Here is a 60,948-nt window from a genome sequence, read left to right as displayed (position 1 = left end):
AAACTCCCATGATGGTTGTGCTTTAAGTGCCCAGATCTAAACAAAACTATGTGGTTGCTCCTTGTGTAACCCACACACCTTGTGGGTGTGGTGCTCTGTCCCATCTAGTGGCACCAAGACCACTTGGAGAGAGTGAGAGAAAATGAGTCTGTTCTACAGCCTTAGCTAACAGCCAATTGGCTTTTAGCTCATGCAGTAGAGGCTCGTGCATTAAGCTCCAGAGGCCCCAGGTTCAATCCCACCCACCCACAACCAGGGTCTGTCGGTGTTACACTTGTACCTCCAACCTTTGTTTATTCAGCTCGGCGTTCCCCTGGTTTCCAACCTGAGACGGGGCTTTCATTAGACACTTATGACACTCTGTCTTGGCCTGCTTTGTATTTATAATACTTTTAATGGCTAATTTCCCCACAGTGGCAGCATTTAACTTAATGGCTTCCCATAATATTTGCATTATTGACCAATTTCCTTTGTTTTAACTTAAATTTATTATTTTTTTCCCCAATTGTTCAAGCAGGTTAGAATCCCCTTCTCCATCGTACACGTTAAACACAGAGCTGCACCTACAGGGCGCATGGCAATCGCCTTCCTCATTAGCAGCGGCTTCCTCTTCTGGTGCAGTGCTCCAAGAAAAGATTCACACTCTGTGGCTAAGCCCAGAGCCTGTTGGAGTGTCTTTGGCCTCCTTTTGTTCATCTTGATCTTCAAGTCCAAGTCCAGTTGAGCATCTATAAATGGTCCATTGCCGATTGATCCTGGAAGGCCACAGTACTAGCTGAGTATGTCAGGACTGCCAGTCTCTGCAGGTCCTCCACCACTTCTGGTGGGATTACCTCTTTCCCTCTCCTAGCTCTTAGCTGTGTCCAAGCCAGCTCAGATTGATGGCTAGTTCCAAACCACGTGTCAAGGGCTTGTGCCAGGTTTGGAAAACTCCATCTTTTTTCTGGGGGTAAATTCTGTAGCACCATCAGTGCTGGGCCACCCAAGTTGGCTGCAAGAACACCCACCTCCCCCTTTTTTCTTGCCAGCCATTCATTGTGTTTATGATGTTGAACTGAGCCTAGACATGGGAACCACAGAGACGGACACCTGCAGGAGACTGTCCCCTAAGAACGTGGAGAAAATAGTTTGTTTACATGAGAGGAAAGTCAGGCTCACTCTGTGGATTTATGCTGTAGGCAGAGCTGAGGGATGCATCCTTCTTCTGTGGATTCTGACCCATTCCTTAGTTAGGAGAGGGGCAATTCCTCAGCTGTAACAAAATACACAGACATCACCGGTTACAGGATGGCACATTTGATGCTGGATTCTTTCTGTTCATACCTGTCAGGGTACAAAGCTGTTCTGCTGTGTATGTTCCTGATCAGGGATACAGAGCAGTGAGGATGTCTCTGTATTCACAACTATACTCACCACAGTCCTATACGGAGGTTTTGGGTCAAAGGGCCCTGCTAGTGCAGCAGGGACGTGTTAGGGGTTGTGTTCTGGGTAGCCATGCAGGAGAGGAAGCAGACTAAGCAGAATTGCTACCTGACCCCAGTCACAGATGGATGCCACGGTTGGGGAATGGGTGGACCATTGGCTTTCCCTCCCATAATGCACTGGGCAGCAAAGCTGTGGTGATGTGCCAAGGAAAGTATGCTGGACCAGGTACAGACCCAGTACAGTTTACCCCATCTCCAGAAGAATGGGGAGACTAGAAGGGACCATGTGACTTGACCAGTTGCAATCTCCCTCCCAGGCTGTGGGGCAAGTCAACAATTCACTGCCCCTTACTCTGTGCTCACGGTAAAGCTATGACCGCCCCTGGTGATCAAGACAGGACTGGGAGCCACCCAATGGAGTGTGTCATGGTGTGAAGGTCAGAGGCTCTCACCATGTCTGTTTGGCACCATCTCTCTGGAGTTCCTCCTGTACTGTACGCTCACCCAGGTCACAGTACAGACTATGCACAGGCAGATGGGGACGATCAGGAACAAGGGATAGAGGATGTTGGGTTGGGATCTATGCAGGAGAAATACAATAGAGACTCTAAAGCTCTGTAGATTTGACGTGACTCCTCCCATTAATACGTTCCCTGGGGGCTCTCTGGGCAAAGATGCAAACAAAGCTTCATTGGGGAGAAGAGGTAGCACCCATCGCCTCAGCACCCTGTCCTTACACCGAACCCCAGCCAGCACCCACCTCTAGTTATTCATTTATCCAGTCAACAACAATCTGATGTGACTGGACTCGGACAGTCCCTGTCCAGGGCATCTCTGCAGCTGGAATTGCCATTGTCCTTCATGTGAACCCAGCCCTATTGGACCTCCAGGTTCTTGCTGATAAAAGCAATGTTAGTTTTTCTGTGGGATGTTAGCACCAGTCACGTCATTATTCTTTGTTCCTCCGCGCACGGGGAGGTGATGCAATGGTCACATTTTGTGATCTCTTAGCTGGCCATAGAGGTTTTAAAACTCATTGATAGGTCCGTGAGTTGATTATTTGGGGGGTTGGGGAGGGGACAATAAACAAAGTGGGTTTCAATAGGATCATGTAAGGGAAGTTGGATGCCAGCACCAACAGAATACTCCGGAAAGTTACTAGGATCCAATGGAAAACCTCACTAGCATTCACTGGCTGGAACTGCTGAGATGCTGCAGAAATCTTGGGGGGGTGGGGAGGAAGAGAGCTGAAGGACCCCTATACACAACAGTGACTGCACCGGGGGGAAGCCTACAGACCCATGGAAGTATGAGCTCTAGAACTTACTGTGCTTGGATGTCACTGCTGTCCAAGGAGCTGTTACTTGAGGACGTAAATGAGCTAGATACATGGCTTCCAGTGGAAATCCGTGTGAAGGCAGGAGCAGCTGGCTGGTCTGTTGCCTGTGGTGCCTTTTCCATTGGGATTGAAGAAGGAAGAGCTGCAGCTAAAACCAGAAATTCAGCACAACTAAAAACACACGCAACCACAAACAATGTCTCCTCCTTCCCCCTACTTCCCAAACAGAGCCTTCAACGTAGATCATCATGTTAGTCTTTAAGGTGCCACCAGACTCCTTGTTGTTGTTGTTGTCCTCATGGAGTATGTTTGTCATGGAAACAACAGGTCATCCTGACCCACATCAGAATCCCAACTGTAGCATTTTGTCAGGGCTCCTGAGATCTAAGGCCTTTGTACCAACACTTGGAGCGAAGGGAGGCTGAGCTGTGTATGCCTGTGTGGCTAACTTAGCTAAGCTGGGAACGTATATCTGAGTCTTTCAGGACACGAGTGCTTTCAGTGAGACAGGGATCTGCAGGACCCCCGGTGAGTTTGGCCAGCACCACTCACTCCTTACATTTAATAATCTCTGCAGTGGTGGTGTAGCCATGTCGGTGCCAGGATATTAGAGAGACAAGGGGGGTGGGAGGAATGTCTTTTATTGGACCAACTTCTGTTGGTGAGAGAGACAAGCTTTTGAACTACACAGAGCTCATTCTCGGGTCTGGGACAGGTACTGCCTGTCAGAACTTGGATTTAGCTGTGCCACTCGGAGTACCTTTCCCAGAGCCGAGGACAAGATCTGTGTAGCTCGGATGCTTCTCTCTCTCCCCAACCAAAGTTTGATCCAATAAAAAAAATTAATAATCTAGTGATCCCTCCCACCTCATTTACGTGCTCCGTGTCTCTCTCTCTCTCTCTCTCTCTCTTCCCCCATTTGGGGAATTGTCCCCACCCCCAACACACCCACCCCCTTGGGGAATGACTCCCCCCCTTTGAAGAATTTCCTCCCCATTCCCCTTTTCTCCTGCCCCCCTCTCTCTCTGGCTAAGGCAGGACTGCGGGTGGGGACTTGGCAGGAAAGAGGAGCTCGGTTCTGAGTGGCTTTAGGGCCTGGGTCAGGAGTAGCGCTGCATGAAGGGTGCTGCAGGGCTGGAGTTCCTTCACCACTGTCCTCAACTGCAGCTGGACCCCTTTGAAGGAGGCAGCAGCAGTGTCTGACTCACCTGGGTCTTCAGAGCTACAGACAACCCTTCCCCACCCCGTCCATCCCACCTCCAGCTCCTCCTCTCCCGTCACTGCCATGGGGGTGCAGAGGAAGGCTTTACCTGGGGAGACGATGACTTCGACAGAGTCCCTGGGATGAGGGAGGCCAATCCTGGCTACCCCACAGAGGTAAGTCCCCGCATCTGCCCGTGTCAGGTTCTCCAGGGTCACAGTGAACACGCGCTGGGTGTGATTGTCACAGATGGAGACTCTGCCCCACGTCTCCTCAGCCTCCGACCCCGTGGTCTCAAAGATGAGGTGACTGAAACACAGCACAACTTTGCGTCTGCACCAGAATTTCGGATAAGCCTCATAGCCTGCCCCGTACTGGCACCGCACCGACACCGAGCCACCCAGCTGGCCACGCGCTGTGCCAGGGCCTGTCACTGCCCAGCAACCTGCGAGAGACAGAGCCAAAGAGAGAAACTGAGAATCCTTCGAGCTGTGAACAGCAATGCAATGCAGCCAGTGCTGGGGGGCAGTGGATTGTGGGGGATGCCTGAGCATTTGGAGCATGTGTGTGTGCAGCAGGAGGGGCAGGGTCCTTCCTAGCCCCTGTTGGCTGGGGGTTATTTTAACGACATGCTGGAACCCTGCAGGAGGAGGCGTTGCCATTCAGTGTTGCTTTATCTTTGCAGTAAAATGAAGTCAATTAGATCTGTTTTTCTCTCTCAATATTGCTGGCCGGAGACTGGCTGGAGGTCACTCCTTCCATACAGGTTGCTCATAACTAGCTTTACCTTCTCTATTCTCTGAGGAGAGACACAAACCAGTGGCTTGTCCCACCAGCATCAGTTACTGAATCAAGGGGAAGAGGCGTCTCTGCACAGGGACTGCAGATTCCGCAGGGTCTGGCTTCTGAAGTTCACGTCTCTAACCTTTTCAAAAGCTGACTTGGGAACAAGAGCAACTCACGTGCTCCACGGCACGGGCATTTACACCAATGCAAACTACCGTAAACTACTGTCATGCTGACATTGTAGCCTTTTACACCCACTTTCATTGACGTAAATGCTTATGCAAGGTGCAGGGCTATGGTGAAGTGGGCCCATCATTCCGTGCAGGGGTGGTGCCCACATTAGCTAACAGTAGGAGCTAGGATGCTTAACTGCAGCCATCGGTTAATATCTCAGTGTTGCCGAATCCAAGCATTCCAAAATCAGGTCAGTCACCCCCCCACACACCCTCCCTCCCAAGCATAACAAGAGTTTAGGAATCAGCAGATTTTAAACATAATACACCATAATACTTTTTTCTTGGCTTTCTGGATTTGAGCCTTTAGGCTGCATTCGTGGCACGTTTTCAAGTTTTTCTCTGCAACCACAAGGGCTAGAAACATTCTCAGTTTTTTCTTAAAGGAGTGCTGAGATTCTCATACATTCACCTGACTGTCTGGGCTGAGTCTTAAAGAAAGCAAACAGATACCAAAAGACTAGACCCCATTGTATCTCCTCCACAGAAAGCTTTCTTAGGATACAGATTTCAAATCTTTACTTCCCTGCACAGTTTGCAAGCTCCATCTCCAGTAGGCTGTAACCACTGCAGGAACCTATCTGGGGCTTTCCAGCTCTGATAGTTTACAAGCTCTGTCAGCTTCACCGTGCAAACCCAATCACTTCAGTGTATTTCTAGCAAGCCCCACAGAGCCCACATCATTCTCACCTGGGAAGAGAATCCAAACCAAAACGGGGACAATCCTCATGGTCCTGGTTTCTTCTGCACAGGACTCACTCCCTGGGAAAATCACGTTGCTCCGAGACCTCTGGGCCCCTTCTTCTTTTAGGCCAGTTGATGATGAAACCTGGAGGCTCACTTACCAGTTCTATAATCTGAAGTTTCTAAATCTCTCAGCAGCCCCACTTCCCATTGAAGAGGCTGGTGTTTCACTATGGAAGGAAGTTGCCCTACAATAGTGTTTGCTATTTGCATTGAGGAGGAGGCGCGGGGATGACAACACAGCTGAAATGTGGCTTATACCAGAGGCTGATGGGAAAACTTTAGGCACAAAATACACAGATCATATGATGGTAGATCTCTGAAAAAAATGTTGCTAATTGCTACACAACCAATGGTTTGGGTCACAACCTGCATTCTTAAAACTACAATACCCACCTGCTGAAGTGAAAAAACAGATTGACAGAGCCAGACGAGTACCCAGAAGTCACCTCCTACAAGACAGGCCCAACAAAGAAAATAACAGAACACCACTAGCTGTCACCTTCAGCCCCCAACTAAAACCTCTCCAGCGCATCATCAGAGATCTACAACCTATCCTGAAAGATGATCCTTTACTCTCACAGATCTTGGGAGACAGACCTGTCCTCGCTTACAGACAACCCCCCAACCTAACGCAAATACTTACCAGCAACCACACATCACTGAACAAAACCACTAACCCAGGAACCTATCCTTGTAACAAACCCCTATGCCAACTCTGTCCACATATCTATTCAAGTGACATCATCATAGGACCTAATCACATCAGCCATACCATCAGGGGCTCATTCACCTGCACATCTACCAATGTGGTATATGCCATCATGTGCCAGCAATGCCCCTCTGCCATGTACATTGGCCAAACCGGACAGTCTCTACGCAAAAGAATTAATGGACACAAATCTGACATCAGGAATCAAAATACTCAAAAACCAGTGGGAGAACACTTTAACCTGTCTGGTCATTCAGTGACAGACCTGCGGGTGGCTATATTACAACAGAAAAACTTCAAAAACAGACTCCAACAAGAGACTGCTGAGCTAGAATTGATATACAAACTAGACACAATCAACTCCGGTTTGAATAAGGACTGGGAATGGCTGAGCCATTACAAACATTGAATCTATCTCCCCTTGTAAGTATTCTCACACTTCTTATCAACCTGTCTGTACTGGGCTAGCTTGATTATCACTTCAAAAGTTTTTTTTCTCTTAATTAATTGGCCTCTCAGAGTTGGTAAGACAACTCCCACCTGTTTATGCTCTCTGTATGTGTGTATATATATCTCCTCAATATATGTTCCATTCTATATGCATCCGAAGAAGTGGGCTGTAGTCCACGAAAGCTCATGCTCTAATAAATTTGTTAGTCTCTAAGGTGCCACAAGTACTCCTGTTCTTCTTTCAACCTGCAATTAGACACCCCCCGCTTCCTCCCAGGAGAACCTGGTTGGTTCCGCTGCAGAGACCCCCAGAGAGAGACAGCCTGCTGCGGCTGGACTGTGCTAGCTGACTTGGGCCAAGGAGCGTGGCTACAGGGCTGTGTCATTGCGGGATAGACAGGTGGACTCAAGCTGCAGCCTGAGCTCTGGGACCCTCCCACCTTGCAGCATTCAAAAATCGTGTGTAGTCCTCAGCCACCATGAGATTGGCTTTAAAATCTCAAGAGTTTTTGATTATTTAAAGCTGCCTTTTGGGGTTCTTTTATTTATCTTCCATTTTTTTAAACCTTTGGTGAAGCTGGCGAAGCTTGTAACCTGTGCAAACCCAATACTTGCATTGTATTTCTAGTGATCCACAAAAAGACCATGTCATTCTCACCTGGGAAAAGAATCCAAACCAAAACAGAGAAAATCCTCATGGTCCTGGTTCCCTCAGCGGGTGAATCTCTCCTCTGGTAGATCTGGGTTCTCCAGGAGATCGCAGGGACCCTCTTTCTTTTGTGAGAGTTGGAAATGAAACCCAAAGTCTCACTGACCAGTTCTATGGTGTCAAGTTCCTAGACGTGTCAGCTGCCCCACGTCCCTTTGAAAAGGCTGCTGTTTGACTGCAGAAAGAAGTTGCACAACCTACATTCTCCGGTGATTGGTGTTTGCTTCTTTTTTTTAAAAAGGAGAAGCATGATTAAAGGAAATGTCACTATCACTGAGAGAAAAGCTGGGCCACAGTTCCCATAATTTGAAGGTTTCTGAAAAGTTTTACTGATTGCCATGCTAAGACTTTGTCTACACTGTGGTTTAGCGGCAGACATAGATACAGTGATTAGAGCTGAACTGGTGCAAACCCAGGACTGCCAACTTCAAGCATTCAAGTTTTTAGATCTATCAGCTGCCCCACCCCACTTCACTTTGAAAAGGCTGCTGTTTGACCACAGAAAGAAGTTACTGAACCTATGTTCTCTGGTGACTGGTGTTTGCTTCTTTTTTTTTTCCAAAGAGAAGCATGATTAAAGGAAATGTCACAATCACTGAGAGAAAAGCTGGGTCACAGTTTTACTGACTGTGATGCTAAGACATTGTCTACACTACAGTTTAGCGGTGGACATAACTACAGCGATTAGAGCTGAACAGGTGCAAACCCAGGACTGCCAACTTCAAGCATTCAAAAATCACACGATCAAAGAGTTCAAGCTTGTGGCTCTCATATCCAGGTACCAACATGACTACAACAAAACAGCAAAACCCACTATGTGTCAATATCCCATGTCAAGACATACAAAATAAATATCCGAAAACCAGAAAGGATTTGTTGATTTAACTATTTGTTCACTAGTCTATTTGTAATTCAGAAGTCTATATCACTGAATTTTGACTCTAACAGGTTCTCAAGCAGCATTTTTCTTGCTTTCCCTAGCTGTAAATAATGTAATTATTACTGATGGAAATATTTGTGGATTTGTGTGTGTATAGTAAAGTGCCTAAGTATCCCCTGGAACCACGGTGAAAGTTGCTTCACCCATCACCACCAAAATCTGAACTGGGTCAGGAGTGACCAGAGGGCTGCAGAAGGGCCATGGGCTCGGGCAAGATGCAGGCCCCGTCTGACAGCACGGAGCCTGCCTTGAGCTGCAGGCCAAGCACAAGAGACAAGTGCAGCTGTGGCAGAAGCTAAGGGAGCTGCCAGTGGTGTTATACCAATAGAATAAAAACCAGCAGGATCTTATTAAGAGGGATAAGGCAAAGATGCCACATTTATTGTAAATATGATAAAGCAAAAGATAAAAGTAAACAACGTTGTTTGACTACCTATTTCTATCACTACTTATTCCTTACACACACACACACACACACACACACACACACACACATATTCATTCACACAGTCATTCACACAGTCATTCATTCAAGTTCTGTATAGATGTTATAGTTACCAGCCTAGAAGTTGCTCATGCCAAGTTACTGGCCAGGTATCTTGGTCATGAGGATGCAGCCGAGTCCGTGTCAGGTGCACCTGATGCTCCTGGAGGCTGGCAGCAGAACCAGAGACTCAAAGTCCTCAATCTTTAGAGTCCATTCTTGTAGGAATGAATTCCTATGTTAGTCTATGGGAGCTGTTTCATCCTGCTGTTGCTGACTCAGTCAGCAGATGGCACATTCCTGTCCAAAGTGGCACATTCCTGGTGGCTCCACACTGTCCAAAGTTTGTGTTTCTCATCCTTCCAGGTGATGGGGTGGATCCCAGTTTACCCTTCAGGGGTTGTCTGATGGTCCTACTTGACACATTCTTCGGCCGATGGATACTCCCTTTCTAGGCTGGCACCTCCCTAACCATTCATGTACATCAAGCATTCATCAACATGCATTTCATATCTTAACCATATTTTAATTTACTGTCTCCACCACTTTCGGGGTGTGTGCTAATTCATTTGAGACTCCCGGCCCTTTAATCGCAGAGGGTGGGGGTCTGTTTCTAGGAGCGGTTGCTGTTACAATGAAGTGAAAGTCACTTAAGGGCTTATAGCTTTTGTTTACATTGTATCAATTACTTCAAGAACAAAGTCAATTAACTTGTTTGTAAGTTTTACATAGTGATAAAGTATCTTTCACAGGACAGATACAATCAATGGTTTCTATAGACAGTAGCTTACAAGTTTTAACAAGTTTCAGAATAGCAGCCCTGTTAGTCTGTATCCGCAAAAAGAACAGGAGTACTTTGTGGCACCTTAGAGACTAACAAATTTATTAGAGCATAAGCTTTCGTGGGCTACAGCCCAAAGTTTTAACAGAAGACCCAAGAGATTTTTGTACTTGGTGAAACTGTTGGATTTTAAAGTGTGGGGGACAAATTATGGGGGGGGGTCACTGTCACTTGGGGGAATCACTGTTAGTACCTTCTTTAATATCCCTACAGTGGTTCTGCAGAGCAGCTCAGATTGGGGGGGAAGAACCCCACTGACGGGTGAGTGACCCACTCAATTTTTTTACCCGGTGTTTCATTTCACAATCTGATGCCATTCAAAAATAGTGTTTTCCTTCTGTGCATCATCTCTTAGGGTAAATGTTTAATCTAAAATAATCCACTCCCCACCTAGCTCTTAAAGGAAGTGCTGTGCCAAGAAGGACTGATAATGACAGTTCCCTTTGCAAGGGGCAGAGACAAGATCCGGCCCTGCACTCAGGGAAGCAAAGGATTGAGCAGCTTCCTTCATGTGCCCCAAGGATGCGCCTTGTCCCCTAATCTCTCGAGACTCCAATTCCACAGCTATGGAGAGTGGCAATCCCTGTAGTAGATGATGCAGAATGCTGGAAGCAGTGCACTTCTGCTTTAGATCACTTACCTCCTTTAAAAACAAAATTACAAATCCAAAAACAAAACGAGTAAAATCAGTCTTTATCCAGTTTGTTAACTCTGCAATACAGACCAGCAAGAAGGAAAGCCTATCCATAAATGATCCTTTCTCGTAGCATTTTATTAAACCAGCTGGCTAGAGCAGATAAGAGACAAGTTATATCCAGAAAGATCTGTTGTTCTATGCAGCATATTGAAGTTGCAATTGTTTTTGCCCAAATCATGTGATGTGACATAGTGTGAGAAACGTATTTTTTATATATATATTTCAGGAAATTTGAAAGGAAACAATGTGGCCAGTACCTAAAAAGAAGATGTCAGGTGCACAGACCAGGAAACGAAAAGCTGAGAGAATGACTGCAATGAAGAAAGATGCAGACACAATGAAAAAATACTTGAAATCTGTTAACAGCAACCCGTGCAGTAGTAGTGAGACGGTCACAGCAAACAAACTAGTACAAACAAAAATAAACACAGCAGCCTCCCCAAATCTAGGAAAGGGTTAAAAAGAATAGAATACAATAATATGTGTGCTTGCAGTTACATCATTCTCCCAGTAGGTGTCTGTGTGAACTGTACATTGTCCCAGAGAGGGTGTGGGGCTGGGTAAGCAACCCGGCAAGCTGGGACTCAAGCTGTGTGGAAGTCTGTCTCCCTGTGCAGTTGTGTCTGTTTTCTTTCATAAATGTCTTTGCTGTCGGAAAAAATGTGATTCCATTAGCGTGATCCCGAGCCTCAATGTACAAATCCCAGTTCTACACCCCACCTCCCCAGAAGCCTGGAAAATGAAATGGCCTTTTCAGTGTCAAAAGGTCTGGGACACTCTGGATCAAGGGAGAGAGGGAATTCCAGCTACAGGATCTCTTCTGGAGAACACCTGCTAGCAGCTCCTGCATTTCACCTGAGGTCACTGTGACTATGTAGAGCCCAGCAGATACAGGGGCAGCCTCTGTCGCTGCTGGCTCTGACACTGTGTTTGGCTCTGGGACTTCAGTGGAGTTACTTGCTTACACCAGGCATGAATTTGGCCCTCGGCTCTCCAACGCTCTGCTAAGAACCTAGATACCATAGCCTGGGAAACATCAAGTCAGACACCTCCAGCAGACTTCATCCTCTGAGAACGGGGGTGAGAAATAGCTTCACTTGACATGAGAAGAAAATCAGGCCCCTGGTGTGGGATACTTGCACAAAGCTGGAAAATGAATCCTCCTTCTGCTGGTTCCAATCCGTTGCTAAGAACTAGCAAAGAGGCAGTTCCTGAGCTGCAAGGAAAACAACGACACCACCAGTGACTGGAGGAGAAACACGGCATGCTGGGAGCTTTTTGTTCATAGCCATCGTGGGGTAAGTCTGGTTCTAGGAATTCCTGATCAGGGCTATAGAGCAGCGAGAATTTCTCCCTATTCACACACAGACTCATCACAGTCCTATGTAAAGGTTTCCATCAAATCATGGCCCTGCTAGTACACCAGAGGGGCATAAGGGGGTGTAACTTAGGTATCCATGCAGGAGAGGAAGCAGATGCAGCAGAGCACAGGACAGGTAGAAGCTAAAGGTTGGGGAATGGGTGGATCATCGGCTCCACCTCCACAATGAACCTGGCAGTGTAGCTGAGCCAATTCACCACTGGAAGTTCTCCGCATCAGTTATAGATCTGGCGGTTTGCTCCATCCCTGAAGCGGGGAGGAGAACGGAAGGGACACTGTAACTTGGGCAGTAATGATCTGCCTCCCAGGGTGCTCCAGGGGCAATGCAACAACTCCCTGCCCCTTACTCTGCTCACAGTAAAGCTATAATTGAGCCCTTGGTGTTCAAGAGAAGACAGAGAACATTTCCATGGAGTGTGTCACCCCATAGTGGGAATGTTAGATGCTCTCACCTTGTCTGTCTGGCACCATCTCCCTGTGGCTCCTCCTGTAGTGCATATTCATCCAGATCACAGCACAGACGAGGCACAGGAAGAGGAGAACCTTCAATAAGCCCAGGAGCAGGAAATAGATGATGATGGGTTGGAATCTATGCAGTGGAAATACAATAGAAACTCTAAAGCTCTGTAAATTTGACCAAGCTCCTCCCAATAAAACATTCCGGTGCTGCTCTGAGGCTGAAGGTGTGCAGAGCTCCATTGTAGAAGATGCAACACACAAAGCCTCAGCACCCTGCCCTTATAGGGAACCACAGCACCTACTTGGGGATTCAGTCATCCTGTTGTACAGTCTGATGTGACTGTACCCAGACAGTCTCTGTGCAGTGCTACTCTGCATCTAGAATTGCCATTTTCCTGTATATGAATCCAGCCTCACGGGACCTCCAGGTTCTTGCTGATAAAAGCAACATTTGTTTTTCTGTGGGACCTTATCACCAATGAGGTCACTATTCTTTGTGCTTCTGGAGATGAATCTAGCTAGGGCACCGGGAGAAGTGACCAGAGTGACATGGGACGGGGTAATGGCACTCACCGTGAAGGTGAATCTGGCTGCTTTTTGGCTTGTGGTGTCCTTCCAGTCGGGTTTGGGGAAGGAACAGCTGTAGAGAAAACCAGAGATCCAGTGTACTCTACAAATCAGCCCAACCTGAGATGTTTGGTCTAAGTCTGATCATTAATGAATCTGTTGCTGTCCCAGAACCTTCACCCTTAATCCTGGCCCACATCCCAGTCCAAGCTTTTGTTTGCTGCCAGCTGTAACGTTGTGTAGGATGGATTGCTCCTGAGGACTGAGCACGTTATCTTCCCTCTAATTCTGGCTAACTTGTGTAGCTAACTTTGCCAAATCATGAATGTGCATACTTGTTAGGTGTGCTTTAAATGGGGCAGGTCCGTCTGCAGACTCCATTGTTAGCTGGGCCAGCATCACTCTCTCCATTAATTGAATAGTCTAGTGCAGAGGTTGGCAAACTATGGCGTGCAGGCCACATCCAGCCCACGGGACCCTCCTGCCCGGCCCTTAACCTCCCGCAGGGCCGGCTCTAGGCACCAGCAAAGCAAGCACGTGCTTGGGGCAGCCCATTTGCAGGGGCGGCAGGGATCCAGCATGGGAGTTGAGAACCAACAGGGGGCCCTGGGACTGTAGTTCCTTGGTTAGCTCCCTGCCTATAGAGCCAGCCCTGGAGCAGGGAAAGAACTACATTTCCCAGCAGTCCCTTGGCTACTACCAACAGGAAAGAGGGGGAGGGAGTGAGGTAGCTGAGACCTCATGCTGCTGTGAATGGAGAGCTGCACTGTAAGTAGGGATACCATATTTTAACATTCAAAAAAATAGGACACTCCATGGGGAGGGAGGGTAGCCCCACCCTGCCCCCATCCACTCCCTCCGACTGCCCCCCACAGAAACCCCAACCCATCCAACCCCTCCTGCTCCCTGTCCCCTGATCACCCCCTCCCGGGACCCCTGCCCCTAACTGCCCCCCAGGATCACACCCCCTATCTAAGCCTCCCTTCTCCTTGTCCCCAACTGCCCCCTCCTGAGACCCCCCCAACTTCTCCCCTAGGACCCTACTCCCTACCTGTCCCCTGACAAACCCTCGGGACTCCCATGCCTATCCAACTGCTGCCTGTCCCCTGACTGCCCCCCCAAACCACTGACCCATCTAACCCCGCCTTCTCCCTGCCTCTGACTGCCCCCCCAAACCTCCACCCCATCCAACCCCCCAACCCCCTTACCGTGCCACTCAGACCAGCGTGTCTGGCTCCACGCAGCGCCAGACACACTGCTGCATACATGCTGCTGTGCTCCCCCACAGAGCCACAGCCCCCCCCCCCGCACCTGCCGTCCAGATTTGAACACCTCAAAATTCAGGAGTGCTCAAGCTCAGTTTGGGCAGCTGTTACTTCATTTCTCCCAAATCAAATATACTGATCCACTGTAACTTGCTGTAGAAAAAGTAGAATAAATTGAGCAAGAAATGCTTCCCAGTGGTTATTAGGACTGGAATTGCTATTTTCAACAGTCATTGACTTTTCTGTTTGTTTGTTTGTTTGTTTAAAAGGAAGACAGTGATATTGCATTGGCAAATTCCCCACAGAAAGAAAGAGAGGAACAAAAGAATAATAAAGGCACCTCAACTTTTCTTCATTTATGTAGGACAGTCTTATAATATGCATCCAGATAGCCTTCAATCACACAAGCTGAAAATTGTTCCGCTTTACTGCAGTTCTGTAACCATATGGGAACCAATCCTGTCTGTGTTCTGTGCACATCTAAAATTCCTGCTGAATGACCTGCCATGGGAGCGAGTTACCAGTGACCCAGGACTGCGGCAGAAGGAGGGTGCAGGTGTGTGGGGGAGAGAGAGAGCCCAGGGCTGGGGCGGCAGGAGGTGTGTGTTTGGGGAATGGTGAGGTGGAATGAGGGAGCCCAGAGCTGGGGCGGCAGGGGGTGTGGGTGGGGGGGAAGAGCCCAGGGCTGGGGCAGCAGGGGGGTCCGGCGAGGAGCCCAGGGCTGGGACGGGGGGCAGCCAACATTTTTTTTGCTTGGGGTGGCAAAAAATCTAGAGCCGGCCCTGACCTCCCGGCTGGGGATGCAAGCCCCCGACCCCTCCCCTGCTGTCCACGCTTCCCCACAGTCTCAGCTCCCAACGCCGCCAGCACTCTGGGTGGGGTGGCTGGCTCCCACGGGGCTCTGAGTGGCATGGTAAGGGGGCGGGGAGCTGGGGGCTAGATAAGGGGCAGAGGGTCCCAGGGAGCAGGGGTGGTTTGATAGAGGGGTGGGGTCCCGGGGGGTGGTTGGATAGGCGTGGGAGTCCCGGGGGCCAGTCAGAGGGCGGGGTGGGCAGGGATGGGGCAGTCAGTGAACAGGGAGTGGGGGGGGTTTCAATGGGGCAGTTCTGGGGGGGTGGTTGGGGGAGGGGGTCCCGGGCAGACAGGGGAAAGGAGCAGGGGGGGTTAGATGGGGGTTGGATGAGGGGGGCAGTCAGGGGGCGGGAAGTGGGAGGGGGCGGATGGGGGGGCAGGCTCTTTGGGAAGGTACAGCCTTCCCTACCCAGCCCTCCATACAGTTTTGGAACCCCAATGTGGCCCTTGGGCCAAAAAGTTTGCCTACCCCTGGTCTAGTGATACATCCCACCTCAGTTATTTAAACAAAAGAACACACGACTCTGTCTTCATCTAATCACATGAGAAAAAATAAACATGTAAAACCTTCCTTTCAGAAACCAGTTAGAATCACCAAGAGACAGAGAATGACTGACCTGTCACCGCAAGCAGTTAAAACTCAAGGAACGGGATATTTCAGGACATCATCGGCCTCACACTGCCCACATAGTAAAGGAAGGAATCTTCTCCAGTATATTTCAGCCCGACTCAACAACCCCAACTCTGAGCCCCAATGAAAACTATTCGTGCACCAAAATCTCGCCCTTTGCCCCAGCACTTTCATTTTAATGAGTTAAAAAATGAGCCAGCTGCACTTGAAGGCCTCAGTGTCTTGATCTACATCCCAGTTACTGGGGCAGCTTTCTGGTTTATCTGTCAAGAAGTGGCAAAAAAAAATGTCCAGCATGAAACTGAACTGAGGTCCCCATTGCTGTTTACTGCACCCATCCCCATCCTCCTTCCACCGCCCAGCGCCCCCTGGCTCTGCCCCAAGCTTGGGAGCCCCGACACTGCTGGGGGGCAGCGCCGGGATTTACCTGAGGAGATGGTGACTTCCACAGTGGCCCTGAGCTCAAACCCAGACCTCTGTACCCCGCAGAGGTACATGCCGGCATCTGCCAGTGTCAGGTTCTCCACAGTCACAGTGAACACGCGCTGGGTGTGATTGTCTCGGATGGAGACTCTGCCCCGCTTCACCTCGGCCTCCGACCCCGGGGTCTCAACGACGTGAAACCAGTTGGAACAGAACCAACCTCCTTCCTGGCACCAGAACTTCGGATAATCCTCATAGCCCGTCCGGTACCGGCATCGCACAGCCACTGACCCACCCGGGGGGCCGCGCACTGCCCCGGGGCCCATCACCGCCCAGCAGCCTGCGAGAGACAGAGACAGTGAGACCCGGGGCACCCTTCTGCCTGCCACTAGCAATGACCTGCCCCCACGTGCCCGGGGGTGGGGGGAGTTGTGGGTGATGCTTCAGCATTTTTGGGGGGGAGGACAGGGTGTCAGAGCCTGCAGTTTCCAGGTTCACCTGTCCAAAAACCTGACTTTTTAAAACTGTGCAAAGGGACCAAGAGCAATTGCCCCTCCCCCCGGGGCTGCGTGGGAGCAGGTGAATGGGGCAGGGGAGCGGGCAGGGGGTGGTCTGGGCTGCTCTCAGCTGGTTAAATAACTATAAAAGGGGCTCAACATTAGGCTTGATTCTTATTTACACGCAAGCCCCTTTGCACCACTCCGGCAGCGCACAGAGGCTTGGAATGAATGCAGGTGTCAATTGTATTTTCGACTAATATATTTGCTGTAGGAAGATTTGCTGTAGGAAGATTTGCTGTTTCAAAACAATATTTGGATTTTCCATGTGAGAAAACTTGAACATTGAAAGACAAGTTCAATTTCAAGCTGACTTTTCAAAACGAAACTTTCTTTTTTCATTTTCACCTAACGTCATTTTGTTTTGGTTTTCCATTTCAGGTTCATATTCTGGGGGTTCTCCCTGCCCCCTCATGCTCCACTGTGATGCTCCAACGTGCACCATGCTGGGATATCTCAGCAATAGAAACCTGACTAGTTTAGCACTTTCTAACATACAGTTTGGGAGGTGTTGGTTCAATCGAGCGAGCTAGCTTGATCTAACATAATATCTATCAATGCTAGTCCAGCCAAGGGGTCAGAAAAGTGCCAGCCCTCTACCCTGCAAATATTTACCCATGTTCTTCCTTTAAGTCCAGGAGAACTCCTGTTGGTTTCATTGGCACTCATGCTTAGAGTAAATCAGTGGGATTAATCATGTTCTTAACATTAAGCATGTGGAAGTGTTTCTAGGATTAGGACCTACATTGGTATTGTTTGGTTCACTTTTGTTACAGTTATTATTTATTTATTTAATTTTCAAAAGCAGCCTTTGAAAGATTCTTTGATAAGGGCCATATTAGAAACTAGGTAGACAAAACACAGCCTAGACACGAATTGCATCAAATACTTAATGGTGTCCCTTATATCCAGGTTTCAGTAGGGCTTACCTTATCCCATCCTATTTTCACATGCTCGTGACCAGAGCTGGTCAAATAGTTTGTGGTGAATAATATTTGTCACAAATTCTGGCTATCTTTTCGTCAAGTAGTTATTAGTGAATAAGGTTTTCCATTATTTAACTGTCTCTGCTGATAATGTTCTGAATAATTCTCCTCTTCAGCCAAAATTATCCTGGCTTTGTCTGAGACCAGAGATGATTTTTTTGTGCAAAATCTCATCAACGATTTTTAGTTTAGTCATTTAAAAAATACATTTGCCCCCCATTTTAAAAAGTATTTTGGGGCTATTTGAGGGCTTGTATCTAATTCAGAAAGAGTACATTGAACATTTGAAACTTTCAGGAGGCGTAAACCTAACTATCTGACTCTCTATAGTCTGAAGTCCCTTTCGTTGTAGGGAGACACACAAAAGAACCTCCTAACCCATGAAGAATGGGGACTCGATTCACCATTTCCCTGCACCTCCTGTAGTCATTTCCACCAGTGCAAAGTGAGTGTAAAATGCTGCCATTCTGAGATTGTCACGTTTGACAGCCACTTTGCATTGATGTAAATGACTACACAAGGTGTGAGATATGGTGAGTCAGGTCTTCTATTCCATGCACATGTGGTGGGAAGTTTTGGAGTAAAAGCTGCAATATTTAACTGTTGCAACTGATTAATATCTTCAATATTTCCAACCCTTAAGATTAGTCTACACTGGGAACATACATCGGCCTAGCTACACCGCTCAGGAGTATGAAAAATCCACACCCTGAGAGAAGTAGCTATGCCAACTTAACCCCTTGTGTAGACAGTTCTAGACAGGGGTGAAAGTAACTTAAAGGACTTACCGGTACGCTGGAGTCCTGAGCGGGGGCATGGCCTCAACCGGAAGAGGCGGGGCCTTTCAAGATTTAAAGGCCCTGGGGCTCCAGCTGTGGCTGGGAGCCCCGGGCCCTTTAAATCACCGCTGCGGAAGCCAGTCCAGTCCGGCACGGCGAACTGGCTCTTGCGTAGCTGTGACACAGTAACAGTTTAAGTATAGACATACCCAAGTGTAATCAAAAGTCATGAGTCAACATCCCCCCTCCACCCGACATCATGAGATTGGCTTAAAAGTCATGAGATTTTTTTTTTCTTTTTTTGAAAAAAGTAATTAATTTTTGTTTGTTTTTCTTTGCCTTTTGGATGCTGAGTCTTTAGGTTGCACTTGGATCATGTTTTCAAGCTTTTTCTCCACAACTATGACAGCTAGAAACATTTTTTAAACGAAAGCTGAAACTCTCCCCAAATCACAGGTATCTAGGAGCTGGAGTGTTAAGAAAAAACACCAACTATTGAGAGAATTGCAATAAAACCACAAGAACTAGCAACACTGCAATTACCTACACACTGATTCGGCTAGTTCCTGCCAGGGGTGAAAATAACTTAAAGGACTTACCGCTACGCCGGAATCCTGAGCGGGGGCGTGACCTCAGCCGGAAGAGGCGTGGCCTTTCAATATTTAAAGGCCCTGGGGCTCCGGCTGTGGCTGGGAGCCCCAGGGCCGTTAAATCACCCTGGAGTTACCAGCTGCAGAGGCGGCTGGGAGCCCCGGGGCTCAGGGGCGAATTAAAGGGCCCAGGGCTCTGCGGGACTCCTGCTGCTTCTACCCCGGGGCGACAGGGCTCGGGCGGGGATTTAAAGGGCTAGAGGCTCTGGCCACTGTGGGGAGCCCTGGGCCCTTTAAAGCGCCGCCCAAGCCCCGCTGCCGGAGCTCTGGGGTGCTTTAAAGGGCCCAGGGCTCCCCGCAGTGGCCGGAGCTCTAGCCCCTTTAAATCCCTGCCCGAGCCCGGTGGCTGGAGCTCCGGTGGTGATTTAAAGGGCCTGGGGCTGCCTGCAGCAAACATTCTTTGAAAGATGCTCAGACTTTACAGTGATGAAAGCCATTTTCTATAGCTAGAAATAATCACACCCTATAGAATTAGTTATAACTAACACATGGCGAGTGTCCCATATGGTCAAGGTTACAAGATGACTTTTATGATAACTTCCTGTTTTCAATGGTTCATGGCTAGAATTCATCTTGTAGGAACATTGGAATAACCAGACTGGATGAGACCCAATGTCCAGTATTCTGTCTCCCACAGTGGCCAGAGCCCCGTGCTTTAGAGAAAAGTGTGAGAACCCTGCAGTATGCAGATGTGGGACAATCTGTCCCCGCCGGTCTCTTCCTGATCTCGAATAGCTAGACATCGCCTTAAGCCCAGAAGTGTGTGCTTTCAATTCTCATCCAAAATTTTGGTTGATGCTAATTATGATAACTCTGGATATGCTCAATATCCATGTAAATCTCCAATCCCTTTTAGAATCTGGCTACGTTCTTAGCCTCAGTATATGTTGCAAATAATATTGGTAGCAAATGCTGGCAATGTTGTCATCAAATAATTGTAATGAATATTGTTTTCTGTTCTTTGACCAGCTGTGCTGAGAACGTTCTGAAAAACTCTCCTTTTCAGCTGAAATTTTCCTTGCTTTGTCTTCATAGAAAACTTTCTCCGCAGACACAGACACAGATTCTGGGCTGAAATCTTTACTGTCCTGCCCACTTTGTAAGTTCCATCTCCCCTGTGAGTTAGAACCACAGCAAGAGCAGAGCTGAGACTTTCAAACTCTGTTGGTGAAACTGGCAAACCCTGTGCAAACCCAATACTTGCATTGTATTTCTAGTGATCCACAAAAAGACCACGTCATTCTCACCTGGGAAAAGAATCCATAGCAAAACAGAGAAAATCCTCATGGTCCTGGTTCCCTCGGCAGGTGACTCTCTCCTCTGGTAGATCTGGGTTCTCCAGGAGATTGCAGGGATCCTCTTCCTTTTGTGAGAGTTGAAAATGAAACCCAAAGACTCACTGACCAGTTCTATAGCATGGAGTGTCCAGGTCTGGCAGCTGCCCCACTTCCCTTTGAAAAGACTGTTGTTTGACCATAGAAAGAAGTTGCTCAACCTACATTCTAAGATGATTGGTGTTTGCTTCTTTTTTTAAAAAGGAGAAGCATGATTAGAGGAAATGTCACAATCACTGAGAAAAGCTGGGCCACAGTTCCCATCCTCTGAAGGTTTCTGAAAAGTTTTACTGATTGCGATGCTAAGACTTTGTCTAGACTGCAGTTTAGCGGCGGACACAGTTACAGTGATTAGAGCTGAACTGGTGCAAACCCAGGACTGTCAACTTCAAGCATTCAAAAATCACACGATCAAAGAGTTCAAGCTTGTGGCTCTCGTATCCAGGTACCAACATGACGCAATGAAAAAATACTTGAAATCTGTTAACAACAACCCGTGCGGTAGTAGCCAGATGGTCACAGTGGAGGCATCAGAGGAGAAGTGCATAGGTCATCCACAATTCAACGTTCAAGAATCATTGCAAGAGAAACAAAGAGACCCAAACAAAATGGAAATGCTTTATTTAGACCAGAATAATACTGATCCAACTAGTGATAGAGGTGAAACAATTCCCACTATAGGCGCTGGTGATGCCATTTCTGACCCTGCTTTATGGCCCAATCTAACACCTAGAATTCGAGATCTGCTAGCGACCAACGGTCCACCAAAAGTGAAGGATGTGGATTTTCCTCTGGATAAACAGAATCGCCATTTTTCTATGAAGTTTTTATGCAGAAAGCTTGAAAATGGTGAAGTTGTGAAGCGGCGCTGGCTGCTTTACCCAGAATCCACTGACATGGCTTTCTGTTTCTGCTGCAAGATCTTTGACTTGAATCCAAAATCATCCCTAGCATTTGAGGAGTCAAATGATTGGACGCACACGTCTCAGATTCTCATGTGTCATGAAAAGTCCATAGTCATTTCAATTCCTTCCAAACGTGGGTCAAAGCAGAGCAAAGGTTAAAACAGGATAATTGCATTGACGTGGAGCTTCAACGTGTGATTAAACCAGAGACAAAACAGTGGGAGAACGTTATAAAGAGACTCATGATTATAATACTTTATCTTTCTAAAAATAACATGGCTTTCTGAGGCTCATTTGACAGGCTCTTCACGGGAACAGGAACTTCCTGGGTTTGGTGGAGTTACTAGGAAAGTACAACGAAGTAATGAAGGGACATTTCCAATGCATACTTTCCAGGGAGGTGATGGATCACTGCTGCAGAAAAAGAATCCAGAATGAGATCATTGAATTGTTGGTGAAGAAAGGGCTGCAAGACATTATTAAAAGGTTAAGGAGTGGCAAGTACTACTCCGCGATATTGGACTGCACTTCAGATATGAGTCATTCCGAAAAGATGTCTTGCAGTGTTAGGTTCCTTGACACTTCAGATGGCAAAGTGACAATTCAGGAGCACTTTATTGGTTTTAAAACAGTGAACGAGTCCACCCAGAAAGGACTAACTGATACTATACTCACTACTCTTAAGGAATCTGACATTAATATCCTAGACTGCCGGGGCCAGGGTTATGACAATGGTGCAAACATGAAGGGGAAAAACAAGGGTGTACAGGCAATAATCCTTAATTAAAACCCAAGAGCATTTTTCATTCCATGTGGATGCCACTCGCTCAGTCTTGTGGTGCGGGATGCTGCAACATCTGCAGTGGAGACCATGTCCCTCTTCGGCATTCTGCAAAGGATCTACGTTCTGTTCTCTGCCTTTGGTCATCGTTGGAAGATTCTCACAGATAACGTCAATACCACTATGAAGCCAGTATGTGAAACACATTGAGAGTGCAGAATTGATGGCATTAAAGCTTTTCAATACCAAACAGCTGAAGTTTACGATACCCTCATTGCATTGGCTGAGTCGGAGCAAGTACCTGCTGGTGTCCGTCATGAGGCATTTAGCCTGGCATGTCATCTATCTGAATTCAAGTTTCTTTTCTCTATTGGGCTGTGGTATGATATTCTTTTTCAAGTCACTGTGGTGAGCAAAAGCATGCAAAGCAAGAAAAACATTGCCATTGTTGCAGCCACAAACTTGATAAATACCTGTCGTAACTATATACAGGGAAGTTGGGTTCGAAGGACCTCTGACAACAGCTAAGGAAATAGCTGAAAATCTTGATGTTGATATAGATATAGTGTTCAAATAAGCCCCACATGTCTGTCGTAAAAAGCATCAGTTCAGCTATGACTGTGAAGATGGAACAGTTAAGAATCCAGAAGTCAAGTTCAAAATTGAATTTTTCATACAGCTTTTAGACACCATGAAAGTGTCTCTGGAAGAACAGTTTGAGCAAATGAATCAACATGTGAACCTTTGGGGCTTTCTATATAACATGACCAGACTCCCTGACAAAGAAACTTTGATGAAGCATGTAAAGACCTTCATCGTGTGTTGACATACAGAAAGAGTTCTGACATTAGTGGCCTCGACCGCTGCAAAGAACTTGGCTATCTCAAAAGTCTGCTTCCAATGGACTGTAGCGCTCCTCAAGAAGTTCTACAATTTATTTACAACAATCAACTTCATGGCAACTTCCCAAACAGTTGGCTAGCACTCAGAATCATAGAACTCATAGATTCATAGAACTGGAAGGGACCTCGAGAGGTCATCTAGTCCAGTCCCCGACACTCAAGGCAGGACTAAGTATTATCTAGACCATTCTTGACAGGTGTTTGTCCAACCTGCTCTTAAAAATCCCTAATGATGGAGATTCCACCACCTCCTTAGGCAATTTATTCCAGTGCTTAACCACTCTGACAGTTAGGAAGTTTTTCCTAATGTCCAGCCTAAACTGCCCTTGCTGCAGTTTAAGCCCATGGCTTCTTGTCCTATCCTCAGAGGTTAAGAAGAACAATTTATCTCCCTCCTCCTTGTAAAAACCTTTTATGTATTTGAAAACTGTCATCATGTCCCCTCTCAGTCTTCTCTTCTCCAGACTAAACAACCCCAATTTTTTCAATCATCCCTCATAGGTCATGTTTTCTAGACCTTTAATCATTTTTGTTGCTCTTCTCTGGACTTTCTCCAATTTGTCCACATCTTTCCTGAAATGTGGCACCCAGAACTGGACACAATACTCCAGCTGAGACCTAATCAGCGCGGAGTAGAGAGGAAGAATTACTGCTCATGTCTTGCTTCCAATACTCCTGCTGATACATCCCAGAATGATGTTTGGTTATTTTTCAACAGCTTTACACTGTTGACTCATATTTAGCTTGTAATCCACTCTGACCCCCGACTCTGATCCTGTTAACCATGCCCGTATCAGTGGCGAGCAGTGAACGGAGCTTCTCGAAGTTGAAGCTCATAAAAACATATTTGCGATCGACCATGGGAGATGACAGGCTATCTTCACTGGCCACCTGTCTATGGAAAATGCTGTGGCTCAAAATATAGACCTGTCCCAAGCAATATCAGAGTGTCCAGCGGTGAAGGCACGCAGGGTTTTGCCTTCTGAATCTTAGACTCTTGGTGAACAACATTTTTTATTTGTGGTTATTCATTACTTTAGTGTTTAATTTAATATTTAGTTTATTTCTCATTTAGCTATAGTGTTATTTTTATGACTTACATAGTTCATTATTTGAATAGAATTGAATGCAATTGAATCAATTTTTGTGTCATTTCCTCTTTTGTATTTTTTTAGTAAATTATAAAAACTTTTGAGATTGCAGCTTTATTTCTGAAATTTCCACTAACACTACTACATACTCCAACTCAAAGGGCGCCAAAATACAAGTTTTCCCAGGGCGCCATTCTCCTGACGGCCGGCCCTGCTGCGGCTGGCCTGTGCTAGCTGACTCGGGCTAAGGAGCGCGGCTACGGGGCTGTGTCATTGCCGTATAGACATGTGGACTCAAGCTGCAGCCTGAGCTCTGGGACCCTCCCACCTTGCAGGGTCCTAGAACCCTGGCTCCGGCTCCAGCCCAAGCCTGAACGCCTCCACTGCAGTTACACAGACCCTTAGCCTGAGCCCTGCGAGCCCAAGTCAGCTGGCACAGGCCAGCCACAGGTTTTTCATTGCAGTGGAGACCAGTGGGTCTCAACCCATGGCCCGCAGGCAGCTTGTGGACCAATCAGCACACAGCTGTGGCCCATGTGACATCCTCAAGGCCATACAGGTAGTGTATGTATTGTGTGGATGTGGCCCACATAACACAGAGAGAGCTGCATACGCGGTCCACAATGGTAAATAGGTTGAGAACCACGGGTCTAGACATACCCACTGAGGCTTCAGCTGTGTGTCTACATCACTTATTATTACTATATGGTAGCACTGATATTATCCCCCCTCCCCAGCATTCAAAAATCATGTGTAGGTCCTCAGCAACCATAAGACTGGCTTTAAAATCTCAAGAGTTTTTGTTTATTTAAAGATGCCTTTTGGGTTCTTCATTTTTATCTTCCATTTTTTGAAACCTGAGGGTGCACTTGGGTCACCTTTTCAAATTGTTTCTTTTTCTAAGGAAAGCTGAGATTCTCCCATCATCCCAGGAATCCAGGAGCTGGGGCTTTAAACAAACCACCCTACGTTGTGAGTCTTGCACTAAAATCACGAGAGTTGGTAATAGCTGAATGGATCTGGTGGGAGTTGGGGCAGCCGAATGGATCTGGTGGGAGCTGTGCAGGCGGGGGAGGAGGCGGGGTGCAGCATGGAGGTGGGGCGGGGGGCAGAATTTAAAAAAGAATGGAGCTCCTGTGGGCAAAATAGGGAGAAGGAGCAGATTCCCCACTCCCCACCCCCAGCATCATTACTCAACGTGGGGTTACTGGAGGTGCTGGGGGTGGGTGGTACTAGGAACCCTAGTGGAGCACATGGTGGAGATGAGGCTAGGAAGGAAAGGCTGGAGGGCATAAGGGGAAAATATGGAAACTGCAAGGGAGAAGGAGAAGAGGGAAAGTCTCCAAGTATGAAGACTGGAATATACCATGCTCCTCACTCACCCCCCATTTACTGTCTCTCTTTTCTAGAGGTGTGTGTGAGAGAGAGAGAAAGGATGAAAGTAACTCTGAGTCTAATTGATCAGGGAAATGGCTCAGATAAAGTCACAGGTTTCAAGGGAAAACCATGAACTTCTCAGCTGGAAGGAGCAGAAATCACCCCAGCGAAGCTTTTTTCCTATCTTTTCTTTACAATGCCTCAAAAGAAAATTGCCTCCCTTTGGGACGGTCACATTTGCTGCTGGACTTTACAGAGTCTTCAGCTTTTCTGAAACCTGAAACATTTATTTCTCTCATTTGGTGTCTCATTGCCTGTTCTCTGTTCTCTCCCCCTGCCCCTGTTACACAGTCTATAAACCAGAAGGTGGAAATGAACAAGAAAGAGAGTACGTGTAACCAGTGAGCTGCTGGGGTAGCCTTTGAGACTTTATCCATCTGGTTCCCAAGGACTCAGCTTGACCCCGAATGCATCACTAAGGTTTCTTTCTTGGCATACAATCAAAGTATACTTCAGTTGATCAGGCTCAAGTGTAGAGGGTGGGAACAGGGTATGCCACACATCCAATGTACATAATCATGAATCAGCTTCAAGACCTGGTTACACTTAATACTACTGGTTAATAGATCAGATCACACACTCTATGATTGGTCCACTAATTTTTGTAGCCAATTCATGTCTAGATCATGAGCTGTTCACATGCTGCAAGCAATCACATGTTCCTTACTATCCTACGATCTCCTAGCTACATCTTTTACATATTTACAAGGCTACTGTCAAGCCATGCTTTGTTCATTGGTTCATGTTCTTGCTCAGAACAGATCGACATGGACTACAATTCAATGTGTGACAATTTTGGTCCCTGTAACGTTCCAGTAATTTAATGTAAAATATTTTATGTATTTACTTACTTATTTAAAACATAAGAAATTGTATCCAGGGCTCCAGGTGCATTTGCCATAAACTAAAAATACAAACAAACTAGTACAAACAAAACTAAACACAGAAGCCTTCCCAAGTCTAGGAAGGGGTTAAAAAGAATATCCGTCAATAATATGTGTGCTTGCAGTTACATCATTCACCCAGTAGGTGTCTGTGTGAACTGTACATTGTCCCAGAGATGTACAGTGGGGCTGGGTAAGCAACCCGGCAAGCTGGGACTCAAGCTGTGTGGAAGTCTGTCTCCCTGTGCAGCAGTTGTGTCTGTTTTCTTTCATAAATGTCTTTGCTTTAGGAAAAAATGTGATTCCATTTGCGTGATCTCGAGCCTCAATGCACAAATCCCAGTTCTTAGTACACCCCACTTCCCCAGAAGCCTGGAAAATGAGATGGCCTTTGCAGTGTTAACGTGTCTGGGATAATCCAGATGAAGGGAGAGAGGGAATTCCATGCACATGATCCCTTCTGGAGAACACCTGGTGACAGCTCCCGCATTTCACCTGAGGTCACTGTGACTATGTAGAGCCCAGCTAACTTGGGGCAGCCTCTGTCACTGCTGGGTCTGACCCTGTATTTGGTTCTGGGACTTCAGTGGAGTTACACTTCCTTACATATCCTGGCCTGGGAAACATCGAGACAGACACCTCCAGCAGACTTCATCCTCTGAGAACATGAGGGAAATAGCTTCACTTGTCATGAGAAGAAAATCAGGCCCATGGTGTGGGATACTTGGTGCAAAGCTGGAAAATGAATCCTCCTTCTGCTGGTTCCGATCCGTTGCTAAGAACTAGCAGAGAGGCAGTTCCTGAGCTGCAAGGAAAACAACGACACCACCAGTGACTGGAGGAGAAACACTTCATGCTGGGAGCTTTTTGTTCATAGCCATCGTGGGGTGAGTCTGGTTCTATGAATTCCTGAGCAGGGCTGTAGAGCAGCGAGGATGTCTCCCTATTCACACACAGACTCATCACAGTCCTATGTAAAGGTTTCGGTCAAATCACGGCCCTGCTAGTACACCAGAGGGGCATAAGGGGGTGTAACTTAGCTATCTGTGCAGGAGAGGAAGCAGACACAGCAGAGCACAGGACAGGTAGAAGCTAAAGGTTGGGGAATGGGTGGATCATCGACTCCACCTCCCCAATGAACCTGGCAGTGTAGCTGAGCCGATTCACCACTGGAAGTTCTCCGCATCAGTTATAGATCTGGCGGTTTGCTCCATCCCTGAAGCAGGGGGAGAACAGAAGGGACATTGTAACTTGGGCAGTAATGATCTGCCTCCCAGGGTGCTCCAGGGGCAATGCAACAACTCCCTGCCCCTTACTCTGCTCACAGGAAAGCTATAATTGAGCCCTTGGTGTTCAAGAGAAGACAGAGAACATTCCCATGGAGCGTGTCACACCGGAGTGGGAATGTTGGACGCTCTCACCTTGTCTGTCTAGCACCATCTCCCTGTGGCTCCTCCTGTAGCGCACGCTCATCCAGATCACAGCACAGACTATGCACAGGAAGAGGAGAACCTTCAATAACATCAGGAGCAGGAAACAGATGATGCTGGGTTGGAATCTATGCAGTGGAAATACAATAGAAACTCTAAAGCTCCGTAAATTTGAGCAGCCCCCCCATCAGCTCCCCCACCCTGCTCCCAGAGCCTCTCACCCACCGTCAGCCCTGCCGATCAGCGCCTTCCCCTCCCTCCCCGCACTTCCCAATCAGCTGTTTTGTGGCGTGCAGGAGGCTCAGAGGGGGAAGAGTGGAGAGGGGGAGGAGCAAGGGCACGGCAGGCTCAGGGGTGGAGTGGGGGCAGGCTCTGTGGCAGAGCCAGGGGTTGAGCAGGGAGCACCCCCTGGCACATTGGAAAGTTGGCGCCTGTAGCTCCAGCCCCGGAGTCGGTGCCCATACAAGGAGTCGCATATCAACTTCTGAAGAGCCGCATGCGGCTCCGGAGTCACAGGTTGGCTACCGTTCTTGTAGAAGATAGTGTCAAGTGTCAGGGGGTAGCCATGTTAGTCTGTATCCAGAAAAACAATGAGTTCGGTGGCACCTTAAAGACTAACAAATTATTTGGACATAAGCTTTTGTGGCTAAAAAAAACTCACTTGCATCTGAAGAAGTGGTGTTTTTACCCAAGAAAGTTTATGCCCAAATAAATTTGTTAGTCTTTAAGGTGCCACCAGACTCCTCATTGTTATTGTAGAAGATGCAACACACAGAGCCTCAGGACCCTGCCCTTATAGGGAACCACAGCATCTACTTGGGGATTCAGTCATCCTGTTGTACAGTCTGATGTGACTGGACCCAGACAGTCCCTGTCCAGTGCTACTCTGCATCTAGAATTACCATTTTCCTATATATGAATCCAGCCTCACGGGACCTCCAGGTTCTTGCTGATAAAAGAAACATTCGTTTTTCTGTGGGAGGTTATCACCATTGGGAGAAGTGACCAGAGCGACGTGGGACAAGAGTAATGGCACCCACCGTGTAGGAGTGGTGTGTGCCGTAGGGGAGAAACTGGATTCAGCCTTTGTTGGAGGAGGTGAATCTGGCTGCTTTGTTGCATGTGGTGTCCTTGCAGTTGGGCTTGGGGAAGGAACAGCTGTAGAGAAAACCAGAGATCCAGTGTACTCCACAAATCAACCCAACCTGAGATGTTTGGTGTAAGTCTGATCATTAACGAATCTGTTGCTGTCCCAGAACCTTCACCCTTAATCCTGGCCCACATCCCAGTCCAAGCTTTTGTTTGCTGCCAGCTGTAACGTTGTGTAGGATGGATTGTTCCTGAGAACTGAGCACGTTATCTTCCCTCTAATTCTGGCTAACTTCTGTGGGTAACTTTACCAAATCATGAATGTACATACTCGTTAGATGTGCTTATAATGAGTCAGGTATCTGCAGACTCCATTGTTCGCTGGGCCAGCATCACTCTCTCCATTAATTGAATAGTCTAGTGCAGGGGTCGGCAACCTTTCAGAAGTGGTGTGCTGAGTCTTCGTTTATTCACTCTAATTTAAGGTTTCGCATGCCAGTAATACATTTTAACGTTTTTAGAAGGTCTCTTTCTATAAGTCTATAATATATAACTAAACTATTGTTGTATGTAAAGTAAATAAGGTTTTTAAAATGTTTAAGAAGCTTCATTTAAAATTAAATTAAAATGCAGGGCCCCCCGGACCGGTGGCCAGGACCCGGGCAATGAGAGTGCCACTGAAAATCAGCTCGCATGCCGCAGGTTGCCTACCCCTGGTCTAGTGATACATCCCACCTCAGTTATTTAAACAAAAGAACAGATGACTCGGTCTTCATCTAATCACATGAGAAAAAATAAACGTATAAAAAAATTGAAAATGTTTCCCATAAAAGCCTTCCTTTCAGAAACCAGTTAGAATCACCAAGGGACAGAGAATGACTTTCCTGTCACTGCCCTTACAAACCACAAGCAGTTAAACTCAAGGAACGGGATATTTCAGGACATCATCGACCTCACACTGCCCACATAGTAAAGGAAGGAATCTTCTCCAGTATATTTCATCCCAACTCAGCAACCCCAATTCTGAGCCCCAATGAAAACTATTCGTGCACCAAAATCTCGCCCTTTGCCCCCAGCACTTTCATTTGAATGTGAGTTAAAAAATGAGCCAGCTGCACTTGAAGGCCTCAGTGTCTTGATCTACATCCCAGTTACTGGGGCAGGTTTCTGGTTTATCTGTCAGGAAGTTGCAAAAAAAAAAAATGTCCAGCATGAAACTGAACTGAGGTCTCTGCTGCTGTTGACTGCGCCCATCCCGCCCCACCCCGCGAAATATCTGGGACACCGATATCTATAGAGCGGGGGGGACGTGTCTGGAGTCTGGCAGCTCCCACTCCTCCGGTAGTTCTGCCGAGGGCCTTCTACACCCCTGGGCCCCGCTTCTCCCCCTCTCCTCCCGTTCGCCTCCTCGCCCCCCGCACCCGTGTCGGGGAGGCGCCCCGCCCCGCCCCTGCCTGGGGTTGCCCTCGCTCCGGCTCATGCAGCCACTGGGAAGCGCGGAGCTCAGCCTGGGGGTCTCAGTAGCGGGGTGATTAGCCGCTGGCCGGCGGGGGCGCTGCGGGGCTGGGCAGGGGCCGGGCGGCGCGGAGCAAAGGGCGCTGCGGGGAGCCGCGGAGGAGCTCGATGGCCGGTCCGGGGGCAGCTCCCGCCCTCCAGCCCCTCGCAGTCCCGGGCCGGGCCTTGCGCAGAGCCGGCTGCGGCGTTTGGCCCTGCCCGGGTTACTGCAGAACTGCCGGTCTAGACACCCGCCCCCTTCCCCCGCCCAGCGCCCCCCGGCCCTGCCCCGAGCCCGGCAGCTCCGACACTGCCGGAGGCAGCGCAGGGATTTACCTGGGGAGACGGTGACTTCCACAGCGGCCCTGAGATCAAGAAGCCCAGTTCTCAATACCCCGCAGTGGTACGTGCCGGCGTCTGCCCGTGTCAGGTTGTCCAGGGTCACAGTGAACACGCGCTGGGTGTGATTGTCTCGGATGGAGACTCTGTCCCCCGTCACCTCCGCCTCCGACCCATCGGTGTCAACAATGTGAAGCCCGTTGGACCAGAACAAACCTCCTACCAAACCTTCTAACAAACCTCCTCCTTCCCGGCACCAGAACTTCTGATAACGCTCATAGCCCGTCTGGTACCGGCACCGCACAGCCACCGACCCGCCCGGGGGGCCGCGCACTGCCCCGGGGCCCGTCAGCGCCCAGCAGCCTGCGAGAGACAGACAGTGAGACCCGGGGCATCCTTCTGCAGGGCCGGCTCCAGGGTTTTTGCCGCCCCAAGCAGAGAACCCTCCCCCCCCCCCCCCAAAAAAAAAAAGCCGGGATGGATATCTGCGAAACTTCGGCGGGAGGTCCTTCACTCCGAGAGGGAATGAGGGGTGAATTGCTGGCGAAAAGCTGGACCTGCCGCCCCTCTCCGGAGTGGCCACCCAAAGCATCTGCTTGCGGCCCTGCCCTTCTGCCTGCCACCAGCAATGACCTAGCCCCACATGCCCCGGGGTGTGTATAGGAGTTGTGGGTGAAGCTTCAACATTTTGCGGGGCTGACAGGGGGGATCAGAGCCTGCAGCTTCCAGGTTCACCTGTCCAAAAACTTGACGTTTTAAAACTGTGCAAAGGGACCAAGAGCAATTGCCCTTCTCCCCTGGGGCTGGGTGGGAGCAGGTGAATGGGGCAGGGGAGCGGGGGTGGGCTGCTCTCAGCAGGTTAATAAATAACTATAAAAGGGGCTCAAAATTAGGCTTGATTCTTATTTCCACGCAGGCCCCTTTGCACCACTCTGGCAGCGCACAGAGGCTTGGAGTGAATGCAGGTGTCAATTGTATTTTCGACGAATATACTTGACAGTAGGAACATCTTATTTCTCATCCAAAATTTTGGTTGATGCTAATTATGATAACTCTGGATATTCTCAATATCCCTGTAAATCTCCAATCCCTTTTAGAATCTGGCTACATTCTTAGCCTCAGTGTATGTTGCATATAATATTGGTTGCAAATGCTGGCAATGTTTTTATCAAATAGTTATAATGAATATTGTTTTCTGTTCTTTGTCCAGCTGTTCTGAGAAGATCTGAAAAATTCTCCTTTTCAGCTGAAGTTTTCCTTGCTTTGTCTTCATAGAAAATTTTCTCCACAGACACAGATTCTGTGCTGAAATCTTTACTGTCCTGCCCACTTTGTAAGCTCCATCTCCCCTGTGAGTTAGAACCACAGCAAGAGCAGAGCTGAGACTTTCAAGCTCTGTTGGTGAAGCTGACAAACCCTGTGCAAACCCAATACTTGCATTGTATTTCTAGTGATCCACAAAAAGACCATGTCATTCTCACCTGGGAAAAGAATCCAAAGCAAAACAGAGAAAATCCTCATGGTCCTGGTTCCCTCGGCGGGTGAATCTCTCCTCCGGAAAATCTAGGTTCTCCAGGAGATCGCAGGAACCCTCTTTCTTTTGTGAGAGTTGAAAATGAAACTGACTCACTGACCAGTTGTATGGTGTCACGTTCCTAGATCTATCAGCTGCCCCACCCCACGTCCCTTTGAAAAGGCTGCTGTTTGACCGCAAAAAGAAGTTGCTGAACCTACATTCTCCAGTGATGGGTGTTTGCTTCTTTTTTTTTAGAAAAAAAAAGGAGACGCATGATTAGAGGAAATGTCACTATCACTGAGAGAAAAGCTGGGCCACAGTTCCCATAATTTGAAGGTTTCTGAAAAGTTTTACTGATTGCCATGTTAAGACTTTGAGGTTTAGCAGCGGACATAGCTACAGCGATTAGAGCTGAACCGGTGCAAACCCAGGACTGCCAACTTCAAGCATTCAAAAATCACACGATCAAAGAGTTCAAGCTTGTGGCTCTGGTATCCAGGTACCACCATGACTACAACAAAACAGCAAAACCCACTATGTGTCAATATCCCATGTCAAGATCTACAAAATAAATATCCGAAAACCAGAAAGGATTTAACTATTCATTCACTAGTCCATTTGTAACAGGCCCAATTCAGAAGTCTATATCACTGAATTTTGACTCTAACAAGTTCTCAAGCAGCAGTTTTCTTGCTTTCCCTAGCTGTAAATAATTTAATTATTACTGATGGAAATATTTGTGGATTTGTGTGTATACAGTGAAATCAACAACTAATTTCTAAGTTATCCACTAAAAAATTCTAGAGTTTTCAGGTGCCTAAGTATCCCCTGGAACCACGGTGAAAGTTGCTTCCCTCATCCTCACCAAAATCTGAATTGGCCCCCCTGAGTCAGGAGTGACCAGAGTGCTGCAGAAGGGCCATGGGCTCGGACAAGATGCAGGCCCCGTCCGACAGCACAGAGCCCGCTTTGAGCTGCAGGCCAAGCACCAGGCATAAGAGACAAGTGCAGCTGCGGCAGAAGCTAAGGCCTTGGCTACACTGGTGCTGTACAGCGCTGTAACTTGCTGCGCTCAGGGGTGTGAAAACGCCCTCCCCCCCCCCCCCCCGAGCGCAGCGAGTACAGCGCTGTAACATGCCAGTGGAATCAGAGCCTGCAGCGCTGCACGCTCGCTCGCAGCGCTGCAAGCTATTCCCCTCGGAGAGGTGGAGTACATACAGCAGCAGCGCTGGGAAGTCCCAAGTGTAGCCAAGGCCTGAGGGAGCTGCCAGTGGTTCCGCAGAGCAGCTCAGATTGTGGAAAAAGTCACCCACACATTGATTTTAGTTCACAGACTCAAGCCTGAGGCCAGTTTATTGCAATACATACCAACGCGTTGGGGTAGCAATCCGAAAACTACCTCCCCAGCAGCAGCGCACAGGCCGCCTTTATTTCATCAAATCGCAAGCATAGTTCAAATAATACATCATTTATGCGAAAATAAGAGTAGGGGTCTGTCCCTTTTTCCCGGTAGCTTCCTCATTATTTACAAGAATTGGGTGCCTATTACGTGGAGGATTCCTTGGTGGTTTTGACATGGGTGGTACTTGGCACCAGTTGGGGTGTTGTTTTTTGTCCGGGTACATATTGTTCTCTGGGGAGAGGCATAGGGGTTTATTACAAGACGCCCAAAGATGATATATAATTGGCTGGTGGCAGGTAGCTGGAACTTTAGGATGAGAAGGCCTTTACTAGAAGCAGTTTCTTCATATAAGCTGTTACTATGTTTCATCGATAAGCAGTTATCGTGTTTCTTTCGCAAAGAAGCAGTTATCATGTTTTTCCATCAACAAGCGGTTATCATGTTGCTAAGGCCTTTCGCATGGCTTCCTTCCCCTCCCTCCTCTGGTCATGGCCCCTAACCGTATTTGGCAGGGAATTGTACAGCTTAGCTTTGTTCAGGTTCTGGCCTGTACTGCTTTATGTAAAGGCTGTCTGTGCAGTCAGCGTCTGTCAGAGGGCCTGAGTGTGGGCCTTCGGTGTTACTTTGGTTGTTATAAAGAAGGCCACCTAGTTCTTTTCCCCCACACCACCGATGGGTGAGTGACCCACTCAATTTTTTTACCCGCTGTGTTTCATTTCACAATCTGATGCCATTCAAAAATCTCTACTTCCTTCTGTGCATCATTGTGACGTTATTGATATAATCTGGGACCATATAGATCATTGTTGCAACCAAGGTCCTGTAGATCTTGTATAAAGGGGGTCAAATGGGGTGTATAAGACAAGGTTATGGTTTACTGGTTATGATTATGCTGTCTATATGTGTGTATCAGTTTTGTAGTTGAAGTTATGAATATTGGCTCTATACTGTCTGTATGGCAAACTTATGCTATGCTTCTGGGTGACATCCCAGACAAGCTGAGATTAGCTCTGCCTAGCCTGCTTGATGGCCCATTAAGAACCATCAGCTATACGATGGACCCATTGAGAGAAGGCAAATATGCCTTGAGACTCAGCAAAGTATGCAGGGACTGGCCCATGTGACTCCAGACTCCATTTTGCTGTAATTTTCCACAGTAAGAACAAAGAGGTGTTCTTACACCTGGAAAAGACTATACAAGGCTGATGCCTCATCTCCATTGGGTCTTCAATCCTGCTTCATACCTCTGGAGGAACTTTGCTACAAGCTGAAGCTTTGAACAAAGGACTGAGGACCCATCCCAGCGGGGGATGTATTCCAGAGACATGATTTGAACCTGCAGTTTATTCTATCGCTGCTGCAAGCCTGAACCAAGAACTTTGCCATTACTGTATGTAATTGATTCCATTTAACCAATTCTAACTCTCATCTCTATCTTTTTCCTTTTATGAATAAACCTTTAGATTTTAGATTCTAAAGGATTGGCAACAGCATGATTTGTGAGTAAGATCTGATTTGTATATTGACCTGGGTCTGGGGCTTGGTCCTTTGGGATCAGAAGAACCTTTTTCTTTTACTTGGGTATTGGTTTTCATAACCATTTGTCCCCATAACGAGTGGCACTGGTGGTAATACTGGGAAACTGGAGTGTCTAAGGACATTGCTTGTGAGACTTGCGGTTAGCCAGTGGGGTGAGACCGAAGTCCTCTTAGTCTGGCTGGTTTGGTTTGCCTTAGAGGTGGAAAAACCCCCAGCCTTGGACTGTAACTGACCAGTTTGAGCAATTTGTCCTGAGTTGGCACTCTCAGTTGGGTTCCGCCAGAACCGCATTGTCACAATCATCTCTTAGGGTAAATGTTTAATCTAAAATAATCCAGTCCCCATGTAGCTCTTAAAGGAAGTGCTGTGCCAAGAAGGACTGATAATGCAAGTTACCTTTGCAAGGGGCAGAGACAAGATCCGGCCCTGCACTCAGGGGAGCAAAGGATTGAGCAGCTTCCTTCATGTGCCCCAAGGATGCGCCTTGTCCCCTAATCTCTCGAGACTCCAATTCCACAGCTATGGAGAGTGGCAATCCCTGTAGTAGATGATGCAGAATGCTGGAAGCAGTGCACTTCTGCTTTACATCACTTACCTCCTTTAAATACAAAATTACAAATCCAAAAACAAAATGAGTAATATAAGTGTTTTAACTCTGTAATAACAGACCAGGAAGAATGAAAGCCTATCCATAAATGATCCTTTCTCATGGCATTTTATTAAACCAGCTGGCTAGAGCAGATAAGAGACAAGTTCTGTTCAGAAAGATCTATTGTAGCATATGGTAGGTGAAATTGTTTTTGCCCAAATCATGTGATGTGAAATAGTGTGACAAACGTGGGGTTTTTTGTATTTCAGGAAACTGGGAAGGAAACAATGTGGCCAGTACCTAAAAAGAAGATGTCAAGTGCACAGAACAGCAACCCGTGCAGTAGTAGCAAGACGGTCACACAGGTACATCAGAGGAGAAGTGCATAGGTCATCCACAATTCAACATTCAGGTATCATTGAAAGAGAAACAAAGAGACCCAAATAAAACTGAAATTCTTAGCTAGACCAGAATAATACTGATGCAGCTAGTGATAGAGGTGAAACAATCCCCATTATAGGCGCTGAAGATTCCATTTCTGATCCTGCTTTATGGCCCAATCTAACACTCAGAATTCCAGGTCTGCTAGCGACCAATTGTCCACCAAAAGTAAAGGACATGGATTTTCCTCTGGATAAACAGAATCACCATTTTTCTATGAAATTTTTATGCAGAAAGTGTGAAAATGGTGAAGTTGTGAAGCGGCGCTGGCTGCTTTACTCGGAATCCACTAACAAGGCTTTCTGTTTCTGCTGCAAGATCTTTGACTTGAATCCAAAATCATCCCTAGCATTTGAGGGGCCAAATGATTGGAAGCACACGTCTCAGATTCTCATGTGTCATGAAAAGTCCATAGTCATTTCGATTCCTTCCAAACGTGGGTCAAAGCAGAGCAAAGGTTTAAACTGGATAATTGCATTGACATGGAGCTTCAACGTGTGATTAAACCAGAGACAAAACAGTGGGAGAACGTTATAAAGAGACTCATGACTATAATACTTTATCTTTCTAAAAATAAGATGGCTTTCCAAGGCTCATCTGACAGGCACTTCATGGCAAACAATGGGAAATTCCTGCGTCTGGTGGACCTGTCCCAAGCAATATCAAAGTCTGCAGCAGCGAAGGCACGCAGGGTTTTGCCTTCTGAATCCTAGAATCTTGGTGAACAACATTTTTTAGTTGTTGTTATTCATTAGTTTAGTGTTTAATTTAATATTTAGTTTATGTGTCTCTTAGCTATAGTGTTATTTTTATGACTTACATAGTTCATTGTTTGAATAAAATTGAATGCAATTGAATCAATTTTTGTGTCATTTCCTCTTTTGTATTTTTTTAGTAAATTATAAAAACTTTTGAGATTGCAGCTTTATTTCTGAAATTTCCACTAACACTACTACATACTCCAACTCAAAGGGCATCAAGGGCTGCATTCTCCTGATGGCCGGCCCTGCTGCGGCTGGCCTGTGCTAGCTGACTCGGGCTAAGGAGCGCGGCTACGGGGCTGTGTCATTGCAGTATAGACATGCGGGCCAAGCTGCAGCCTGAGCTCTGGGACCCTCCCACCTTGCAGGGTCCTAGAACCCTGGCTCCGGCTTCAGCCCAAGCCTGAACGCCTCCACTGCAGTTACACAGACCCTTAGCCTGAGCCCTGCAGGCCCAAGTCAGCTGGCACAGGCCAGCCACAGGTTTTTCATTGCAGTGGAGACCAGTGGGTCTCAACCTGTGGCCCGCAGGCCGCTTGTGGCCCAATCAGCACACAGCTGTGGCCCATGTGACATCCTCAGGGCCATACAGGTAGTGTATGTATTGTGTGGATGTGGCCCACATAACACACAGAGAGCTGCATATGCAGCCCACAATGGTAAATAGGTTGAGAACCGCTGGTGTAGACATATTACTGTGAAAAGGTAATGATTGACTGAATATGAATATCCTCTTTGTATGCATGTATCATTTTGGTATCTGAAGTTAGGAATATTCTCTATGCATCTATTACAAATGTGTTTACACCTGAGGAACGCCCACTAGAAAGAACGCAATGGGTCTGGATGGCTGGCTGGGAAGGGCCATTAGGGAGAACAATAGGTCTTAGAAGATGCTAATCTCCCACCGGGAAGCCTTCCTGAGGACACTACAAGTGGCCTCCAAGTCATGGCTGCTGTGGTCCTACAGAGACATGTGACCAAGTCACCTGGTACTGGACTCCATCATAGAATAGTAGTGGTTTTCCACTGAAATGTGTGGGAACTAAAAGTTGGAAACAAAGGGTTCCCGCCATATGCAAAAGTTATAAGGCAGGGGAGTGACATCATTGTGGTTCTTCTTCACTGACTCCCCACCCAAGAAGATTGCTAGAAACACCTGAGAAACGAGGACTGAACTGGGGGAGACGGGCTGAATCCAGGATAGAGGGATTTCTAGCCTGTGAAAGGTATAACTGGGGTTTTAAGCTGCAAGCAAGTGCAGCTTGCCCTCAAGAATCTCTGTAAACTGCCTAAACCAACAAACAGGGCGAGGATTTGCCACTCGTATCTGATTACTTTAGTATAGTAATCTTAGATTGCGTTTCTGTTTTATTTTCTGGGTAATCTGCTTTCATCTGTTTGCTATCCTGTATAATCACTTAAAATCTATCTTTTCTAATTAAAAATTTTGCTTTTGCTCTATCAAAAACCGGTGTGTGTGGAAATCATAACTTGGGGCAGAAAGCTGTGTATATTCCTCTCCACATTGAAGGAGGGGATGAATTTCATGAGCTTACGCTGTACAGTTCCCTGTGCAGTGCAAGATGGTATAATTTTGGGTTTACCTTTCCAAGGGGGTGTGAACTTGAGTAACTGGGCAGTTCCTTAGCTGAGCCTTCCCATGTACAGCTGATCTCAGCATCTGTGTGAAGCTGCAGCTGGGTGTGGCCCTACCTGTGTGCTGGTGAAAGTCTGAGACTGAGAGCCTGTCTGCGGCTTGTCACAGCATTACAGGGTGAGTGGGAGCCCAGGCTGGTGGGTTGGGGGGCTCAGTGGTACTCCAGATCCACGTGGCACCCTGAGGGGGGGAACACATCATAATGAGTCTTTGTCAATAATTATGCTTTGAGATCTATCATTTAGCCAGTTTTAAAATCTTTTAATGGATCCACAAAGTCTCTTTCCTAATAACCCACCAATCCTAGAAGCAAGAAGAACCTGAAGGGAGAACTTAATTCCTTGCATTTCCACTCACACCCAGTGTCCATTTCAGGCTCACCTGGAAACAGTAGCTCACTCATTATCAGGATCCTCCTTATTGCTCTGGTTCTCAGTAGGACACACTGCAAGTGACTCTCTCTCCAAACAATCCTGCTTCTGGGCATTAGAAGGCGCAGGCACATCCTTGCAGCCACGCTTGCGTTCTACACTGATAACCTGAGTCATGTTGGCCAGCACTGAAATGAAGAAATCGCTGAGAGATCAGGACTCTGTTTCCTTCCAAGAAGGCGTGTACAGTATGTGCAGAAGGGTGTGAGGTGGTGTGAGGTGGCTGCTATTTTAGTTGTTGTGGTTGTGTTGTCAGTTTCAGTGAAATTCAGCTGCTTTTTATAAAGTACTAACTAACTACACTGGCATGACAGCACCAGGGCTATGGGAAGTCCTGGGACTGTAAACAAAATAACCCCATGATGCACTTAGCAAACTTTTGAATGTTGCTATTTTTGCTGGTTTCTCTTCAACTCAAACTTGTACATTCAGGAAATGGTGACAGGCGGCTGCTGTTTGAACACTGTATCCCAGGGCTGTGTGTGCTGGGCACTGGCTGTGGGGTAGAGTAGCCGTCCTAGCTATTTCGTGACAAGAGTCATGTGCTTCTCCATACTGCACTCGCCCAGCCTGGCCTGTTCTCACGGGGTGTTTGCTGTATGATGCCAGAAGGCAGGGATGGCTGGTAGTAAAATTTAAGAAATGAAGGCCCTGATCCTGCAGAGACTTTTGCACGTGCTTAACTTTACTCATCTTACTCAGCCTTTATTCCTGGGGAAGCAAAGGAATAGATTCCCCGTTCCTCACCCCCCACCGTCTCTAGCACCCACATCCCAGGGATACACGGGGGTTTGCAGGCTAAAGGGGAAAATGTGTTAAAACAGCAGCAGCATATCCCCTCTGCAGGCTGTGAAATGCTTCCAGCAGGAGAATCTCACTAGTTCTGTGTTATGGTGCTGGGTTCTTCATTCTGCTCTAAGGGTCCAAAGTGAAATCCGGAGAACTTGGTGTCCAGTTCCTTATCTCTCAGCTGCCGCCCTTCCCTGCTTTTAATCTGTTCTTTTTGGTCAGGTGAGTGGTTTTGGTTCATTGCACCTGCCTTTGCACCAGACCGGGGGCTGAATTTACTTAGCTTTAGTCTACAAGTTGTGTTGCTGTAGGAACCTAGCGGCAGTGCAAGCTCTGCATCTGCCTGGGGCCTGCTCCCATCACAGGCATCGACAAAACTCTCATTTGACAGCAGTGGGTGCAGGATGGGGGCCTGACTTCTCACTGAATGGAGCCTGAAGGTGAGAGGAGGCTATGGACCTCCATCCCCAACCACCCAGAAGAAGCACGAGGTTCATTCCTTTGAGCAAATAGGAGCAGGTGGGAGCTCCTGCCCAAGTGTGGGAGCCTGGAGTTGTCACCATTTCATCTTTCAAAACCTTCACCTTGCAGCTTATCAAGAGCAGTACTGTGCTGTCTTCTCCTCTAAGCAGCTTCTGAGGATCTCACAAAGCTGATGGAATTTAGCCTACCATCACCCCTGTGAGATAGGGAAGTGTTCTCTCTATTTTTCCATGGTGGGAAATGAAGCCCAGAAAAGTCACTTTTGGCTGTCTTGGTCACCTTGGGCATAGCACCCAGATCTCTTGATTCCCAGTGCTGGGCTTTACCCCCATGAGCATCCTTCGCTGCACTCCCATGGCCTGAAGCAATGTCTAGATCGCCAGTGCAACACCAGGATGACACTGATGCCTAGTGATTTCAAATTAGCTTAAGATGGACCCCTCTCCAGGCATTTCCCAAAGTCTGGCCGTTGACATGTACCCGCAGAAATGATTAGCCATGCCACTCAAGTGTGTTGACAACTGGCTGTGCGGTTCTTGTTTATTTAGAGATTAATAAAAAAAAGACACCTCTGCAAAGGCTCTAGACACTTATAAATGTTACCACATAACATCTCCAGCTGCATTTAAAAGCAAACATTCAAACAGGAACAAAACAGTCAGCTCAGCAAACCCAACCTGGCTGTCCAGCTCGCCAACCACAAACATTCCTTTCCACCCCTTTATTGTTCTGGAACCAGACCCTCAATCCGCTCCACAAACCTTATCTGACAGGTGGCTTTTGCTGCATGCCCAGCAAGTCAAATTATAGCTCTTGTAACATAGAGGCATAGAAATGTAATGCTGGAAGAGACCTTGAGACGTCATCAAGCCCAGCCTCCTGCCCTGAAACAGGAGCAAGTAAACCTAGACCATCCCTGACAGGTTTTTGTCCAACCTGTTTTTAAAAACTTCCAAGGCTGGGGATTCCACAGCCTCCCTTGGTAACCTATTCCACTAATTAACTATCCGTATAGTTTCCTACTATCTAAGGGTATGTCTTCACTACCCGCCGGATCGGCAGGCAGTGATCGATCCAGCGGGGATTGATTTATCGTGTCTAGTCTAGACATGATAAATCAATCCCCGAGAGCTCTCCCATCGACTCCTGTACTCCAGCTCAGTGAGAGGCACAGGCAGAGTCGATGGGGGAGCGGCAGCAGTCGACTCACCGCAGTGAAGACACCACAGTAAGTCGATCTAAGTATGTCAACTTCAGCTACGTTATTCATGTAGCTGAAGTTGCATAATTTAGACCGATTCCTCTCCCTCTCCCCCCACCCCAGTGTAGACAGGCCTAACTTAAATCTCCCTTGCTCCAGATTAAGCCCATTTACTTCTTGTCCTGCCTTCAGTGGACACGGAGAACAATTGATTTCCTCCTTTTCATAACAGCCCTTAACATATTTGAAGACTGTTATTTGGTTTCCCCATCTGCTTTTTTTTTTTTTTTTTCTCGCAACTAACCACACCTAGCGGTTTTAACCTTTCCTCAGAGGTGAGATTTTTCTAAATCTTATATCATTTTTGTAGCTCTTTGGACTCTCTCTAGCTTGTCCACCTCTTTCCTAAAGTGTGGCCCCCAGAACTGGACACAATGTCCAGCTCGGAGCTAACCAGTGCCAGGTAGAGTGGGACCATTATCTCTCGTGTGTTTCATACAACACTCCTGTTACTACACTCCAGAATGATATTGGTCTTGTGTCCAAATTCTTTAGATGTGTCCCACGCGGTATTTAGGATCAAAGACGAAGATGTCTAAAAAGAACCTCTGAGAATGAGCTCTCAGTCTTTTCACTTAACCTATATAAAATGGGGGAATCCATGTGCCCTTCTTGTTCTAAGCCACTGTGCTAACATGGATTGGGGGTAAAAAGATTCCAGCACAATTAACTCCACGCTGACTGGGGGAATGAAGGACAAAGCTGTTTCCTTCTGCCTCGTCTTCCCATTGTTATTTCCACACCCTCATCTCCCCAAGCTTCTGTTCCTCAGCCTCCCTGAGGCCCTGTTCCCCACATCACCTCCAGCCAAAGAGTTGTCTCATCATCCTGAGGTTCTGACCCCAGAACCAAGCTCCTTTGCACCAAGTGAGTTTTATGAGCAATTATGTGGCGCTGGAGCAGAGAGATGCCACAACGAGCACCAGAGGAATACCTCCAGTCCTTGAGGAACTGGAGCCACCAAGACTTTGTGCTGTTTCAAGCTGATGTCCAGGAAAGGAGAAGCACTTTGTAGTAGCTGTTGGCCCCCAGTACATTTCTGAAGACAAAATCGTGCTGAAAGTGGGACCTCCCCACCACATCTTGCTGCTGGCAGATTGCTCAGGAGAAGCAGGGCAGAGGGAATGCCAGTCTGGAAGCTTTCATGGGACAGTAGGAAAATAAGGACGAGCTGCTAAATATCCCGTGAGTAGGAATTGCTTCAGGCTGCAGCTTTTCTCCCACACTTTGCTTGATGACAAATCATGGGGGGACGGAGTGTGATTGCGCACATATTGATGAAGGTGTCCTGTTGATCTGTGGCTGAGCAGTCCTGTGGGCCAAAAGAAACTGCTTTTCTCTGTCCTGAAACCTGAAAGAAGGACACCAGGAATCAGAGAGAAGAAACAACAAGAAGAGGAGATGGAGTAACTTGGAGCAGGTCCAGGCAGGAGACGAGAACCTTGCAAACCACAGCTGATTCCTCCAAGTGACCCAAGGTTGTGCCTTGCTGAAGGGTTCTCGAGTTGCTGCTACTGAACGGGGCTGGTTATTGGTGAGGAAGAGGAAGAAGGAAGGTTTTGCCCCTGAACTGGAGCAGATTCCCTTTTGGAACAGTGTCCTCCAGGCCTGGAAGTGCGGGAGTCTCAGAACGGGGGAGTCCACCCTCCAGCAGCGGTGTGCTGGCACTGGGTTTTCTTCCTACCTGACTCCTATGCAGAATCATGTTTTCCTAGTCGGACGCTGGATCGGCTGAGCTGGGCAGGTGCTCCTCATTCATATAGATTGCGATCTGGCCAGTGGCAGCAGGATCTGATGCACTGAAGGGAAGGTTGTGCCCAGGATTCTGAAACAGACATGGCAGGTGCTCAGAGCAAACAGGAAACTCTAAGGGACCCCTCTTACCAAAATGCCACACTGAGGAGCTAGAGGGGTGGAGTTGGCAGGAAGTGACTCCTTCCCTGTACTGCCCTAAGCTGCAGCCATGTTAAAAATGGCGCCCTTTCTGTCTGAGTCTAAATAATGATCCCTCCCCCTTCACACCGGTTAATCAGCAGGGCTGGGACTTTCCTGCTAAAAGCACTAGTCTCTCTAAGGTGAGTGTGACCCAAGGAACTCTGGTGTCAACTTCCAGAGGGCACCAGGGATGCAGAGGGTTTTCAAGGATCTGCTGGGTCAGATATATGCAAGATAGTTCACCGACGGATGGCATGTGCTGTCTCTACTGAGCACCAGTTGCCCATTGGTCCTCAATCTTACCGTGTTACAGAGATAGACGTTCTTCTCCTTTTGTCCTGGTGTGTCCTCAAGGGCTGAAAGAATCAGAAACAGGAAATGTATCGAGCTGATGTAAAGCTATTTTTATTTATGGCTAGGCCTTTCTAAGGCACGTGTCGCGGTAGGATCCTGCACCCTGGATGCAATGTCAGGGAAGCAAAGCCATCCTAGGACCGCGTATTACTACAGTCTCCATTTGGGAGCTTTTGAAAAGGAATTTGTCAATCATTGGACTGTGTGTGTATGTAACTCACTGGGGGACCGTCCTGTGTCATGTGGACCCAGCTTTGTAGATCTAAATGAAGCAGGTCAGCTTTTCAGGACAAACACAGACCCAGCCCTCTGCATCAGCTCTGCAAGTGGTGCACAGACCCATAGTGCTTTGCAGTGCCCAGGGAGAGTGGTAGCGTCGGCTCCTTGGTGGGCTACACTCCTGCTCTCCTGGCTCAGGAAGCTTCTCGTCACCAACACCATGAGGTTAGGGCTCTGTGGATGTATGGCAAGGAGAGACATCCCCAGTGCCTTTTTAGAGATCTCCAAGTCTCTGGGGACTGTTTCCCTTTAAGGATTAGCAGTTTGGCCCAGAGTCTTGAAGTTATTTAGGCTCCTAATTTGTTAGAAATGTAAATCCCTTTGAGGATCCGGACCTTTCTGCTTTGAGAATTCCTCTTTCATGCAGCGTGCAAATGAGAGAGAGACAGAGAGCTACAGATGGGGGGTGAATGGTCAGTAACATTTCTCTGTCTCTAACTGGCTGCTGCAACATTCCTGCTGATCTCGTCCCAGAATTAGGAAAAAAGCTTAACTTCTGTACCCAGAAAGATAATGGAGCAAATAATTAAGCAATCAATTTGCAAACATCTAGAAGATAACGAGGTGATAAGTAACAGTCAGCATGGATTTGTCAAGAACAAATCATGTCAAACCAACCTGATAGCTTCCTTTGACAGGGAAACAAGCCTTGTGTATGGGGGGAAACGGTAGATGTGGTAAAGCTTTTGATACTGTCTTGCATGACCTTCTCATAAACAAACTAGGGAAATACAACCTAGATGGAGCTACTATAAGGTGGGTGCAAAAATGGTTGGAAAACTGTTCCCAGAGAGTAGTTATCAGTGGTTCACAGTCAAGCTGGAAGGGCATAATGAGCGGGGTCCCACAGGGATCAGTTCTGGGTCTGGTTCTGTTCAATATCTTCATCAATGATTTAGATAATGGCATAGAGCGCACACTTATAAAGTTTGCGGATGATACCAAGCTGGGAGGGGCTGCACGTGCTTTGGAGGATAGGATTAAAATTCAAAATGATCTGGACAAACTGGAGAAATGGTCTGAAGTAAATAGGATGAAATTCAATAAGGACAAATGCAAAGTACTCCACTTAGGAAGGAGGAATCAGTTGCACACATACAAAATGAGAAATGACTGTCTAGGAAGGCGTACTGCGGAAAGGGATCTGAGGGTCATAGTGGACCACAAGTGAAATATGAGTCAACAGTATAACGCTGTTGCAAAAAAAGCAAACATCATTCTGGGATGTATTAGCAGGATTCTTGTAAGCAAGACACGAAAAGTCATTCTTTTGCTCTACTCTGTGCTGATTAGTCCTCGACTGGAATATTGTGTCCAGTTCTTGATACCACATTTGAGGAAGGATGATCATGTGGACAAATTGGAGAGAGTCCAGAGAAGGGCAACAAAAATGATTAAAGGTCTAAAAAACATGACCTATGAGGGAAGATTGAAAAAATTGGGTTTGTTTAGTCTGGAAAAGAGAAGACTGAGAGGGGACATGATAACAGTTTTCAAGTATGTAAAAGGTTGTTACAAGGAGGAGGAAGAAAAATTGTTGTTCTTAACCTCTGAGGATAGGACAAGAAGCAATGGGCTTAAATTGCAGCAAGGGCAGTTTAGGTTGGACATTAGGAAAAACTTCCTAACTGTCAGAGTGGTTAAGCACTGGAATAAATTGACTAGGGAGGATGTGGAGTCTCCATCATTAGAGATTTTTAAGAGCAGGTTAGACAAGTCCCTGTTGTGAGGGAGGGATAGCTCAGTGGTTTGAGCATTAGCCTGCTTAAAGCCAGGGTTGTGAGTTCAATCCTTGAGGGGGCCACTTAGGGATCTGGGACCAAATCAGTATTTAGTCCTGCTAGTGAGGGCAGGGGGTTGGACTCCATGACCTTTTGGGATTCCTTCCAGTTCTATGATTGTGTTATTTGTACTATCATAGGGTCTAGAAGCACCAGTCATGGATGAGGACCCCTGCCGTGCTAGGTGCTGTACAAACACAGAACAAGGAGACCCAAAGTACAATCTAAGTAGAAGACAAGGGACAACAGATGGGTTCTGATAGACAGGGGAGGACCAGGAAACTCTGTGACAATCATTGCCAGCATGATAGGCCACGGTCTCCACACACCAGCAGCCTTATCAATAAATAATAAAATAAATGTCTACAGAGACTTTGCTCCAGTTTAGCTAAATCATTTCTTGACCCAATTTAAGTTAAGCTGGTGCAGCTTTGGTTCAGTTCTTTTTGCTGAGGCAGCGATTGCACGCCCTCTGGCTGAGGGGATGGAGGAAAAGACTTTGTCAGCTATTTCCCTGTTATTAGTACCCATCAGAACCTGGCAAGCCCAGCTGCAGCTGATTGAAAGTCACAGGATTACCGGAACCTGAGGCAGAGTGGGGCTTGTGGGCAGGGCCGGCTCTAGGCACCAGCTAAGCAAGCAGGTGCTTGGGGCTGCAAATTTGCAGGGGCGCAGGAATCCAGCCTGGGAGCTGAGAACCAACAGGGGGCCCTGGGAGCTGTAGTTCCTTGGTTAGCTCCCTGCCTATAGAGCCCGCCCTGGAGCAGGGAAAGAACTACATTTCCCAGCATTCCCTTGGCCGCAATTAACAGGAAAGGGAGGGGAAAGGAGTGTGGAACTGAAACCTCATGCTGCAGCTTGCTGTGAATGGTAGGGACAGAGCCAGCTCTAGGTTTTTTGCCGCCCCCTACCCCAGCCCTGGGCTCTCCCCGGCACCCCTGTGTTGCCCCAGCCCTGGATTCACCCCCACCCACACCCCCTGCCGCCCCAGCCCTGGGCTCTTCTCCCCCCACCTGCATCTCGTGCCGCCCCAGCTCTGGGCTCTTCTCCCCACCACCCACCCGCACCTCCTGCCACCCCAGCTCTGGCCCCCACCTGCACCCCCCTGCCACCCCAACCCTGGGCTCTTCTCCCCCCACCCGCATCTCCTGCCGCCCCAGCCCTGGGCTCTCTTTCCCCTCCCCCCGCACCTCCTGCCGCTCCAACCCTGGGCTCTCCTGCAAAGAAAGAATTGGGTGGACTAAATGGACTGTGCACCTCTCTATCTGAAGCCTAGCAAGGGAGATCCCACTAGAATTTAAAATGAAAAGTAAGGGAGGGGAGGCTCTACTAGGACCTGGGCAGCTTTAGATACAGTACCAGGCACATAGGAGGATTTATATTTCTGAGCCATGGAAGCAGAAATTGACTTTTCTTTTCCAGATGTAGCTAATATTCAGAGAGGGAATCCAGCACCTGCCATCCAGATTTGAACACCCTCAAAATTCAGGAGTGCTCAAGCTCAGTTTGGGCAGCTGTTACTTCATTTCTCCCAAACCAAATATACTGATCCACTGTAACTTGCTGTAGAAAAAGTAGAATAAATTGAGCAAGAAATGCTTCCCAGTGGTTATTGGGACTGGAATTGCTATTTTCAACAGCCACTGCCTTTTTTTTTTTAAGTTTTAGTTTCCTTTGTTTAAAAGGAAGACAGTGATATTGCATTGGCAAATTCCCCATAGAAACAAAGAATGGAACAAAAGAATAATAAAGGCACCTCAACTTTTCCTCATTTATGTAGGACAGTCTTATAATATGCATCCAGACATCCTCCAATCACACAAGCTGAAAATTGTTCCACTTTACTGCAGTTCTGTAACCATAGGGGAACCAATCCTGTCTGTGTTCTGTGCACATCTAAAATTCCTGCTGAATGACCCGCCCTGGGAGCAAGTTACCAGTGACCCAGGGCTGGGGCGGCAGGAGGGTGAAGTTGTGGGGGCGGGGAGGGGAGAGAGAGGGAGATCTTGGGGGGGGGGGGGGAGGAGCCAAACATTTTTTTGCTTGGGGCAGCAAAAAACCTAGAGCCGGCCCTGCTTGTGGGGTAGATAGCTTTGCAGGAAAAGCTGGGAATCACTACAGGCCGGAGGAGCAGTTCTTAGGAGCAGCTGATGAAATCAGGTAATCAAGGGGAATTTATTTCTCTGTTTCTTTTGCTGAGTGTTAATGAATCTTATTTAAACAACTGATTTCTACTTGGTCAAAAACAACTGGCTTGTTTGCTTTTTAACTAGTCAGCTGGTGTATCTAGCCTGAGCCAAGTACCTGCTCCATCACTGGGGCTGGGCGTGCCGTAGGGTTCTACCAGTTTGTACGGCCATGTGACCTGCTGCATGGAGTAACTGACTAAGTACATGGGGTGAATTCAGAGAGTGTCTGTCTTGTGCTGTTATTTTGGTGACAGGGACAGTAGGGTCCTTAGGAAGGAAGCAAAATAATTGGGCTGCACCATCTGGAGAATGAAGTGACACTTACTAGCAAAACTGATCAGAGAATTTTTACCTTTGCTCCTCCTCCGTGATGCTCTTCTAAACTTTACAGCAATGAACAAAATCAAAAGGAGAACCAGCAGGACGGATGGGATCAGGATGAGGAGGACGAGGTTTGGTATACTAGGCGAAGGAGAAGAGAATGTTTGTTTCTACTCTTAACGGTCACACTTTGTTATATAAAGATTAGACGTAGCTCTTGCTCCCCTCTCAAGTTGTTGGAAAGGGTGGGGAAGTATTAGCCAACCCCTATCTGTTTTTTACAACTGGGAAACTGAGGCACAAGTACAGTGACTTGTGTCAAAGAAGCACATGGAGTCAGTTGCAGAGCTGAGGCTAACAACTTGCTACGCTGGATTTCAGCATCAAACTGAATAAACAGAAACCATTCAGCAAAGGAAAATTTGGCAATCTAAAGCAGTCCTAGCTTTCCTCTCTGCACAGCTGGGTTTAAATGTGTACTAGGGCCTAGGTCTTTAAAGACATTTAGATGTCTAACTCCCCCTGACCTCAATGAGTGTTAAGCACCTAAATACATCTGAGGTGACCGGAGACATGATTTTTCTGGGCTCAGCACAGTGCCTAACGAAGGTCTGATCTCAACAAAAACCTACGGAGTGCAACAGCAGTGAGGGCGATTGTAGTGACCCTAACAAACCCACTGTGGTTGGCATTTTAAAAGCAAACTCTTTTTAAATTAAATGATCAGGTTAAAACTGTCAGATTATTTTCAGCTGAGCAAGGGTAAAACCCCTGTTGTGTTTAGAGATGGCAGTGTTACCTAGTGTTGAGAGCCCTGGCCCTAGCATCAGGAGACCTGAGTTCTATTCCTGGCTCTGCCACTGGCCTGCTAGGTGACCCTGAGCAGGTCATGTCACCTCTTCTGCCTCAGTTTTCCCATCTATAAAATGGTGTTAATGATACTGACCTCCTTTGTAAAGTGGTTGGAAACCTGTGGAAGAAAAGTGCTGGATGTTATTATTCGATTAGAGACTTGCACTGCATCTTTTGCCATGAATTTTTGGCTTTTCTGATTAAAAAAATTAAAGACACAATCATACAGAATTTAATGTCACAAACCACTTCCAGAGCTGGGGTTGTAACCTGCTTCTGCCGCAGTGTGAAGGAATCAGTGGACAACAACTTCAAGATGAAAATATCAGCTAGTCTGTCATGTGATTGACATGTGCAGTATATCTCCCTGCCTGACTGGAAAGCCCAATAGAATAGCAAGAGTCCTGCAGGTCAGATGTGAGGGGAAATGCAGTGCTAGCACTTTAAAACTGGACCATGTCAGGCTGGAAGAGTGGTGAGTGTGTGGGAGGGGGCGGGAGTTTGCTTTCTTTTTGTTTGCAAGTGTGGGTTTAATACAGTATAATGCAATGGAATTCACCTTCCAGGGCAGAACATAGTTTGCAGGACAGGAAGGACTGTATAACAGCAGGACTGTCTAGCTCTGACTTAGATGATAAATGCCCCATCTCAACTTGTAAACTCAGCTACAAATCCTTTTCTTCAATGCCTCTGGAGTGCAGAGACCTGAGAGTTCTAGAATCCTCCAGGCTGCGTGAGTTTGACTTAAAGCCTTGGCCTCTGTAGGGATTGTAGTCCTGACTTCGAGCACAGTGTAGAAACCCCAAACCTGCCCTAGAGTTGGTGAAAGGAGACCTCACAGTGCCTCTAGCATGAGTTTGGGCACTCACCTGGCAGGAGGATGACTACTGTTAAAGGAGGAGGTGGATTTTTCCAGTTCAGGAACAGTCCATGGGGAGGTGGCAAGGGTCAGGTCCTTTTCTGGTGTCGTCGGTGGTGAGGTAGGAACAGCTGCAAATGAAAGCAGACAGATCTGTATTACCAAGCTCTTGTTTACTGATTTCCTGTTCGAGACGGCACCTGCCTTCCTGGTGGCTGGGCTGTTAAAGCTCTGTGACGTATGTACTAGCTAGGCCATTGCAGCAGAGAAAGGTGGTGTGGTTTTGTTTTAACACAGTAGCTGTAATTCTGTATCCTGCTTCAACTGCTGATGGCCCCCAGTGAGATAAGGTAGATTTGCTATATATCAAATAAAGGAACCTGAGGGACTAGACTGGAGTCGGACTGAGTTCTTGGGGAGCTAACTGGAAGATGTTTTGGAGGAACTCCAACAATATTGAGGGACTGGGGAGAGTGAGCAAGACTTGCCATCATTGATCCTTGCAGAGGAAGCCAGCAGAGGTAGGAAATGAGACACAACTATTCTGACATGAGCACATGGTGTTTAAATGTCTCATCCCGCATTATTGGTCAACAAGTGAGCAGATAGGCCCTGGCTTCTCCTTCCCTTCCCTCTGTATCTCCATCTCCATCCATATTCTTTCCCACTCCATTGAGACCTCCATCTAGATAGGAACATGGGAATCATCATACTGAGTCAAATAAACTGTCCATCTAGCCAGGGAGCCTGTGTGACAGTGGCCAATACCAGATGCTTCAGAAAAAGGTGCAAGAAACCCCATTATGGACAATTTTGAAATAGCATAACCGTATGGGCAGCTTCCTCCTAACTCTCGTCACTTCGTGGCTGATTCTATCTTTGAAGCCCCTGGACATAATTCTGTCCTTATCCAGGATGACTGGATGGCTTAATTATCCAAAAGAAGGTTGAATCCTGCTAGATTCTTGACCTCAATATCTTGTGGCAGTGAGTTCCATGGGTTAATTATGTATTCTGGAGACTACATTCCCCTCTTATTAGACATAGATTTGTTGCCTTTAAAATGCATTGGCTAGCCCCTTGTTCTCCTGATGATGTTGCTGTATCTTTTTTCCTCTTTGCTGTATCTTGGAGCTCTGGAGTATTTTATTATGGTCCATTTCTCAGTCACTGCTCACGGAATAGGGTTAGCAATGGAAAACCAGAGAAGCTTTCATTGAGGGAAAAGAACAGATACTACACTTGGACCAGAGCTCAAAGAGCTATGATGAAAGGAAATTCCTGCAGACAGGCCCTGGCTTCTCCTCCCTTTCCCTCTGCACCTACATCTCAGTCCATGTTCTTCTCCGGTCCATTCTGACACCCACTGGCAGAGATTGCACTGATCGCTGTAGGGCTGAATGGACGCCTTTATTTATTTTATAACCTACCTAACACAGACCTCAGGAATAGCTCTACCCCTACCTTCTCAGGGGATGACTTGAACAAGTCTCAGTGTGAGACTAGCTAATAACAAATAGTGAAGAATTCCTGTAAAATGTGACTTTTGAGACTAAGTCATGAAACTTTTTTAGGATTGATAACTTTTGTTGTAAATATCCAGGAGGCAGCCAAATATTCAGGAATAACGATCCTGTCATTCATACCAAAGTCTCCCCCCCCCCCCCTACTTTGCACAAATATTTACAAATCGGTGGCATTTAAAACTACTCGCTTATCTCCCCTCCGTCCCACCTCCCTGGGCCTGTCTTGATCCTGGGTCTAACTGTTCATCTGATCCCGCATTCCTCACTCAGGCAGGCTGGCGTGTGTTCTGTCCCTTTGGAACCAGCAAACGCAATAACTGTTTCGTGAGTGTCCAGTGAGAGGGCCTGGCAGCCACTGGGGAGCGCAGAGCCTGCCCTGGGGGTCTCAGTAGCGGGGTGATTAGCCGCTGGCCGACGCGGGCGCTGCGGGGCAGGGGCCGGGCGGCGCGGAGCAAGGGGCGCTGCGGGGAGCCGCGGAGGAGCTCGATGGCCGGTCCGGGGGCAGCTCCCGCCCTCCGGCCCCTCGTAGTCCTGGGCAGGTGTCTGGCCCTGCGCAGAGCGGGCTGCGGCGTTTGGCACCGCCCGCGTTACTGCAGAACTGCCAGTCTAGACACCCGCCCCCTTCCCCCGCCCAGCGCTCCCCGGCCCTGCCCCGAGCCCGGCAGCCCCCCGACACTGCCGGGGGCAGCGCAGGGATTTACCTGGGGAGACGGTGACATTCACAGTGTCCCTGAGATCAGGAAGCGCAGTTCTCACTACCCCGCAGTGGTACGTGCCGGCGTCTGCCAGTGTCAGGTTCTCCAGGGTCACAGTGAACACGCGCTGGGTGTGATTGTCTCGGATGGAGACTCTGCCCCGCGTCACCTCCGCCTCCGACCCATCGGTCTCAACGATGTGAAGCCCGTTCAAACAGAACCAACCTCCTGCCCGGCACCAGAACTTGTGATAATCCTCATAGCCCGTCGGGTACCCGCACCGCACAGCCACCGACCCGCCCTGGGGGCCGCGCACTGCCCCGGGGCCCGTCACTGCCCAGCAGCCTGCGAGAGACAGAGCCAGTGAGACCCGGGGCACCCTTCGCCCTGCCAACAGCAATTAACTGCTCCCACGTTCGGGGGGGGGGGAGGGTGATGCTTCAGCATTTTTTTGTGGGGAGGAGAGGGCAGTCAGAGCCTGCAGCTTCCAGGTTCACCTATCCCAAAACCGGACTTTTTAAATCTGTGCAAAGGGACCAAGAGCAGTTGCCCCTCGGCCCTGGGGCTGCGTGGGAGCAGGTGAATGGGGCAGGGGGGCGGGCATTGGCAGGGGGTTGGGCTGGGCTGCTCTCAGCAGGTTAATAAATAAGTATAAAAGGGGCTCAAAATTAGGCTTGATTCTTATTTACACGCAGGCCCCTTTGCACCACTCCGGCAACGCACAGAGGCTTGGAGTGAATGCAGGTGTCAATTGTATTTTCGACTAATATATTTGCCAGTAGGAACATTTGCTGCAGGAAAAATTCTGTTTCAAAACAATATTTGGATTTTCCGTGTGAGAAAACTTGAACATTGGAAGAGAAGTTCAGTTTCAAACTGAGTTTTCAAAACAAAACTTTCTTTCTTCATTTTCACCTAACATGTCATTTTGTTTTGGTTTTCCATTTCAGGTTCATATTCTGGGGGTTCTCCCCTCCATGCTCCACTGTGATGCTCCAAGATGCACCATGCTGGGATATCTCAGCAATAGAAACCTGACTAGTTTAGCACTTTCTAACATACAGTTTGGGAGGTGTTGGTTAAGTAAAGCGAGCTAGCTTGATCTCACATAGTATCTATCAATGCTAGTCTAGCCAAAGGGTCAGAAAAGTGCCAGCCCTCTACCCTGCCAATATTTACCGATGTGCTTCCTTTAAGTCCAGGAGAACTCCTGTTGGTTTCATTGGCACTCATGCTTCGAGTACATCAGTGGGATTAATCATGTTCTTAACATTAAGCATGTGGAAGTGTTTCTAGGATTAGGCCCTACATTGGTATTGTTTGGTTCACTTTTGTTACAGTTATTTAATTTTAAAAAACAGCCTTTGAAAGTTGCTTGAAAGATACTTTGACGATAAGGGTCAGATTAGCAACTAGGTAGACAAAACACAGCCTAGAAAACGAATTGTATCGAATACTTGATGGTGTCCCTTATATCCAGGTTTCAGTAGGACTTACCTTATCCCATCCTATTTTCACATGCTCATCACCAGAGCTGGTCAAATAGTTTGTTGTGAATATTTGTTACAAATTCTGGCTACCTTTTCGTCAAGTAGTTATTAGTGAATAAGGTTTTCCATTATTTAACTGCCTCTGCTGATAATGCTCTGAATAATTCTCCTCTTCAGCCGAAATTATTCTGGCTTTGTCTGAGACCAGAGATGATGTTTTTGTGCAAAATCTCATCAGCGATTTTTTGTTTAGTCATTTTAAAAATACATTTCCCCCCATTTTAAAAAGTATTCTTTTTTCTCATTTGACCAGCTGTGCTGAGAACGTTCTGAAAAACTCTCCTTTTCAGCTGAAATTTTCCTTGCTTTGTCTTCATAGAAAACTGTCTCCACAAACACAGACACAGATTCTGTGCTGAAATCTTTACTGTCCTGCCCACTTTGTAAGCCACATCTCCCCTGTGAGTTAGAACCACAGCAAGAGCAGAGCTGAGACTTTCAAGCTCTGTTGGTGAAGCTGGCAAACCCTGTGCAAACCCAATACTTGCATTGTATTTCTAGTGATCCACAAAAAGACCATGTCATTCTCACCTGGGAAAAGAATCCAAAGCAAAACAGAGAAAATCCTCATGGTCCTGGTTCCCTCAGCCGGTGAATCTCTCCTCCGGAAAATCTAGGTTCTCCAGGAGATCGCAGGAACTCTCTTTCTTTTGTGAGAGTTGAAAATGAAACCCCAAGACTCACTGACTAGTTCTATGGTGTCATGTTCCTAGATCTATCAGCTGCCCCACCCCACGTCCCTTTGAAAAGGCTCTGTTTGACCACAGAAATTAGTTGTTGAACCTACATTATCCGGTGATGGGTGTTTGCTTCTTTTTTTTTTAATAAAAAGGAAAAGCATGATTAGAGGAAATGTCACTATCACTGAGAGAAAAGCTGGGCCACAGTTCCCATAATTTGAAGGTTTCTGAAAAGTTTTACTGATTGCCATGTTTGAGGTTTAGCAGCGGACATAGCTACAGCGATTAGAGCTGAACCGGTGCAAACCCAGGACTGCCAACTTCAAGCATTCAAAAATCACACGATCAAAGAGTTCAAGCTTGTGGCTCTGGTATCCGGGTACCAACATGAAGACAACAAAACAGCAAAACCCACTATGTGTCAATATCCCATGTCAAGATCTACAAAATAAATATCCGAAAACTAGAAAGGATTTAACTATTCATTCACTAGTCCATTTGTAACAGGCCCAATTCAGAAGTCTATATCACTGAATTTTGACTCTAACAAGTTCTCAAGCAGCAGTTTTCTTGCTTTCCCTAGCTGTAAATAATTTAATTATTACTGATGGAAATATTTGTGGATTTGTGTGTATACAGTGAAATCAACAACTAATTTCTAAGTTTTCAGGTGCCTAAGTATCCCCTGGAACCACGGTGAAAGTTGCCTTCCCCCATCCCCACCAAAATCTGAACTGGCCCCCCTGAGTCAGGAGTGACCAGAGGGCTGCAGAAGGGCCATGGGCTCGGACAAGATGCAGGCCCCGTCTGACAGCACAGAGCCCGCCTTGAGCTGCAGGCCAAGCACCAGGCATAAGAGGCAAGTGCAGCTGCGGCAGAAGCGAGGGCCTTGGCTACACTGGCGCTGTACAGCGCTGCAACTTGCTGCGCTCAGGGGTGTGAAAACGCCCTCCCCCGAGCGCAGCGAGTACAGCGCCAGTGTAATCAGAGCTCGCAGCGCTGCACGCTATTCCCCCCAGAGGCGGCGCGACTACACTCACGCTTCACAGCGCTGCCGCGGCAGCGCTGGGAAGTCCCGAGTGTAAACAAGGCCTGAGGGAGCTGCCAGTGGGTCTGCAGTGCAGCTCAGATTGTGGAGGAAGAACCCAACCGATGGGTGAGTGACCCACTCAATTTTTTACCAGCTGTGTTTCATTTCACAATCTGATGCCATTGAAAAATCTCAACTTCCTTCTGTGCATCATCTCTTAGGGTAAATGTTTAATCTAAAATAATCCAGTCGCCAGGTAGCTCTTAAAGGAAGTGCTGTGCCAAGAAGGATGATAATGCCCGTTACCTTTGCAAGGGGCAGAGACAAGATCCGGCCCTGCACTCAGGGGAGCAAAGGATTGAGCAGCTTCCTTCATGTGCCCCAAGGATGCGCCTTGTCCCCTAATCTCTCGAGACTCCAATTCCACAGCTATGGAGAGTGGCAATCCCTGTAGTAGATGATGCAGAATGCTGGAAGCAGTGCACTTCTGCTTTAGATCACTTACCTCCTTTAAAAACAAAATTACAAATCCAAAAACAAAACGAGTAAAATAAGTCTTTTAACTCTGTAATAACAGACCAGGAAGAAAGAAAGGCTATCCATAAATGATCCTTTCTCATGGCATTTTATTAAACCAGCTGGCTAGAGCAGATAAGAGACAAGTTCTGTTCAGAAAGATCTATTGTAGCATATGGTAGGTGAAATTGTTTTTGCCCAAATCATGTGATGTGAAATAGTGTGACAAACGTGGGTTTTTTTGTATTTCAGGAAACTGGGAAGGAAACAATGTGGCCAGTACCTAAAAAGAAGATGTCAAGTGCACAGAACAGCAACCCGTGCAGTGGTAGCAAGACGGTCACACAGGTACATCAGAGGAGAAGTGCATAGGTCATCCACAATTCAACATTCAAGTATCATTGGAAGAGAAACAGAGAGACCCAAACAAAACTGAAATTCTTTATCAAGACCAGAATAATACTGATGTAGCTAGTGATAGAGGTGAAACAATCCCCACTATAGGTGCTGAAGATTCCATTTCTGATCCTGCTTTATGGCCCAATCTAACACTCAGAATTCCAGGTCTGCTTGCGACCAATTGCCCACCAAAAGTAAAGGACATGGATTTTCCTCTGGATAAGTAGAATCACCATTTTTCTATGAAATTTTTATGCAGAAAGTTTGAAAATGGTGAAGTTGTGAAGCGGTGCTGACTGCTTTACTCGGAATCCACTAACAAGGCTTTCTGTTTCTGCTGCAAGATCTTTGACTTGAATCCAAAATCATCCCTAGCATTTGAGGGGCCAAATGATTGGACGCACACATCTCAGATTCTCATGTGTCATGAAAAGTCCATAGTCATTTCAATTCCTTCCAAACATGGGTCAAAGCAGAGCAAAGGTTTAAACTGGATAATTGCATTGACATGGAGCTTCAACGTGTGATTAAACCAGAGACAAAACAGTGGGAGAACGTTATAAAGAGACTCGTGACTATAATACTTTATCTTTCTAAAAATAAGATGGCTTTCCGAGGCTCATCTGACAGGCACTTCATGGCAAACAACGGGAAATTCCGGCGTCTGGTGGACCTGTCCCAAGCAATATCAAAGTCTGCAGCAGCGAAGGCATGCAGGGTTTTGCCTTCTGAATCCTAGAATCTTGGTGAACAACATTTTTTAGTTGTTGTTATTCATTAGTTTAGTGTTTAATTTAATATTTAGTTTATGTGTCTCTATAGCTATAGGACACAAATCGGACATTGGGAATGGTAACATACATAAGCCAGTAAGTGAACACTTCAATCTCCCTGGTCATTCTATTACAGATTTAAAAGTCACTATCATTGAACAAAAAAACTTCAGAAACAGACTTCAAAGAGAAACAGCAGAACTAAAATTCATTTGCAAATTCAACACCATTAATCTGGGCTTAAATAGGGACTGGGAGTGGCTGGCTCATTACAGAAGCACCTTTTCCTCTCCTAGAATTGACACCTCCTCATCTATTATTGGGAGTGGACTACATCCACCCTGATTGAATTGGCCCTGTCAACACTGGTTCTCCACTTGTGAAGTAACTCCCTGCTCTCCATGTGTCAGTATATAATGCCTGCATCTGTAACTTTCACTCTATGCATCCGAAGAAGTGAGGTTTTTACTCACGAAAGCTTATGCCCAAATAAATCTGTTAGTCTTTAAGGTGCCACCGGACTCCTTGTTGTTTTTGTAGATGCAGACTAACATGGCTACCCCCTGATACTTAGCTATAGTGTTATTTTTATGACTTACATAGTTCATTATTTGAATAAAATTGAATGCAATTGAATCAAATTTTGTGTCATTTCCTCTTTTGTATTTTTTTAGTAAATTATAAAAACTTTTGAGATTGCAGCTTTATTTCTGAAATTTCCCCTAACACTACTGCATACTCCAACTCAAAGGGCATCAAGGGCTGCAGTCTCCTGACAGCCGACCCTGCTGCGGCTGGCCTGTGCTAGCTGACTCGGGCTAAGGAGCGCGGCTACGGGGCTGTGTCATTGCGGGATAGACATGTGGGCTCAAGCTGCAGCCTGAGCTCTGGGACCCTCCCACCTTGCAGGGTCCTAGAACCCTGGCTCCGGCTCCAGCCCAAGCCTGAACGCCTCCACTGCAGTTACACAGACCCTTAGCCTGAGCCCTGCGAGCCCAAGTCAGCTGGCACAGGCCAGCCACAGGTTTTTCATTGCAGTGGAGACCAGTGGGTCTCAACCCATGGCCCGCAGGCAGTTTGTGGACCAATCAGCACACAGCTGTAGCCTGTAGCCCCTGTGACATCCTCAGGGCCATACAGGTAGTGTATGTATTGTGTGGATGTGGCCCACATAACACACAGAGAGCTGCATATGAGGCCCACAATGGTAAATAGGTTGAGAACCACTGGTGTAGACATATCCACTGAGGCTTCAGCTACTTGTGTGTCTACAGCACTTATTATTTCTATATGGCAGCATTAATATTGTCCCCCCTCCATGCCCCCCAAGAATTCAAAAGTCATGATGTAGGTCGCAGCAACCATGAGATTGGCTATAAAATCTCAAGAGTTTTTGTTTATTTAAAGATGCCTTTGGGGTTCATTTTTTATCTTCCATTTATGGAAACCTGAGGGTGCACTTGGGTCACCTCTTCAAATTTTCCTCTGCTGCGGGGTGGGCTGGAAATGTATTGTTTCTTTTTCTAAGGAAAGCTGAGATTCATAGAATCATAGAATATCAGGGTTGGAAGGGACCTCAAGAGGTCATCTAGTCCAACCCCCCGCTCAAAGCAGGACCAATTCCCAACTAAATCATCCCAGCCAGGGCTTTGTCAAGCCGGGCCTTAAAAACCCCCAAGGAAGGAGATTCCACCACCTCCCTAGGTAACGCATTCCAGTGCTTCAATACCCTCCTAGTGAAATAGTGTTTCCTAATATCCCACCTGGACCTCCCGCACTGCAACTTGAGACCATTGCTCCTTGTTCTGTCATCTGCCACCACTGAGAACAGCCGAGTTCCATCCTCTTTGGAACCCCCCTTCAGGTAGTTGAAGGCTGCTATCAAATCCCCCCTCATTCTTCTCTTCTGGAGACTAAACAATCCCAGTTCCCTCAACCTCTCCTCATAAGTCATGTGCTCCAGACCCCTAATCATTTTTATTGCCCTCCGCTGGACTCTTTCCAATTTTTCCACATCCTTCTTGTAGTGTGGGGCCCAAAACTGGACACAGTATTCCAGATGAGGCCTCACCAATGTCGAATAAAGGGGAACAATCACATCCCTTGATCTGCTGGCAATGCCCCTACTTATACAGCCCAAAATGCCGTTAGCCATCTTGGCAACAAGAGCACACTGTTGACTCATATCCAGCTTCTCGTCCACTGTGACCCCTAGGTCCTTTTCTGCAGAACCGCTACCTAGCCATTCGGTCCCTAGTCTGTAGCTGTGCATGGGATTCTTCTGTCCTAAGTGCAGGACTCTGCACTTGTCCTTATTGAACCTCATCAGGGTTTTTTTGGCCCAATCCTCTAATTTGTCTAGGTCCCTCTGTATTCGATCCCTACCCTCTAGTGTATCTACCACACCTCCCAGTTTAGTGTCATCTGCAAACTTGCTGAGAGTGCAGTCCACACCATCCTCCAGATCATTAATAAAGATATTAAACAAAACCGGCCCCAGGACCGACCCTTGGGGCACTCCGCTTGATACCGGCTGCCAACTAGACATGGAGCCATTGATCATCCCAAGAATCCAGGAGCTGGGGCTTTAAACAAACCACCGAACGTTGTGACACTTGCACTAAAACCATGAGAGTTGGTAACATTGGGACAGCTGAGTGTATCTGGTGGGAGCTGTGTGGGGGCTCAGCATGGTGGGGGACAGAGTTTGAAGAAGAATGGAGCTCCTGTGGGCAAAATAGGGAGAAGGAGCAAATTTCCTCCTCCCCCTCCTCCCCCCTCCGCCACAGCATCATGACTGAACGTGGGGTTACAGAAGGTGCTAGGGGATGGGTGGTACTAGGGCCCCTAGTGGTGCAGAAGCTGAAGATGAGGCTAGGAAGGAAAGTCTGGAGAACATAAGGGGAAAATATGGAAACTGCAAGGGAGAAGAAGAGGGAAAGTCTCCAAGTATGAATCCTCACTCACCCCCCATTTACTGTCTCTCTTTTCTAGAGCTGTGTGTGAGAGAGAGAATGGATGGAAGAAACTCTGCATCCAATTGACAAGTGAAATGGCTCAGATAAAGTCACAGGTTTGAAGGCAAAACCATGAACTTCTCAGCTGGAAGGAGCAGAAATCACCCCAGCGAAGAGCAGCTGCGTCATCTCCCCAAATGCCCCTTTCTCACGAAGCTTTTTTTCTAGCTTTTCTTTAAAATGCCTCCACTCAGCTTGACCCCGAATGCATCACTGAGGTTTCTTTCTTGGTATACAATCAAAGTATACTTGAGTTGATCAGGCTCAAGTGTAGAGGGTGGGTACAGGATATGCCACACATCCAATGTACATAATGAATGTATCATGAATCAGCTTCTAGACATGCTTACACTTAATACTACTGATTAATATATCAGATCACACACTCCATGATTGGTCCATTATTTTTTGTAGCCAATCCATGTCTAGATCATGAGCTGTTCACATGCTGCAAGCAATCACATGTTGCTTACTATCCTATGATCTCTTTTCTACTAGCTACATCTCTTACATATTTACAAGGC

The 60,948-nt window shown here is 47.3% G+C and overlaps 4 protein-coding genes and 1 long non-coding RNA gene across 10 annotated transcripts; 1 reads left to right on the top strand and 4 right to left on the bottom strand.

Annotated features, from left to right (window-relative positions):
- Positions 1-469: 469 nt before the first annotated feature.
- LOC101950315 (CMRF35-like molecule 2) lies at positions 470-7,764 on the bottom strand. 2 transcript variants are annotated; one of them, XM_065563464.1, is made up of 5 exons: positions 7,548-7,764; positions 4,074-4,409; positions 2,752-2,911; positions 1,877-2,004; positions 470-1,252 (listed from the first exon to the last, which is right to left on the bottom strand). In XM_065563464.1, exons 1-5 carry the CDS (start codon positions 7,585-7,587, stop codon positions 1,230-1,232), a joined length of 687 nt encoding a protein of 228 aa, XP_065419536.1. In that variant the 5' UTR covers positions 7,588-7,764; the 3' UTR covers positions 470-1,229. The 2 variants fall into 2 exon arrangements, with proteins under 2 accessions (XP_065419536.1, XP_005297496.2); XM_005297439.4 differs by lacking the exon at positions 7,548-7,764 and adding an exon at positions 5,674-5,807.
- A 1,126-nt stretch (positions 7,765-8,890) lies between these two features.
- LOC135974792 (CMRF35-like molecule 5) lies at positions 8,891-27,229 on the bottom strand. Of its 3 annotated transcripts, XR_010591879.1 has the most exons (6): positions 26,412-27,229; positions 16,143-16,478; positions 12,974-13,040; positions 12,394-12,530; positions 11,701-11,776; positions 8,891-11,208 (listed from the first exon to the last, which is right to left on the bottom strand). XR_010591879.1 is itself a non-coding variant. In XM_065563475.1 (5 exons), the coding sequence occupies exons 2-5, from the start codon at positions 16,462-16,464 to the stop codon at positions 11,754-11,756; spliced, it is 549 nt and encodes a 182-aa protein (XP_065419547.1). In that variant the 5' UTR covers positions 16,465-16,478; positions 26,412-27,229; the 3' UTR covers positions 8,891-11,753. The 3 variants fall into 3 exon arrangements, 2 of the variants coding, with proteins under 2 accessions (XP_065419547.1, XP_065419546.1); XM_065563475.1 differs by having other exon boundaries at positions 8,891-11,776; XM_065563474.1 differs by lacking the exon at positions 26,412-27,229 and having other exon boundaries at positions 8,891-11,776; positions 16,143-22,044.
- Positions 27,230-27,983: 754 nt separating this feature from the next.
- On the bottom strand, positions 27,984-32,413 carry LOC101950127 (uncharacterized). 3 transcript variants are annotated; one of them, XR_010591878.1, is made up of 4 exons: positions 32,278-32,413; positions 30,794-31,159; positions 28,915-29,032; positions 27,984-28,002 (listed from the first exon to the last, which is right to left on the bottom strand). XR_010591878.1 is itself a non-coding variant. In XM_065563467.1 (2 exons), the coding sequence occupies exons 1-2, from the start codon at positions 32,315-32,317 to the stop codon at positions 30,255-30,257; spliced, it is 945 nt and encodes a 314-aa protein (XP_065419539.1). In that variant the 5' UTR covers positions 32,318-32,413. The 3 variants fall into 3 exon arrangements, 1 of the variants encoding a protein (XP_065419539.1); XR_010591877.1 differs by lacking the exon at positions 27,984-28,002 and having other exon boundaries at positions 28,017-29,032; XM_065563467.1 differs by lacking the exons at positions 27,984-28,002; positions 28,915-29,032 and having other exon boundaries at positions 30,255-31,159.
- Positions 32,414-32,734: 321 nt separating this feature from the next.
- On the top strand, positions 32,735-37,144 carry LOC135974793 (uncharacterized). The gene is made up of 2 exons (XR_010591880.1): positions 32,735-35,104; positions 36,112-37,144. It is a non-coding gene; the product is annotated as an uncharacterized LOC135974793 (long non-coding RNA).
- A 3,775-nt stretch (positions 37,145-40,919) lies between these two features.
- On the bottom strand, positions 40,920-54,704 carry LOC103307434 (CMRF35-like molecule 5). The gene is made up of 8 exons (XM_065563471.1): positions 54,541-54,704; positions 52,466-52,804; positions 50,249-50,369; positions 49,474-49,497; positions 48,559-48,668; positions 43,907-43,959; positions 43,353-43,493; positions 40,920-43,019 (listed from the first exon to the last, which is right to left on the bottom strand). Exons 1-7 carry the CDS (start codon positions 54,578-54,580, stop codon positions 43,380-43,382), a joined length of 801 nt encoding a protein of 266 aa, XP_065419543.1. The 5' UTR covers positions 54,581-54,704; the 3' UTR covers positions 40,920-43,019; positions 43,353-43,379.
- Positions 54,705-60,948: the final 6,244 nt, after the last annotated feature.

This window comes from Chrysemys picta, chromosome 12 (genome assembly GCF_011386835.1).
Source record: "Chrysemys picta bellii isolate R12L10 chromosome 12, ASM1138683v2, whole genome shotgun sequence".
Taxonomy (NCBI): domain Eukaryota; kingdom Metazoa; phylum Chordata; order Testudines; family Emydidae; genus Chrysemys; species Chrysemys picta.
This window is presented reverse-complemented; position numbering and strand designations above follow the sequence as displayed.

Bases quoted from the DNA above. Each gene is read 5' to 3' on its own strand.
- LOC101950127 (XM_065563467.1), bottom strand. From the start codon at position 32,317: ATGAGGATTTTCTCTGTTTTGCTTTGGATTCTTTTCCCAG. The intron at 31,160-32,277 runs GTGAGAATGACA...TGTCTCTCGCAG, and splicing joins GCTTTGGATTCTTTTCCCAG to GCTGCTGGGCGCTGACGGGC.
- LOC101950315 (XM_065563464.1), bottom strand. From the start codon at position 7,587: ATGAGGATTTTCTCTGTTTTGGTTTGGATTCTTTTCCCAG. The intron at 2,912-4,073 runs GTAAAGCCTTCC...TTCTGGTTTTAG, and splicing joins CGAAGTCATCGTCTCCCCAG to CTGCAGCTCTTCCTTCTTCA. The intron at 2,005-2,751 runs GTAAGTTCTAGA...TCTCCTGCATAG, and splicing joins AGCAGTGACATCCAAGCACA to ATCCCAACCCAACATCCTCT.
- LOC103307434 (XM_065563471.1), bottom strand. From the start codon at position 54,580: ATGAGGATTTTCTCTGTTTTGCTTTGGATTCTTTTCCCAG. The intron at 49,498-50,248 runs GTGAGTGCCCAA...TTTCTTCCACAG, and splicing joins AGTAGTCATCCTCCTGCCAG to GTTTCCAACCACTTTACAAA. The intron at 43,494-43,906 runs GTAAGATTGAGG...TGTCTGTTTCAG, and splicing joins ACGTCTATCTCTGTAACACG to AATCCTGGGCACAACCTTCC.
- LOC135974792 (XM_065563475.1), bottom strand. From the start codon at position 16,464: ATGGGCCCCGGGGCAGTGCGCGGCCCCCCGGGTGGGTCAGTGGCTGTG. The intron at 13,041-16,142 runs GTAAATCCCGGC...TTTTCTCTACAG, and splicing joins GGAAGTCACCATCTCCTCAG to CTGTTCCTTCCCCAAACCCG. The intron at 11,777-12,393 runs GTGAGAGCATCT...TTTTCCTTGCAG, and splicing joins GATGGTGCCAGACAGACAAG to CTCAGGAACTGCCTCTTTGC.